General features: G+C 36.5%; 10 protein-coding genes and 1 non-coding gene across 33 annotated transcripts; 4 read left to right on the top strand and 7 right to left on the bottom strand.

Annotated features, from left to right (window-relative positions):
• Positions 1-1,905: 1,905 nt before the first annotated feature.
• On the top strand, positions 1,906-3,750 carry LOC140786864 (nudix hydrolase 18, mitochondrial-like). Its single transcript, XM_073135562.1, has 5 exons — positions 1,906-2,644; positions 2,807-2,918; positions 3,125-3,208; positions 3,303-3,431; positions 3,526-3,750. Exons 1-5 carry the CDS (start codon positions 2,568-2,570, stop codon positions 3,682-3,684), a joined length of 561 nt encoding a protein of 186 aa, XP_072991663.1. The 5' UTR covers positions 1,906-2,567; the 3' UTR covers positions 3,685-3,750.
• Positions 3,751-4,064: 314 nt separating this feature from the next.
• On the top strand, positions 4,065-6,363 carry LOC140786862 (probable cinnamyl alcohol dehydrogenase 9). The gene is made up of 5 exons (XM_073135561.1): positions 4,065-4,334; positions 4,453-4,566; positions 5,123-5,636; positions 5,767-5,920; positions 6,066-6,363. The coding sequence occupies exons 1-5, from the start codon at positions 4,255-4,257 to the stop codon at positions 6,266-6,268; spliced, it is 1,065 nt and encodes a 354-aa protein (XP_072991662.1). The 5' UTR covers positions 4,065-4,254; the 3' UTR covers positions 6,269-6,363.
• A 1,450-nt stretch (positions 6,364-7,813) lies between these two features.
• Positions 7,814-14,337, top strand: LOC140786431 (heat stress transcription factor A-1b-like). 6 transcript variants are annotated; one of them, XR_012108635.1, is made up of 5 exons: positions 7,814-8,202; positions 10,831-11,910; positions 12,116-12,198; positions 13,662-13,933; positions 14,006-14,337. XR_012108635.1 is itself a non-coding variant. In XM_073134854.1 (3 exons), the coding sequence occupies exons 1-3, from the start codon at positions 7,975-7,977 to the stop codon at positions 11,632-11,634; spliced, it is 948 nt and encodes a 315-aa protein (XP_072990955.1). In that variant the 5' UTR covers positions 7,835-7,974; the 3' UTR covers positions 11,635-12,014. The 6 variants fall into 6 exon arrangements, 2 of the variants coding, with proteins under 2 accessions (XP_072990955.1, XP_072990956.1); XR_012108634.1 differs by having other exon boundaries at positions 13,659-13,933; XR_012108633.1 differs by having other exon boundaries at positions 12,368-13,933.
• LOC140786433 (binding partner of ACD11 1-like) lies at positions 13,281-17,612 on the bottom strand. 11 transcript variants are annotated; one of them, XM_073134867.1, is made up of 4 exons: positions 17,347-17,522; positions 16,878-17,268; positions 16,599-16,720; positions 13,281-14,202 (listed from the first exon to the last, which is right to left on the bottom strand). In XM_073134867.1, the coding sequence occupies exons 3-4, from the start codon at positions 16,617-16,619 to the stop codon at positions 13,615-13,617; spliced, it is 609 nt and encodes a 202-aa protein (XP_072990968.1). In that variant the 5' UTR covers positions 16,620-16,720; positions 16,878-17,268; positions 17,347-17,522; the 3' UTR covers positions 13,281-13,614. The 11 variants fall into 11 exon arrangements, with proteins under 11 accessions (XP_072990968.1, XP_072990959.1, XP_072990960.1 ...); XM_073134858.1 differs by having other exon boundaries at positions 16,824-17,268; positions 17,347-17,486; XM_073134859.1 differs by having other exon boundaries at positions 16,908-17,268; positions 17,347-17,469.
• Positions 17,613-21,069: 3,457 nt separating this feature from the next.
• LOC140786430 (tubulin alpha chain) lies at positions 21,070-23,888 on the top strand. Of its 2 annotated transcripts, XM_073134853.1 has the most exons (5): positions 21,078-21,275; positions 22,230-22,464; positions 22,546-22,916; positions 23,000-23,460; positions 23,543-23,888. In XM_073134853.1, the coding sequence occupies exons 1-5, from the start codon at positions 21,183-21,185 to the stop codon at positions 23,841-23,843; spliced, it is 1,461 nt and encodes a 486-aa protein (XP_072990954.1). In that variant the 5' UTR covers positions 21,078-21,182; the 3' UTR covers positions 23,844-23,888. The 2 variants fall into 2 exon arrangements, with proteins under 2 accessions (XP_072990953.1, XP_072990954.1); XM_073134852.1 differs by having other exon boundaries at positions 21,070-21,275; positions 23,000-23,888.
• Positions 23,889-24,466: 578 nt separating this feature from the next.
• LOC140786434 (uncharacterized) lies at positions 24,467-26,836 on the bottom strand. 2 transcript variants are annotated; one of them, XM_073134868.1, is made up of 4 exons: positions 26,619-26,834; positions 26,318-26,523; positions 25,666-25,773; positions 24,467-24,759 (listed from the first exon to the last, which is right to left on the bottom strand). In XM_073134868.1, exons 1-4 carry the CDS (start codon positions 26,755-26,757, stop codon positions 24,640-24,642), a joined length of 573 nt encoding a protein of 190 aa, XP_072990969.1. In that variant the 5' UTR covers positions 26,758-26,834; the 3' UTR covers positions 24,467-24,639. The 2 variants fall into 2 exon arrangements, with proteins under 2 accessions (XP_072990969.1, XP_072990970.1); XM_073134869.1 differs by lacking the exon at positions 25,666-25,773 and having other exon boundaries at positions 26,619-26,836.
• Positions 26,837-27,751: 915 nt separating this feature from the next.
• On the bottom strand, positions 27,752-35,014 carry LOC140785943 (uncharacterized). 6 transcript variants are annotated; one of them, XR_012108535.1, is made up of 9 exons: positions 34,764-35,014; positions 31,768-31,859; positions 30,952-31,073; positions 29,802-29,931; positions 29,646-29,707; positions 29,352-29,550; positions 29,171-29,284; positions 28,320-28,483; positions 27,752-28,061 (listed from the first exon to the last, which is right to left on the bottom strand). XR_012108535.1 is itself a non-coding variant. In XM_073134068.1 (8 exons), exons 2-7 carry the CDS (start codon positions 31,826-31,828, stop codon positions 29,175-29,177), a joined length of 684 nt encoding a protein of 227 aa, XP_072990169.1. In that variant the 5' UTR covers positions 31,829-31,859; positions 34,764-35,014; the 3' UTR covers positions 27,752-28,061; positions 29,171-29,174. The 6 variants fall into 6 exon arrangements, 2 of the variants coding, with proteins under 2 accessions (XP_072990169.1, XP_072990170.1); XR_012108534.1 differs by having other exon boundaries at positions 28,402-28,483; XR_012108537.1 differs by having other exon boundaries at positions 29,646-29,704.
• Positions 35,015-37,986: 2,972 nt separating this feature from the next.
• On the bottom strand, positions 37,987-39,300 carry LOC140787097 (EPIDERMAL PATTERNING FACTOR-like protein 2). Its single transcript, XM_073135852.1, has 3 exons — positions 38,783-39,300; positions 38,674-38,708; positions 37,987-38,578 (listed from the first exon to the last, which is right to left on the bottom strand). The coding sequence occupies exons 1-3, from the start codon at positions 39,033-39,035 to the stop codon at positions 38,309-38,311; spliced, it is 558 nt and encodes a 185-aa protein (XP_072991953.1). The 5' UTR covers positions 39,036-39,300; the 3' UTR covers positions 37,987-38,308.
• Positions 39,301-39,890: 590 nt separating this feature from the next.
• LOC140786888 (lipid droplet phospholipase 1-like) lies at positions 39,891-49,622 on the bottom strand. Its single transcript, XM_073135596.1, has 10 exons — positions 49,298-49,622; positions 48,352-48,419; positions 47,356-47,426; positions 46,869-47,138; positions 46,008-46,168; positions 45,865-45,920; positions 45,423-45,475; positions 45,222-45,354; positions 41,955-42,052; positions 39,891-40,273 (listed from the first exon to the last, which is right to left on the bottom strand). Exons 1-10 carry the CDS (start codon positions 49,477-49,479, stop codon positions 40,202-40,204), a joined length of 1,164 nt encoding a protein of 387 aa, XP_072991697.1. The 5' UTR covers positions 49,480-49,622; the 3' UTR covers positions 39,891-40,201.
• A 1,325-nt stretch (positions 49,623-50,947) lies between these two features.
• Positions 50,948-51,019, bottom strand: TRNAH-GUG (transfer RNA histidin (anticodon GUG)). Its single transcript has one exon. It is a non-coding gene; the product is annotated as a tRNA-His (tRNA).
• A 1,056-nt stretch (positions 51,020-52,075) lies between these two features.
• LOC140785987 (homeobox protein knotted-1-like 4) lies at positions 52,076-52,618 on the bottom strand. Its single transcript, XM_073134146.1, has 2 exons — positions 52,466-52,618; positions 52,076-52,252 (listed from the first exon to the last, which is right to left on the bottom strand). The coding sequence occupies exons 1-2, from the start codon at positions 52,616-52,618 to the stop codon at positions 52,076-52,078; spliced, it is 330 nt and encodes a 109-aa protein (XP_072990247.1).
• Between the last annotated feature and the right edge of the window lie 7,534 nt (positions 52,619-60,152).

The following is a 60,152-nucleotide window of genomic DNA, read 5'->3' as shown; positions in this document are numbered from 1 at the left end:
AATCTGGCCCAACAAGGGTGCCACTGTGGCCACCGAGGTTAAGAGTGGTAACCCAAGTCAAGCCGCTCGATGTAGGGACCCTTAATGAGCATCCACAAAGCTTGGTAATCCTGCTGATGAGGTGGTCAACCCAAAATCTAGCAAATTCAATGACAATGGAGCATAAGAGAAGGTTTTGTTTGAGGACCAAATTAGCGGTGGCTCAGAACCAGTGAGGGTAGATGAAGCCTGTGAGGAAGGCAGGGTAGATGAGGTAGGCGACTAAATATGTGCATTTGGCAATGGAGCCAAAGGTGATGATGGCGGCGACAATGGCAAAGGCCCATTGGTAGAGGAAAAGAGGTTTGTGGAAGTTGGTCTAGGAGAGCTTCTAGAGGCCAAAATCTGTTTGTCGCTAACGGGGCTAGAGGGGCCATCAGAGTCAAAGGCAAAGTGGTAGTAGAAGAGTATATAGGCGACTGACTATGTTAAGGATGTTCATGGTGTTCTTAGCACACATCGAGCTTATATATATATATATATATATATATATATATATATATATATATATATAGTTTATCGAGTCGAGCCTGAACGAGTTGGCTCTTACTTAGGCTTGGCTCAGCTCAGCTCAATTCAACTCGAAGCAAGCCTAAGCAACTTAGGACTAACTTTTTCGTCTATAAATCTTTTTAACAGGAATTTGAAAGTGGAAATCCTTTCCGAGAGGTCAAATGGTATTAGATCACTCTTTTATTTATACGCATAATTATAGATTCTCAAAGCTAGAGCTCAATATTTTATTGCATGTCATGAGAAAAAGAACTTTTAAATTAGATTAAATTACATCTATACCTTCTAAAGTAAAGTACGATTCTTATCATTTATACCCTCTAAAAAAAATGAAGAAGAGCAAATTACAATTTAACTCCCACCACCACCCATCCCACGCCCCCTGGTTTATCTGATTTAGTCTAATTTTAATGTACTTCAAATTTTAGTACTAAATCCCGTGCACCGTCCAAAATCTAACAGTGGTTACTACACAGCAATATTTGTCGCCATAAGTAAAGTTGGAATATGGCCAAAAGTATCCATACTTTTCTCAAGTCAAATTATATTTCTATGGAGATAATTAAATCATTTTACATCTCAGCTAACAGTTGATTAACAATTGTGATTTGTTTTAAATCATAGTTAAGTGCTTAAATTTAAAAGTATATATGGATAAGTTGAAATTGGGCCAAACCACTTCAGGGTTTCCTCTTAAATATTTCAATACCAAGTCCTATGATAATATTATTTTATAAAATTAATTTTTTTATTAATGATATTATAGAAGAGATTATAAAACAGTTTAGGAGGTCTTAGTAAAATATTTTTTTTCTTTAGAATATACAAGTGATACTAACTCATCGTTTAGAAGGTCCAAATATAATTAAATTACCCTTAAAACTAATACTTCAAAAATATAAATATATACATCTTTTTCTAACAACTTTAGCTGCTTTGAGTAGTTGGTGAGTTTCCGTCTCTATTCCTCCAACCTAAACCTAATTCCTAGATAAAATGCAGCTCTTCTTTCCATAATTTTTCTTATCTAATGTTATATATATTGACTCTTATAGAGTCAAAATATAATATATATAATTTTTAATCTTAGTGTTCATATAGTGGGTATAGCATCAGTCTTTTTTTTTTCTCCTTTTACTCAGAGTTCCATTGTTCAGTATAATATCAGTTTCGGGATAGAAGCCAACAAGCATCTGATGCAAATAATGGAATCAGACTCCTTGTCCCTTGTCCGTTTCCTCTTTGTATCATATGACTATATATTATTGAGAAAGAGGCGAATCCAAATTAAAGATATTAACTAGACTCCATTGGCAGAGTATAAGTTTGTAATTGTATTTGTTTTTGTTTTCTGGTGAGAATAGCAGTGTAAGTTTGTGTCATTATGAGCAAGAATCTTGTCATCTTATTGATTGCTTTGATACAAAAGTAGGGAAACTTGTTTAGTGCATGCATGAATGAAACAGAAAAAGAAAAAGAAAAAGAAAATTATAGAATAGTTATAATTATCTCTCAAGTGAAGGGGGCTTAGTGTAATGAAGAATGTTTAAAGCTAAGGATAGATTTCCATTTGTTAAGTTTGATTTGAAAGGTGAATAATTTCATATTAGTCTACACCACAGGAGTAAGAATGATACATTGGAGTGTTAGTTTGATTATAAGTATAACAAGGAAAAAGTAATTTAAAATCGACCATAAAAAATTAGAAGAAAAGATAAATGATCTAAGTTACAAAATTCTAGTTATAATTAACCTTTAATTCAGCGGCGGAGAGGGCGTGACGGATCGTGCCAAGCAACGTACCACTTGGCGCGCGCTTCACGTATAAATACACCTCCTCTCTTCCCTGACTTTGCCTTCATTAATCTTCGTCTCCTTTTCTCTTCTTCTTCTTTCCTTTTCCAAGATAGTCTTCAAAGAAAGGGGCATTAGAATTTGGACCCTTTCTTCTTTTTAAATCTTCTTTGGTCCTCTGCTGTGTTGAGGAAGAAGAAGAAGAAGAAGAAGAGAGAAAGATGGTTGTCTCTTTGGTTTCCCGGCAAGGAAGGCAGTTGCAGAGGTATAGCAGCAATGGTAGTCGCCTTGTTGTGGGGTGAGTTAAAATTTTTTTTTTTTTTTTTTCTCTTGTTGTGGTTTGAAGAGAGTTTTATGAAGTTGGAGATTGTTTAATTCTATGGAAAGGTTTGAAGTATTTAGTTTTCCAGAATAATCTCCTAGTTTTCTCACAGATTTTCTTGGTTGTTTGATCGAGCAGATGCATTCCATACAAGTTAGAAGTTGAGAATTCCTGCGTTGATGATCTCGATAAAGCAGTCGAGGTTCTTGTCATTAGTTCACAGAAAGGAAATGGGATGCTGTTTCCAAAGGTATTTGATAGTATTATTTTGCCTGTTCTTTTTTCTTTTCTTTCACAGATACTCCAATCGTAAAACTAAATCTGCAGATCTTTTTTAAAAACATCGTTAAACATATGGAAGAATTGTTCCAAATTGGAACCTTTTTCATTATCTATGTTACAGATATTGAAATCACTGTCAGGCATCAATTTGAGATTGTGCTTATTTTCTCGCAGGGAGGATGGGAAATTGATGAGACTAAAAAGCAAGCAGCTTTGCGGGAAGCAGTGGAAGAAGCTGGTGTAAGAGGAAATGTTGAGGTTTTAATCTCTATCCTCTTCTCTTGCCTTACTTACGTAGAATTTACGATATCCTTGTAGTAGTAAAGCTGATGAATTTGTTATGTAATCGCAGCGAAGACTTGGCAAATGGAAGTATAAGAGCAGAACAGATGACAAATTCCATGAGGGAATCATGTTTCCACTGAATGTAACTGAGGAACTAGTTCACTGGCCCGAGATGGATGTTCGAAAAAGAAGTTGGGTGAGTTAGAGCCTTATGATCTCCTTAAGATGATCTACCTAAAAGTAAATTTGAAATTTGATTCTCATCTCTTCTGCCTGATTTGGTTGATTAGGTGACAGTAGCAGAAGCTAGAGAAGGATGCCAGCATCAGTGGATGAGAGAAGCCTTGGAGAGATTAATCAAACGACTCTCGAATTCGAGCAGGAATAGCAAATCCTTCTCAGAACCAGAAGCAGAAGTTCTTCTGATTTCTTGTACACAATTTTTATGAAAACACTCTCATTTGTACCGGAACAATTAGGAATGGAAAATGTCAGTATACATTTTGTATCAGAAAGTGCTTTTACTGAGTTCTTCAGTAGCAGTAGAATAACAAGAAATTTAATTAGATGCAAGCTTCTCTGTTGCATTGATAGTGCTGACGATAAAAATGAACATGAAAATTTATTTGTTTTGATAGACTAGCAAAAAAATTTAGCAACGACAACTCGTAATGGGGAAAAAAGATAAAAAGGCAGATGAAAGAAGAAAGAAGAGATAGTGGAATCAATGCATCCATTAGTGTAAAGTTGATTGTTTCCATTGACTACTATTCATGGACAGCATGGCCCAATATTAGGATGTAAGCAAATCCTCTGCCAGTTGTAAGATAGATTACAGAGAAGCCAGTAATTCTCAGATATAAGGAAAGTAGTATATGATAGGAAACCTTGAGAGAATCTGAATTAATTTGAGATGTAGATTCATCCACCTAGCAACTCTATAAATAAAGAAGATGTGACCTCTCTCTCAGCAGGAGAAGTATTTATTCCATTCCCTAACTTTCAGAAGAGTTAGAGAGATGGAGCAACCACAAATTGCATTAGGATTGGCAGCAATGGATTCTAGTGGAGTGCTCTCACCCTTCTCCTTCCCCCTCAGGTCTCTCTCTCTCTCTCGCTATCTATCTATCTATCTATCTATCTATCTATCTATCTATCTATCTATCTTTATACACGAGGATACCATTATATGATTTGATTATTACTTCATTTTGCAGAGCCAAGACAGAGGATGATATCACTTTAAGGATATTGTATTGTGGAATTTGTCGAACCGATCTTTCTACCATCAAGAATGAGTGGGGAAATGCCACATACCCAGTGGTTCCAGGGTATGCAATCTCTTGATAAAGATCAACCTTTTGTATGACTATTTTCTTATGTTTATTGTAAATTTTGACTCTTTTCTGTATACATCTCTTCCTGTACCTTATAACCTCTTTGCTGCACTTGCTCTTTGATCATCAGTATACTCTTTCGAGTTATGCAGCTTATTATATTGTTACAGTGTTTGCAAGAAACTTTTGTTCTGCCTCTAAATTGTAAACATTGTAAAGTTGTAATCTTGTACAATGACTTGATATAGATATGTAGAAAAGGCAAACTTCGCTTTTCTTCGTCTTCGTAGACGTTCTCAATGTTGTAAAATCTACATTTCCTTAGAAACATTTTAGTTTGTAAACATAAGTAAGATTGCAGTCGCTGATCACTGATGGTTTCATGGGCACATATTATCTTCTAAAGCATAACAAAACAATAGTCATAATGATTGCCTGATGAATTTTCTACTACAATTTTTTGAAATCTGCAGCCTTGACTAATTGATCTCATTTAGTAAACATTTTGTTAATGACTAGAAATGATCTGCCATTGAATTATTTCCTTTAGACATGAGATAGTTGGCATCATCATCGAAGTAGGATGCAACGTTCAGAAGTTCAAGGTCGGAGAGAAGGCCGGCGTTGGTTACCCGATAAGCGCTTGCCTTTCTTGCGACAACTGTAATCACGACTGCGAAAACTACTGCCCAAAACTGGTTCCATCCTTCAACAGCTTCCACTCTGATGGCACAAAGACTTATGGAGGTTTCTCAAACATGATAATTGTCAATGAGCATTTCGCCGTCAGGATCCCTGAGAACTTGCCCTGCAACAAGATTGCACCGCTAATGTGTGCAGGGATCACAGTGTACAACCCCATGAAGCACCATGGATTGAACAAACCAGGGATGCACTTGGGGGTGGTTGGACTTGGAGGCCTTGGTCATATGGCTGTGAAGTTTGGCAAGGCTTATGGAATGAAGGTCACTGTTATCAGCACATCAACTAGCAAGAGAAAGGAAGCAATTGAGAATCTGGGAGCTGAGGCTTTCTTACTAAGCAGCAATGCTGATCAAATGAAGGTAAAATTCTCGATCAATTAATCTAACAAATATCATCTATAATTGTTGGTCTGTTACCTAACAACTTAAACTTTTAAGTTAACTTATTATTTAACAATAACAACAATTTATATTTTACTAATGTTGGTAGGTTGCTAAGGGCACCATGGATGGTATCATTGACACTGTTTCTGCAGTTCATGAAATCTCTCCCTTGATTGCATTGCTGAAGACTTATGGTAAGCTGATCATGCTTGGTGCACCAAACAAGCCTGTGGAGCTACCAATATTCCCTTTAATGAATGGTAATCTTGTCTGCTTTTTGAACTTTATGTTGTGCTGACATTTTGAAAGTTACACTTTGGATTGTAGCTCAATCACAGCAGTTAACATGTACTTATGTTTGACCTCTTTTTGTTTAGATTTTGGACACTAACAAGTAATTTGTAGGAGGGAAAATTGTGGCTGGGAGTATGATTGGAGGAATGAAGGATACCCAGGAGATGATAGACTTTGCTGCGGAGCACAACATAACTGCAGAGGTTGAGGTCATTGGAATGAATGATGTGAATGTTGCAATGGAACGACTCGAGAAAGGGGACGTTAGATACCGATTTGTGATCGATGTAGCGAAAAACATAGCTAATGCTTAGAAAGTTTTGGTTTTGTCAGAGCAAGAATGCATAGTTTCTTGTCCAACAATTCAGAACAATAATAAGAACTAAGAAGCTAATCTTTTTTCTGATAATTTTCAGACAATGATAGGAACTAGGAACCAAGGAATACACTTGTCACCCATAGTAAGAGAGGCTCCTAATCAGACTTCATCAAATTAACTATGAAAAATTCTTTCTGTTTCTTTCCATCCTTCTGCATAGCTTTCTTATTCCAATCAAACTTTAAATTAATCAACCACATACTTTGGAGCTCCCTACAACCAAAAGAGCATCAACTGTCTTGCATAGGAACACTTCATAAATAAATGCCAAACAAGAAGAAGCCCCTACTGGCCTACCCCAATCTCTTTTCATCAAATTGTCTTTTGTAAGGATCATGTTATTATATACTGAAAAATTTATATCACTTTTCTTAGAGATTAATCTATCACATACAATCTCAAACACAAAACTCTAAACCGAATAGAAATCCTATATAAGTTTCCTTCGTGTAATAATTAATGAAATCCTACTGCTGCCTCTTCTTGTATAATCTATTGTTGTATTATTTTCTCCTCTTTCACATGTCGGATACATACTTCCTCTTTCTCAGCTTATTTACTTTTAGTTATTTTTGTTAATTTATTTAATGAATATATTATCGGTTTTTAAGATTGTGTTATTATTATTATTATTATTATTTCAATAAACATGGGGTCATTATTTTTTCTCTTCTTTCAAAGAAACTACTAGGATTGTCAAAATAATCAACCTACTCGAGCTCGCTCAATCTCCGCTTAATAAGATTTGATCAAGCTCAGCTTGAAAATGAGATGAGACAAGCTTAATCTTCAAAATAGATTAGAAAATAATTTTAAGCCAAGCTTGATCATGAGCAAACTCAATCAAATAGGCTCGATAAGACTCAAAATAATACTAAACTAAACTCTGTTATATTTTAGAATTTACTTAAGTAAATTGTTATACATTTTGATCTTGTAAAGTTTAGTTCTGATTATTTTCATTAGGTTATATATTTGAATTAGACCTTATTTATGCTTGATTCAAGCCTAAATTAAGATTAATGTAATTTAAACTTAAAATTATTTAATAAATCGACTCATTTAGATTTGAACTCGTAATTTACTCGAATTAAAATAATTTTAATTCAAACTTGATCAGGATTACACCCTTAGAAGCCACCCTAGGATTAAAATAAACATACCCTAAGTTAATTTATTATTATCAATTGTTTTATATCTATCATAGAATCAATTATATTGTTGATAAAGAGTATAATAGGAGATGAAACATATTAAAATATATTTCTACCCAATTCCAAATAACAAGGTTAGATATCATAGAATTCATTTCAATTTCTTTTGTTTGCCAAACAGTAGAAATTATTTTATTTTCAAATAAAAGTAATTGAAATTTATTTAGATTTGACTTCAAACCGAGTCTGGGTGACACAAAAATAAAGAGGATAAGGGTGTAAAAGTAATTTTAAAACATTAAAAAAAAACGTTAAAAAACGACGTCTCGTTGCCAAGGAAAGTTGTTCTGTTTTTCCCTCTTCCTTCTCCAACTTCTCGACCTCGTTCTCTCCTCCTCTTCCATCTCCAATTAGGGTTTCTTCTCCCACCTCGTATCGTCTTGTTTTCTCTCCTTCCTTCTCTCTTTCTCAATACCAGATCACAGCGATGGGGCCGGATAAGATCGCCGGCTCGGGGCTGGTCTCGATGGTTCCCCCGTTCTTGACCAAGTGCTACGACATGGTAGATAATCCGGAGACTAATTCGACGGTCTCGTGGAGCGCGAGCGGCAATAGCTTCGTAATTTGGGATCCCCATGGCTTCTCTCGCGACCTCCTTCCCAAGTACTTCAAGCACAACAATCTCTCTAGCTTTGTCCGCCAGTTGAATACCTATGTGAGATCTCTTCGTCTCTCCCGCTGCTTTTTGTTGAGTCTGATTGATTGGTTTAGATTCTTGACTGATCGGATGAGTTTTGATCTTGTTGAAAATTAAATGCTTTCTAGTCTTACTTCTTGGGGACGTCTTTTCTTGTACTCTAGCCAGATTACAATTGTTTCGTATATTAGGTTTTAATGAGAGAACTGCATGCGATGTGAGGGAATTTCATAATTATGTAATTGAAATCTGTAAAAATTACGTTTTGCTTACTCATGGTGCCATAAAATCCATAATTGATGCATTACCTAAAAAATTTAGAGTTGAGACTCGTTCGAGAAGATAAAATGATGGCCCACGAAACAACATATCAGGTTAACATATATCACCAAATGGATCTTTTGAACGTGATGGAAATGGAAGATAGTGTTCCCCCTCAGATCTACCTATCCTTCTAGGGTTCTCAAAACTATCCTAAAAACTATCCAAATTATATTATAGTAATATTTCCTTATTCAATTATTTTGGAAGTTGGACAACAACCTTATAAGCTTGAAGTATCCAGCATCATTTATACTCATTGACATATCCGATATGGACATGCCTAAGGCATTGAAGTCTCCATGCTTCCTGGAAGCATATTATGCTACCAACTAAGATATGATTCCGTAGGTGATCCTTATAAGGGAAAGAGAATAATATTCAAATTGAAATATGGTCAAAGCATTAGGAGTAGGAATGTAGGAAATTAGAAGGAAAAAGATCTAGAGACGGAAAGATAGAGAACCTAAAAGAGAGTAATTAAAATAATAATAAATATGAATCAATTTTCTATAGGGTTTTATCTAGGGGTGAAAATGGGTCGGATTAGATTCTACCATGGATGGCTGTGTTGATCGGCAGGAGGCGTGCCGACACGTGGCACGAGGGGTGCCGCACAGCACCCCTCCTACCAGCTTTGTCGCTCTCGCAGCTCGGCCGGATCCGCGACTTAAATTTTTATTCGACCCGACCCGATCTAGCCCATCTTTCACCTTTCTTCCTCCTCGGGCTATGCCTTAATAACCAAATTTCAAGGTTTCAAAATTTGGTCGATCTCAATTCTACCTCGAAACCAATCAGGTAACTTGTTTCGGCCGAGTATTGGTCGATACCCTATCTGTCTTGAGTGGGTTTCCGCCATGTTAACCAAAACAGCTTGATATGGGTTAGTGAAATGGGTCGTAGACATCCACATGGTCAAAGCTGTCTGATATGGGTGATTGAAATAGGTAGTAGACATCCACATCTTCTTTCGCCCCAACAAAGCCCTTGATGTAGACATCTGATTAGCTCCTCATATGGATCCGGTGACATTGCACTCTCCCTCCCTCCATCTCTCTCTCAGTGTTTGTCCTTTTCTCTCCCTTTTGCTCTCCTTCTCTGTTGCAACAGAGAGAGAGAGAGAGAGAGAGAGAGAGAGAGAGAGAGAGAGAGAGAGAGAGAGAGAGAGAGAGAGAGAGAGAGAGAGAGAGAGAGAGAGAGAGAGAGAGAGAGAGAATGGTGGTGGTAGACCCATTTCGCTCAATCCAAGCCGGCTAGTGGGTAGTATTCTAGCTTGGCTAGAACCCGGCTTGGCTTGAGTGATTAGTGGGTCGAGCCATGAACAAATATTTAATTTCGATTGGCTCGAAAAATCGGTCTGAACTCAGTTTGACTCACTCGATGATCACTTCTAGATACATATATAATTTTACCACTATTCAATCCATATCCGTTATGTTTTTACCCCCTAGTTTATTGCGTACCGAGGATACAAGTTTCACATCATAAGTCTATTTCGTAAATAATGCACAATTGCAAAGGAATTACAAATATTCAACTTTAGCCTACTATATCCTGATCAATAACCTAACCTACCTTAGAAAATGTCTGATTGAACAATTTGACGGCTTTGGCATATTCAAGTGCATAACATTGTCTTATTAGTTTTGTGATGTTCTACGTAATAAAATAAAGTAGTCATATACACATGAAGAGCTTCCTACAATGGCAATCCTGTTTTGTATAATGGTACTTTTAGAAAGTTGTACCTTTTTCAGCACCACATTGATGCAACTCTTCAACTCCACGATCCTTAGTCTTACATGACTTATAAATAATCAACATTAGGGCAACTTGCCCTGAAAGAATAAAACGATGTCCAGATGTTCGAATCTGCTATTCAGTTTGATTTTGGCATCTGAGTTGATGGAGATAAAGTGGATTATATTTTTCTGAGTACTAAGGTACTCTGTTTTAGCATCTTATTCTAAACTGTCCAAATTCTCCATCATGTGACTAGCATCTTTTGTGTTAGCATCTTATTTTCTTTCATTCTTTTTTTCATTCTATTGGTTTTCCTAATAAAAGCTATATAATGCATGTATTTGTAGTATTGCATCATCTGATGAGAAATAAAATCTTCTGACATCTTTGGATTGATTATCTTCTTGTATGTGTAATACCCATTTTACTCTAGAATCATATGTTGGGTTAAATGTTAACAGTCTAATGAGCCTCAACAATATTAATTTCCTGGTATCTTGTTTTTCATTTCATTTGATTTTACAGTTTCAGAGTTTAAGATCATTTATGAAGTTAACGATCCTTTCTGTTCTAAACCAGGGTTTTCGTAAAGTTGATCCTGATAGATGGGAGTTTGCCAATGAAGGATTTGTAAGGGGTCAAAAGCACTTGCTGAAAACTATTACAAGGCGGAAGCACTCTCATAGTGCTGTTCATCTGGAGCCGTCCCAAAGCAAAAATACAACAGTTAATACATGTGTGGAAGTTGGAAATTTTGGCCTTGGTGAGGAAATTGAAAGACTTAAGCGGGATAAAACTGTTCTCATGCAGGAACTAGTGAAACTCAGACAGCATCAACAAAGTACTGACCTTGATTTGCAAAGCCTGCGACAACGTCTTCAAGGAATGGAGCAAAACCAACTGCAGATGATGTCATTTTTAGCTATGGTTGTTCAGAGTCCCACTTTTCTCACCCAACTGGTGCAGCAGAATGGTAATGGCAAGTGGAGAACTGACGGAAATAAAAAAAGACGACTTCCTGCTTTGGAACATGGTGTGAGAGGTGATCTAGAAACTTCTTCTGAAGGGCAAATTGTCAGATACCAGCCCTCCATGACTGAAGTCCTTAATTCATGTACGCCACCAGTGTCAAATGCTGATATGTTGGCTGATGATCATCCCATGTCAAATGGGAACAATAATTTGAGTACAGATGCAGCTGATGAGGCTAGCTTCTCCTTGCCAGCTGATGACTTTTCTTGGTCAGATTATTTGGAGCAGCTTTTAGCTAGCCCACCCCCTGAGAATTCTGAGCAGACTGGCCCTCTTTCCATGAGTATTTCAAATTTATTGATTGATGATTTTGAATTGCCCGAGAAGGAGATTCAGATGGAAGCACCATAAAATATTGTCCTTCCAAATGAACATGCAATAGAGAATCATCTAAATTTTGCAATGAATGAAAATTACAAGCTAGCATAGTATTGTGAGGCCTTAACAATGTCGAAATCTTCTGGACATGTTTTTGGCTGCTCTTTGATAGTCTCTAGATGCAGGCTATCACTATGCAGCTGACATTTCAGATATTCAAGGCTCAAAATGATATCTCTATATATTCTTTAATTTTATGTGTCTATAATAGCTCGTCATTGACATGGGTACCATCTCTCCATGAGTAGGGTAAGGCTGCTTATATTTTTCCCTCTCAAGATCTCCTTCAGATGGGAGTTTGTAAATTAAAACACCTTTTATCTATAATAAGTTTATGAGGCAAAATTTCTAGAGTTTTTTAGTGTATGATTTTTTTTTTTGGAAATTCTATTAGCAAGTCAAATAGAAGTTTAAGTTCTTGCAATTCCTAAGAATTCTCATTTCTTTGGTTCAGAAATCTAAGATAAGGGAGTATAGCAGTCTATGAATACTGGAGATAAACTTCACGATGACAAGGCATAAGACTCCGCTCTCTATGTAAGCATTTAAAACTTGTTTGTTATGCCACTTATTTAAAACAATTAAGCTTTGTAGTTCTGTTTACTTTCATGTTCTTTCTGCTACGAATATATATTTTCTTCTTTCAGTCGGCTTATCTGTTTTACTCGTGTAAAACATTGAGGTCATTCATTCTACCTGGTGACAGGTTTAGAGTAAAGTAACGGTTGGCATTTCAGTTCTGGTAAGACGCATCCTAATGCATGAGGCTCCTGTCAACGTTTAATTGCTCATGCCCTTGTCAGTTTAGTCTTTTGAGAACGTACTTTATGGAATTAACTTATCCACCTACAGATTTACTATATAACCTTGTGCTTTCATTGAATGAATCGTCTACATTTGAGAGGGCTATTGGATCAGGGTTGGCAATGGAAGAACAGACTGATGGAATTCTTTATTTGGGGATGGAAGAGAGAGAGAGAGAGAGAGAGAGAGAGAGAGAGAGAGAGAGAGAGAGACACCGGTCTTACATTTTCGAACAGATCTATTTATGTGCTTACCTGCTTCGATAGTTCGCCCTGATGGGATAGAGCCTTCTACTTTGTCTTTCGTCATAAGAACTTCTCTTAAATGTATTTGCTCTATGTCTATCTCCTTTCAATTTTAGTGCAACATGATAGGCATGAAAAATTGTATAAAGTCCAATAAAAGGCTTAGAAAGGAGGATTGCTTTATCGAGTGTTAGACTATTATCAGTTATTTCAAGATGATGATTTGGAGCCTTGAATTTGGCATCTGAGGCCAATTGTGGATCTATGATTGGATGTGGGTAACAATCTAGCTGGATTTGATCTCTACGTCAGTTTCTGATCATCTAATGTTGTAATTTTATATTGCTCAAGTTGCTCTTGTGTTCAGATTAATCATGCTCAACATGTACTAAATACTGTCCGCTTTTAAAATTCTGGCTCATGAGAAGAAAAGTCTGTTTTTCTAGCATCATGAATATGTTCTACTTGTCATGAAAATGGCAAGAAAATACAACATTTATCTTATAGAATGTAAACTCACGACTTATTTGGGCATAAGGAGCAAGTCTAACCTCGCACCAAGTGGTGATCTTTATCAATTTATAACGTATCTGATTCAATCCTATAGAAAAGTTAAATTGATATTATAATATACAATGATAATTCTTGCTTATGGACCAAAGTTGGAAAAAGATTCAGAAATTCCTACAATGTACCACTTCTTTGGAGAGTGAATCAGACTCAAAAAAGAAGAAAAAAAAAAAGATTATTCCAACAGGAGCATGAAGAATTGAATCAAGAAAAGGAAAACATGAGGTCACTGTAGAACATCCACGGTATCTTTTTGAAGCATAGAGGTTAAGGAATTATCGTATTCAGAGAGACGAACAAATGAATTAGGTAGTGAAAGCAAACAAACCTTATTTCATAAAATCTGGAACTTTTGCTCATCCACCATCTCCACTGCAGCAGTAGTGGCAGGTTCCCCTGGGAATGCTCCATTGAGGTGAAGCTCCGCAAAGTCGCTCACCGTTCCTCTCCTCTCTCTGCAAATAATCTCCTTCCTTTCCTCCTCAGTCTTCTCCACCTTCTCCATAGTCATTGAACTCACATCACCAGCTGCCTTGGCCACCATACCGAGCAGAGTCGAGACCCATGATGCTCCGGTCGACATGTAGTGGTTGCTCATGATGGCTGAGCTCGCAATGCTGGCCTTCTGCTCAGCTGCAGCTAGTGCAGACATGGTGATCCCTGACACTTGGAAGAGCTTGTCCACTTCCCTCACCTTGCCGCTGACTATGGCTGTCCCCATGCAGATCTTTTCGCTCAGACCAATATGGCGATCTAGAGATGCAACACTGGAAGTTGCGTTGGATAGGAGGTGATGACGCTCGTCGAAAGATCTGGCTCTCTTGAGCGCGTCCTTGCTGAGGACAAAGCCCTTGGCCAGCATGCTGCTCACTACGTCCTCCGCCTTCCTGACTGCAGATTCACTAGTCGAGAGACTCCCTTCCTTTTGCACATAAGGAAGAAGAAAAGAAGTTGAAGAATTATATTGACATAGATTAAGGTGAATTATTTCTTTCATGTATCATAGATTACATTTCATAAAAGAGCAAATTAAATTGCAGGTAGATTTTTTTAACAATGTTTCCTCCTGTTCTCAAGAATTGATAACATTAAAGATTGTTTCACAAACATTTCATTCTTGTGCTATATCTTAGCAGGACAAAGAAGGATATCTTATTCTCTTTCAAGATTTCTGACTGAGATCTCTCAGACAAAAGATTAAGTTTCTTTACCTAAAGAATTTGTCTCTAAATCCTTTGTATCTATCACGCAGACTAACTACTAAGGCATATAGAAAGTGATGTACATTATATTTGGGAGAAGAGGCAATGGAAATGATAAATTTATTTTTCTTCGTTTTGAAAAGGGAGGATTCACTAAGCAAATGTAAGATCCGAAAATATATGTACTTGTAGAAATATGTCAATGCCTGAAGAGTGACTCTTTTACCCTTAAACCATTCAAAAGTAGGCATTAATCATTAAAGCATCTGAAGGTAATACAAGCATAAATTCAACACATAAAAATAGTAGGGAAACCATACAACACAGTTTCAGTAATAGCCTCCTAATTTAACCAATCATGAGCCTTCTTTTTAAGTCAATCTTTTGCATGATAATATCGATATTATTCTCGGGAGCATGTATACAGCGAGTTAAGCTAAAGCAATGTTATCATGTATATGTATGTCAATAATAAAATCTCAGGTCCAACCACAAATAAAGGAAAATAGGCGGATAGTCTACAAACCTAGTAGCATTTTCTTTTTTTGGAATAAGGGTGGTATAGTTTTGACCCCAAGTCCATGCAAGAATGCCAATATGCTAGAATGAATGATAGAAATAACCAGATCAACACCCAAAATATCCCAATAATGTTTGTAAAACTTGATCAGGTAACCATTCGGGCTAGGAGCTTTCCGGCATAGACCAAAAGGTTTCTTTTGCCTATGTCTAAGACTAGAGGTGAAAACGGATAGAATACGGACACTATAATATTCAACCCACATCTGGATCCATATTTTTATTTTGGATATAGATTCGAATACGGATATTAGACGGATAGCAAACTTTATAATCATATCCTAACTAAACGAATACAGATAATTCAGATAGAGGATCAGATTTTAAACAGATATTGATCGAATTTTAAACACATAATTAACACAAAAATATTAAGAGTTTCATTAAAAAAATAATTTTTTGTATGTCAAATACATATAAATTAAAAAAATTAATCTCTACAAATAATATATAACACATCATTAGTAACAATATTAATATTCACAATTTAAATAAGCAAACTAAAAACTGTAAATTATTAAAAAAAATATGCGGGTAAACGGATATCCGATATCCATATCTAAATCCGAAAATTATATCTGACCATATACGAATCTATATGCGGATTTTTTTTTCAAAAATTCTATTCATTTCCAAATGAGATAATAAAAAATTTATTTGAATCTAATCAGAATTGGATTGGTTAGCGAGTAGGGTGTTTTCACCCCTAGTCGGGGCTTACAAAATCATCATTGCAAACTATCCTAAGACAAGGAATCATTGTTCAGTATGAGGACATGAGGTCCTCGATATCCTTACACCAAAGAATTTTATAAAAAATTTGAAAATTTAATCTCAATGCCACGAACAGAATTGATCACATCCCCTGACTGCAGACAAAAATGGCATGGTTCCCTGCCTCCTAATTTTGAGGGACATATGAAAAAGAAGAGCTATTGGAGTCTCTCCATTAAGCTAAGGTAACTCTAGACTTACTCTGCTATTTAGCACAGATCTGTCTGAGAAAGACATTACCCTTGTAGTTTAACAAAGTAAGGTGATTACTCTCAAAAGAGGGGAGACTATAGGATAACTCCATACATTCCAAGACAATAATTTGAGATTTAATAGAATTTAGGTTTGACTCAAGGCGACCTAGGAAGCCCTTGTTCCAATAGTGCAGAGAAATTCGAATGAGAGAGAAGTTACAATGAAACCTAGAAGGATAATTAAACCAAAACCATTCAAATTTAATAGGAGCTCTGCCCACCATAAGCTAGTTTCCTAAGGAAATATACAGAGGAGCATGATCAAATGCAATGCGAGCCAAGTGACTTGAAAATAATTTTAAAAAACATGGAGATGAAACTAGCATTCCCAAAAACTTTGTCAAGTCAAACTAAATTGCAAGCTTCCCAATAGTAAATTAGATACAACTAAAGTCCCCAGCAACAAACCATGGCAAATTAGCAAAGTCCACTTAGCTCAGATAATATCTAGTTCTTATTTACGGCTATAGTGTTAGCTTAGCTAGTAGTGAGAAGCCAAGGGTCCTTACCAGTTTCAAAGACAACATCATGCATAACCTGATCAAAGGAAAAGATGGCAATGAACTTCATCTTGTTAGCCTTCGAGCAAATCATGATGCCACCAGCAACCCCCTCCCAGGTGGGCTTCATCCTATACAATACCAAAGCAAACCTCCGATTAGTAGTGTGAGTTTCGAACATAATTATTGTATCAGGCGGATGAAAATTCATGAAATTTATAAGAGAAATATGACCCTCATTTTTTGTCAGCCCACGACAATTTCAAAATATTACACACATTAAACAACCATTTGAGAAAGGGATTCAAGCAAGGTCACATCTGCTTCAATCTGACTTGGTTTGGTTACTCTTGTTGAGGCTTAGAAACGCCCTTCCATTCTCTAGGCCTGGACAGCTCCAAAACCTTGACCCCAAAAAGTTTAGGACTTTCTTTTGATGCAAGAAGGCAGCAAGTGGTTCTAGTTCAAGATCCTAGTCCGGAGGTTCATCCATCATTTCTATGTTAGACCCAGGGGCATGCTGACAAACCAGGGTCAAAATCGATGCCACCTAACAGACCAGCCTCATGATCAGTGGAGGAGTTCGGAGGGGGAGAAGTGGTGCGGAGAGGTTATGGGAAGAGCAGATACTGGGTGAGAACAATTGTGCAGGGTAGAGGATGCTTTAGAGCTCAGCTCTCTGCGAGGGAATGGTGGATGTGAGAATAGTGATGAAAATTATGAGAGGAATATATTCTAGTCAAAGACCATAACAAACCTAGAAAGGTCAAGCTCCTCTCCAAGAGTAACAACAACATTCACATTCAGATTAAAGGCCAAAAAGAGTTAGCACCTTTGGATAGGAGGAGGAGGAGGAGGAGGAGGAGGAGGCAGAGTTCCGTACCCCACTTTTAATGCAGAGCTCATACCTGCTACGATAAGAAGACTAAGCACACCGGTTGGTGGCCACGTTAGTAGATTTTCTAGCCCTGAAGGAGATGTTAGATGAATTAATGTTGAAAGGAGCCTATTGTGAGATTTTATGAGATTTTGATCGGCTCCCGAGGCACAGTAAAGAACGAGGAGATGAGTCTCCTATGTGGGCCTTAACTAGGGGTGAAAACGGATCTCATCCGACTCGCTATTAGACTCCTGTGATCCGATACGAGTCAAAATAATTTATTCATCCTATATATAAAAATAGATCCGGATCATAGTTTATTAAAGTATCTGGATTTATATATATGAGTATAATATATTTGTTTGAATACAAATTCGAATATCGAATATTCATTTACTCGTAGATTATACAATATTAATATACCTCCTACCCTTAACTAACTCGATTCGTTAAAACCCCTCACCTACCACACCTTACCCTAACTTTTCACCCTCATTCTCTCAATCCCTCTGCATATCAAACCCTACTTCTCAAACCGGTCCACATTTCTCTCACTTACTCTCTCTAGTGATCTGTTTGACTCTCGTTGTTCCACGACTCTACCAGTTAGTCCTCCTATAATGTGATTCAGACTTCACCGAGTCGTCTCGAGCATAGATACATCCTATGAGAATTTTTACTTATTATTTTTAGTTATTTATTTTAAAAAAATAAGAATTGTGTATGTTGCGTTCGAATGCCCTTACAAAAGCCTACGAGCATTCACATTGACATAAAACGCGATTTGTGCGTTCAAACGCGTAAACCTCGTTCGAACACCCGCGTGCGAATGCTTGCATACGTTCGCATCAACAGAGAATGCGAAATACACGTTCGAATGCGCTCAACCGCATTCTAACGCGATCAGCGAAAATTCACTATTTCTAGGGTTAATAATTATCATTTTTGGCTTGTTTTGTTAGCCTCTTAAGGTGTGAATGACAACCAAAAAGATTATGATGAGTGAATATTGAGTTCTATCTCCTTTTTATTATCTCTACCATAATCTTTCTTCCCCTTCCTTGAAGCCCTAGCTGTGCACCATCTAGATGACGATGATCTTCTAACCTCCCTCGTCTATTGAGTCCTCCCTCCTTCTTGAGATCTTAGCCCCTTCTCCCGCTTCATCCTTATCATCTAAACTCTACAAACCATCCACCCTGATTGCATTATCATCCTTAATCTTATCATCACCACCACCCATCCCTTCCACCATCACCCGCCACTTTTGTATATTTTCATCCCAGTTGTAATCAGAATCGACGAAGGACATAAATACCAAAAACGTAGATCGGGAAGTTATGGATCGATCACCCCTAGTTTCGTAATATATCGACTATGATAAAATATCCGGTGAATAGTTTCCCTCGGCTGCGTAGGCTGCTTTCCTGCAATCGATCCAGATCGGGAAGCGGACATTCATTCCATAACATCCTACAACTTCGATGACTCTGATAGTCCAATGCCATCCTTATTTCTCCCCCCTACTCTCTTCGATGAATCGTGTTGGGATACACCATGCTTTCACCTCCTTTCTCTTCTCCTTCAACATCTCGCAGTACCCTCTCTGCTAATGTTAGAGCAGATTGAACCCTTCGATCACCACCATCGTCGGCAGGTATCACTCCTCCTTGATCTCTGCTACCTAGTTGATGAGAAAGAAAATAAAAGTAAGTTGTGTGTCTAGAGCAATTTCTAGCACTTGCACATAGCATGATTTTAGTTGGAATTAAGATATTAGTTTCTCCTCTAGACTAACCTGGGCATTCCTTGTGTTATATTTGTCGTTCACTAATGCTCTTGATTTGTGTAGAATTTGAATATGAGTTGTGTCGAAGAAGTGTTTGGTGGTAGTGGTGGTGGTGATGATGATGATGATATCAACATTACTGAAAAAGTTGGAGGTAAGGGTCGTTGACTATAGCTTCTGAATATTTTGTGAAAAATTTATTGAAGAAATATTTTGCCTGCTATGGAGAAATTATGATTCTTTCACCAGACATTTTTCTTTTTGTTCTAGTAAAGCAACAATGAAGACTCGCTATTGCATGGCACTTATATTTCTGTTTAATATTACTTTGTGAACATGGTGATCCTTTTTTTTTTATCTAAGATTGCACGAGCTAGCTAGAAAGTAGCCTATATCTAAGCATATATGTCATGAAATTGTAGTGAAATTGATAGTCATTTTGGAATGTTAGTTTTTCTTATTATATCTAAGTTTGACAATTTGCACTTGAATTATTTTTTGAATCTTTGTATTGGTCATTATTATTATGTGAATATGGTGATCTTTTTTAGTTATATCTAAGCATGTATGCCATGAAAATATAGTGGATTCGATATATCAATATTTATGTTGTTGATCATAACCTTACCATCGCCGCCTTCTACCACCTTCGCCGATAGGGTAGACCCTATGCCACAAACAATTCTAAAGGAATCACTAAAATAATGAAAACGCCTACCCTTTTTGGGACTTTCATCTGAGTGAAAGCATTCGAGGAAGAAATAAGAGGGGCAATAGTAGAGGTCCCGTGGTCCTTTGACAAAGTGCGGTTCTATTGGGCTAAACCAACTGATACAACCCTCAATCTCTAAAATAGTAGGAGCAACGAAAGGAGCCAAATTGTGGCCAATCCGATCACACCTAAAATTGGTAGTAGGGAGATTTTTATAAGACACGGCCTAAAAGATCTTATCTCCGGGCATCTCCACCTCCATGGACTACACTTAAAAGGGTAGACAAATCAATCTCAATACAAACCCTAAAAAGCCTACCACACACGGGTGCCAAAATATAAGCATAAACTTTTGGAGAGGCCTGTCAATGTATGAAGCAACAGTGATGAGTAGATCTTAGAGCCAGTATTTCTCTGACAGCCTAAAAAATTGAACCCAAACAAGAGCCCAATGAATCTCTTCCATGAGAAGTTAGAAATTCAACCTCCAATGGATTAAGTTTAAAATCATATGTTGAAACATCTATAGGCTCTAGTGAGAACCTTGGTCATATCTTTCTTGATTTCAACTTTTAGCCAAACAGAGTTGCTATCTCTAACAAATTTATTTAACCCACTAGTTGAGTATTAATCCACCTGAATGCCACATAAACTAAGATAAAATTTGTACATATATAAAAATCGCTTTCTCTGTGTGTCATTTTTAGTAGCATAAATTTCGCCATATCCAGCGAAAAATCCTCTTTTGAGGTACACTTGGCACCAACGTAAACTAGAAGTCATATATTTACGTAAATAAGTTTAAAATTTTACCTATCTGGCATTCTGGCTGCAATGCTGGTTTGGTGAGCGGACCTAAAATAGTTAAAATAAACTCGCAAAAATAGGCGGGTGGCCCGAATAGAAGAAATTATTTCCCCTTTTAAGCGAAATTAAAATTCTTAATAACTGGAAAAAAAAAAGAAAACGTACCGTTATAATCAAGATTACTCGGTGCTAATCTACAACCGGTTTACCTGGCATCTTGTAATTGGCTCCTGTAGCTAATCCTCGCATCCGCTCAACCGTTGTACGGGTTACCTCCTCCTATAAATAGCCTTCCAGGGGGACTGAGGAGAACAGGGAGAGGAAGAACAGGACGGCGTCTTCACACACGCCCTCTTCGTTTGGCCTACTAATCCGTCGCTCTTTATCTCGCCTTAGAGACGAAAAATGAGGGAGTGCATCTCGATCCACATCGGCCAGGCCGGGATCCAGGTCGGGAACGCGTGCTGGGAGCTCTACTGCCTCGAGCATGGCATCCAGGTTCGATCATCTCTTCTCCCGTCCTTAGATCCGTTACTTGTTCTTCTTATTTTGCAGTGATCTGCTCTCGATCTCGTTGGTTGATGCTGTTTCGCGGTCGTCTTCTTCGTAGATCTGTGTCTCCTTTTGCTCTTCCGTGTCCAGATCTGCAATGGGGGTCGCATCATTTAGTTTTCTCCTTGTTTTACCCCATCCTTGTACATTTTACTTGTCTGGACGTGTTCTTTGGCTTCTTTTGTTGTAGACCTGTGGTTTTTTTTTTCTTATGTCGCCGATTATATTCCGTAATTTCTCGGATCTGCAATGTTCTTTCTCAGATCTGCCTCGTTCTGATATAGTTATTACTTTTCCCATTTCTATTCTTTTTCCTGTTTGTTTGATCGCGTCGTTCGTTAGATCCTCTATAATCTGTTCTAGTTAACCGTTCTCTTATTGGTTTCTTGCCATTTTGTCTCTCCGTTCTTTTGGATCGTTGGTTCTTGTGTTTTTCGGATTAGGTTTCCCTTGGATCTTGGTGCTACGTAGAAATCCTCTGTAGTCCTGCAGATCCAAGTTTCCTGACCTTCTAAATCTAGATCTATACTTAAAATCACTTAGTGATTTGAAAATTAATTGGATAACGAAGGCCGGTCATGTGTTTGGACATGTTATCTCTCCCGATTAATAATGCTTTTTATTCTTGTCACAAAGGTTCATACATTTATGTAGATCAATTTGGTGCTGCTCTTTAAATTGGTCTCCAGATACACTCCTCTCGAAAAATCTTTTTATTGTCGTATAGTTGAGTGATTGTCACACACAATACCTTGTTCATTGTTGATCTCCCATTCCTCTATCCTTTATTGGTTTCTCTCCATGTATTAAGCTTTTGCCACTTGATTTAGCTAGAACTTTGTTCTCCCTGCAGCCCGCAATGGCATTGCAATTAACATACATATGCTTTTCGTTTCACAGCCTGATGGACAAATGCCAAGCGACAAGACTGTTGGTGGAGGTGATGATGCATTCAACACTTTCTTCAGCGAGACCGGTGCAGGAAAGCATGTTCCACGAGCGGTCTTTGTTGATCTTGAGCCCACTGTGATTGATGAGGTGAGGACTGGAACATACCGCCAGCTCTTCCATCCTGAGCAGCTTATCAGCGGCAAAGAAGATGCTGCCAACAACTTTGCCCGCGGCCACTACACCAGTAATTCTTCTTTCCCTCCCAAGTCTCTTGTACGTTCGTACCATCTATTCTCAAGAAATAACCTCCCTTTTCTTCTTGCAGTTGGTAAAGAGATTGTTGATCTTTGCCTTGACCGTATCAGAAAGCTAGCTGATAACTGCACTGGCCTCCAAGGCTTCCTTGTGTTCAATGCTGTTGGTGGAGGGACTGGCTCTGGCCTTGGCTCTCTTCTCCTTGAACGTCTATCTGTCGACTATGGCAAGAAGTCAAAGCTTGGCTTCACTGTTTACCCTTCACCTCAGGTCTCCACTTCGGTGGTTGAGCCCTACAACAGTGTTCTCTCAACCCATTCCCTGCTTGAGCACACTGATGTCGCTGTGCTTCTCGATAACGAGGCGATTTATGACATTTGCAGGCGTTCTCTTGACATCGAACGCCCGACATACACCAACCTCAACCGTCTGGTTTCTCAGGTCTGCAGCATCTTGCAGAACTCTTATTTGGGCTCCTTGCATTAAATTTTTTTTTTCTAACTTGGCATTTTTCTTCCATGCAGGTGATTTCATCTCTGACAGCATCCTTGAGGTTCGATGGTGCACTAAATGTGGACGTCACTGAGTTCCAGACAAATCTTGTTCCTTATCCAAGGATTCACTTCATGCTTTCTTCCTACGCTCCAGTCATCTCTGCTGAGAAGGCCTACCATGAGCAGCTCTCTGTTGCAGAGATCACCAACAGCGCTTTTGAGCCTTCATCCATGATGGCCAAGTGTGACCCTCGCCATGGCAAGTACATGGCCTGCTGCCTCATGTACCGTGGTGATGTCGTTCCCAAGGATGTCAACGCTGCTGTGGCTACCATCAAGACCAAGCGCACCATCCAGTTCGTTGACTGGTGCCCTACCGGCTTCAAGTGCGGTATCAACTACCAGCCTCCCACAGTTGTTCCGGGCGGCGATCTTGCCAAGGTGCAGAGGGCTGTCTGCATGATCTCTAACTCCACCAGTGTTGCTGAAGTGTTCTCACGCATCGACCACAAGTTTGATCTCATGTATGCTAAGCGCGCCTTTGTGCACTGGTACGTTGGTGAGGGTATGGAGGAAGGAGAGTTCTCTGAGGCTCGTGAGGATCTTGCTGCGCTCGAGAAAGATTATGAGGAGGTCGGTGCTGAATCTGGTGAGGGTGAGGACGATGAGGGTGAGGAGTACTGAGCCATTGGGCAGTTGTGCTGATGCTTTTTTTTATTCTGCGCTTCTTTACCCTGTGTTCTTTGCTTTCGCCGCGGTGTCTTCTTACTTTTGCTTGTGCCGTTGCTTTGTTTTTGTGGGCTCGTCCTTCCTGCTGAACACTCTGGTCTTCATACTCTCTTATTATGTTGTTCCTACTATGGTGATGGTGTAGTATGACATCTATTTCTTAATATGAATCAGATCCGATGTGCTACTATCTCTGCCTTTTAAAGTCTCTTCTCTTACTTTTAGGCTATCATGCAGTTGTCTTTCAGAAATTATGACTGATTGACAAGTGTAAATTCACGGCATTTTGTACCTTCTGAATACATGACATAATATTGATATCGCCTCCGGCAGCTTGGATTTCCTCCGACAAAGGTGTGGTTGGCATTATTATCTTGCATCCTGATGGTATTGATATATTCTTCAGAAATCAATACCTGCCTACCCATTCACAAGTGTGCAATTGAAAGAGGGACATACTTGTACAGCATTATCCTTGATCTAAGCTTGTTCCTTATCCATGGAGAATAGCACCCATCATAGAAGACCCTCACGACTATATGATATTAATGTTCGAGATATAAAGTTCCTTTCACAATATGGGTTGTATACTTGTGCTGTTTTTAAACTGTAATCTTTGTAAAGGGAGTAGTAAGTTCTGATTCATTATGTCAAATATATTTAAAGCTTAAGGGCATTTCCTCGGGGGAAAAGTGCTCCTATGCAAGAGTTACAAACACAGATATTCAAACTGCACTGTATTGGCGATTTAATGTGTGCAAGAATATATGGACCATAATTAGGGACTTGTATGTGACATTCATTATAGACTTTACTCTGGAGCTGTCAAACAATTCAGTTTACATCTGGATTCACATTTACAACATGTGGGGTAGTAAGAAAAAAAAAAGAAACAGGTACATTATATCATTTGACAGTCTTAGATTAAATAATGCAGCAATTCAGTTCACATTGGGAGTGAGATGAGATAACCTTTCGTCTTCCAGAAGTGTATGTGGATCAATGTATGTTGGTGTTAGTGGCATCTTGCTACCGTCATGCACGAAACTTGGCCCAAAATACTGCAAAACAGACTAGCTTTTATGACTGATTGACAGAAGATAAACTGTGTTAAGAAAAACTAGATGCCCTCAATGGAGAGGATCTATAATATGACAGCAATAAAACATTACTTTCACACTTGCCAGTTAAATTGAAGATCACTGGGATGAATTGGTACACTCTTATTATAAGTTTGAAACATTCAGCAAGGTCCTTATTACGAGTTCTATATTGTGTACGTATCTGCAATTATCTGCATTACTTTACAAGTAGATCCTTCACCATGCAAGTTAGATGGCAAAAACAGAAAAGGAAAAAATAATTAAGGTTAAAAAGGAAGAAAAAGGTTAAGGTCAAATTCAAACTGATAATATCAAGACAAATACTTTTCCATCTCCACTTTTGTAAAATTTCATTCATTTGCAGTCTGCTATGATTTCAATTAATATGGAAATGAATTCCGGATGACTAGTAGGTTGAAAGTCAGGGGCAAATACACATTTCTCTATAGTTATTATCTATTATTCATGGAGACCCAGAAAACCTTCAGAGGACTAATACTTGCCTGGTCACTTACCATTATCAACATGTAGCCAAAAGTTTAGTTCAGTTCTGAATAAATTTCACATGCTTATGTACTATAATGAAGCATCCAACATATCTGGAGAAAACTACAAGTTGTCCTACACCTTTCACATAGAAGCACATCATTTCACCTAAAATCCAAGGGGAGCCGGCCTGCACGCCATACCTATACCCATACAGCATACAGTGCCAGGCAGGCAGGTGGTGGACTCATTTTTGGATTAGGGAAGGGAAGAAGGGATTCATATTTTTTTTGTGAGGGCATGCTGTTTCTCATAAATGGAGCTCGACAAAAGTAGAGAGTATGAAACAAAGTAAAGAAATGGGTAACGAAGGCTTACAAAGTATAGAGCTGCAAATAGTGCAATGATAACAGCCATTAGAGGCCAAAATCCCAAAATGAATGTGCCACCGATAGATAAGAGCAGTTTTGCCCGTGGAACTAATCCCTGAAGGTAACAAGATCCATTAGCATCTTCTATGTCGATGACAACGGCAGTTACATGAATAAATAGTACAGATGAGTGGACTAATTATCAAGGAAAGTAAATACCTCAACCAGAAACAAGATAATTCAACATGGTAAGTGAAATATTTCAACCTTCGAAGGAAATACAGATATGTATAGGCATCATGCATGTCTCTATACGTTTTCCTCTTTGATCTAACTGCTATTCAAAACAAAAATGAGATTGATTAACAATTAGTGATGCTTCTGAGCAACCTCATGTCAACTGGGATAAATTTCCAGATACTTATGTTCTATGATTTCCTCATACACAGTCCTCCATTGCTTGTTCTCTATATGAGCAGCATTTTGTCAAATCTGTGAATCCAACCTAACCTAGCAAATCCAATTCAAAAAAAGTACAACCATAACCAATAAACTAACCTATATATTTCCAATATAACTCACAACACGGACAAATTCAACTAGAAGTAAATCACATATTTAATCTAAAAATATCACAAGTCGGACAACAGAAAGCCAACCTCTATGCCCTCAATATTGAGAGCCGTGGATTTCTCCCTCTGGCTTGAAATCCTCTGCTCGTACTCCACCGACGCCATCCCACTCCTCTTATTCCTCCTCTCATCAATCTCTTCCTTCGCCTCCACTTCCTCCTGCAACAGCGACGTCGGTGCCATCCCCCTCCTCCTCAGCTCCTTCATGAACAGCGACTCCGTCGGCTCCTCCCCTGGACCCCACACATCCCAAAGAGGAAAGGGAAACTGAAAATGGAGGAAATTTTCCAAATATAGGGCAGAGATGCGAGAAGAAGATGAAGCCTACCATTGTACTCGCCGCCGCCGCTTTCCTGGAGGCGGCAGCGGACGGCGCCGCCGGCGAAATGGCGGCGGCGAGGTAGGGAGGTGTACCGGAGGGATAGGGCCGGCGAGAAGGCAGATCTGGCGAGATGTAGAGAGGCCATCCTTTTTGCTACTTTTTTTGGTCAGGACTAGGGTTTCCACTCGAAGTGAAGTGAGCGAAGGGGACGTGGCCGGAACAGTGATATTTGGACTAATATTTATAGAGGCTTTGACCATTGTAGTGTAGTATTACACGATATTATTTTTATTATTTAAATTTGTTTTAGAATTAAAACACACTTTCTACTAACTCAATAACACCCCCAAAAAATAAAAGGCTATCTAACATAAAAGAAAAGCCATCATTTTTAAGCCCAATGTGGCTAGAGATTTTATCCGATATATGTTTTTGTTCTTTAAATATTTTAGCAAGATGGACACCGAATCCATAAAAAATAAAGGTAGTGATGGAATATGAATAGGCTAAAAGGTGATTTTGTTCTAATATTTTTATTTAATATATAAAATTAAATATATTTTTAGCACATCTAAAATAATATTGATTAACTTTTTTTACAAAATATATTTTTATTATATAAAATCTAATTAATATTATTTTAGATGCGCTAAAAAGTTTATTCAATTCTTCTAACTTTATCTCTAATAAATATCTAATAAAATTATAGATAGAAGTAAATTAACCCCAAAGATAAAAACCCAAGGTAAAAATATAATTCTTCCTCATTATTACATCCTATTGCTTTTTGCTCTCTCTAACAAAGCATCAAATGAAAAATTATAGTCACGTCCTCTATGCGGTTATAAGCCTCTGTTCTATCTCTATTCTTTTTTTATCCCCTTTAAATATCTGAGCACAATATGGCCTTTCTATTGAGAAGTGGTTCCATCTCTCCCCATTATGTTTCATGTTCCCACTTCAACTAAATTTGGAACATGATCAGGCAGTTATAAATTAAAAAGTAATTCTGAATCAAAAAGAAAAAAAACTTTAATCAGATGGCAAGTTTCACAACCAAAATCATTGAGGAAATGAGGAATAAGATGATGGTCAAAAGGCAGGCACTGAAAGAAGAATCCAAACCTGACATGACAAGCTTATACTTTTGAAACCGGAAATTGATCTATTTAAAAGACACAATTTCCTTTGGTATGACAAAAGAATAATATAAAAAGATCACATCTTGAAACCAATCATACAACACAAGGCAGTGGGGCCATAGCCATGCTTAAATATTATCTGATTAATTCACCAAGGATCCCTATAGAATTATTGTTCACAAGGTATGCAAATGGTCAGCCTCCTGATAGTTATGGGTCTCTTGTTTTTGCCATCTTTTCTTCGTGGCAGTTCAGCTGTTATAGTAGACATTCGCTACAAGCAGGCTCAAAGAAACTGGTTCTTTTTCTGCATAATACCAAACCACAGAAGTCAAAGCAAAGAAGTGGACTTCTAAGAAATTATGAACTTAAGAGTTTCATATAAGTGTAAGAGAATGAAACAGCAAACAGACTGGAGCTACAATAATTTGCAAGTGAAAAGCCATTTCACTGTAAAAGATGATGAATAAAACCAATCAAAAAGTTGATGGTCAAAATGCTACATCCTACTCTAGGCAAATTACTGAGATGTATCCCTGTGGTTGGAACCCATAATAAGATATACCAGTGCACAATTATCTCATCAAGATGAAGATTGGGTGTCTCCTATACGAAGATATTCCAATATCTCAGCCGAGATGTCTCACCATAGATATCAAAATATTGGCTGATATTGTAATTGTTAATTAGTCACTTCAGCTACTCTGACTCGAGTAATTTTCCTGAATCCTGAAAACCAAATATCATTTAATTAAGATGTCTTCTTCTGGTCATAAGCATACATAAAATGAGTAGCAATTAGGGCACAATTATACTAAAATGTAATAGTAATACTATGATAAGACGAACGTTAGCGTCTTAGAACAATAGTTCACCCATACATCATGATCCCCACAATGTACATCATGGATGAACAATTATTTCAAAAATGTTTTGATGCTTATATTCTTTTATCATGAAAAATATCCCTATTCAATTTACATCCAAATTATGTAACATTTGATTTCTTTTCTATGCAAATCAAATGATTTAGATAGCAATCAACCAAATGGACAGATCATTCGTATAAGCCTCCATCCTTGACTTTCAACTACTATGATTACGCATGCACAGTCCAACTTAAGTAGACATAAAAGCATGACTGCAGATTGTCTAGAAAATTGGATTAGATGAAAATGAATGTAAAAAAACAATTTCTCCAGAATGGCTGACTCACAAAGCATGTCAGTAATACGCAACTGCTATTCCACTCAGAGTTCCTTCACTGTGAGTATCTTTAAGTTACAAATACAAATAATTATAATGTTTTCTTTACATTTTATTTACAAATAATTATAATGTTTTTTCTTTACATTTTATTTAATTTACAGTAAAGTAAAAGTACCATGCAGTACAAGAATACACTGAAACAGTTACCACTTTATTCCTGTGGCAATTGATTTTGAGGCTGTGAGAAAAAGTGTTTGGCATTACTTGCAACTTCTGCTTCCAGTATTGCTTCTAATACAATATCAGAACCTTTTGCTTCATCTGACATAAAATCAAACAGCAGAATTATAAAGTCAGATAACAAATTCTGAAGTAATAGAATATTTACCAATCCGTTTTGGAAGTAATCCTGCACTTTCGGCTGAGACAGGCAGAACAGTTATTGGACCACCTTCAGCTATTTCTTTCTTTGCGTATTCGCTATTTGCTGTGGAATTCAACTTAACTGTTGGGGTTTCAGCTAACCTCGCATATGCCATTGCTTGGCTATGCAAACTGGAAGAAACAGTACCGACCGAATTCGTGTCCTTTGGAAGTATAAAAACAATATTCAAGTTTTAGAAGCATAAAGCTTATTAACAACTTCTCATATACAGAAGAATGACTAGATGACATCATTAACCTGTGAGGTTGTTGATTTTAGCGCACTATCTCCACTAAGTTTCTCAGCTTTGATGGTTCCTGCTGATATGATACAAAAGTCTTTATTACCCAGTAGCTCATGGAGAAGCATGGTACAGTGAGAGGCAGGAATTAGTTACTGATAGACCCTATATACCATTGCTTTCCGTAGGCTCAGCAGCATCCAACCTCCTTGTGAATGGACCTGGATTCATGATTGATATGCTTCGGATTTCATAACGAATTGCCTCTAATTGAGCGATAGTCTCTTGAAGTTCCTTGTGAACCTACAAACATTTAAGAATGAGAATTCTAAATCTGATACCAGACAAGTTTCTTTTCGAGGTACAGGAAAAAATTAATTATACTTGTAAAAACTCTTGGCTTCTTTTAATTCCAGCAGAGAGATAGTATTATCATTTCGTAAGATATATATAATTTAACAAAGCATAAACCATAGGAAAACAGACAGGACCTCTCCTCTACCTTCCACAATTCAATTAACAAAGTCCATATGTTGGAAGATTGCTCTCCAACATATACTTCATGAAAAGGCTTCTCTTGCATTGGTCTACCCAAAATTCAGATAAACCAGGAAGTATAAATAAAAATGAGAGTTACATGCATCATGCCATCTGAATTTCATACCTAGCACTTTTCCCAGCAACATTAATGAATAAGAGTAGTTATCCCCAAGTTTACCCTCAATATTCTCTGTGTCGTCTTAAGTTCTTGAATGTCACCACAGACATAGCTAGCAAACCTAAACATAATAAAACATGGCAAAGTACCTTATATCCAGTTTAATTTATCATTTATTAGGTGCCCGGCCCTTTTAAGCAAAACATTACCCCCCTGCTGCTTCTAGTAAACCACCAAGTACTATGAAACATAATTTTGATCTTAGAGATTTCATATTTAGGTGAGAAACTTATTTTGAGGCAAACAAGACAATCATTGAGGTGTTATTCAGCTAGAAAATTTTGTCAGTTGAGTTTTTGAGTATTCACAAATTATAAATTTCCTCACCAAATCAGATTTCATTGCTGTTCTCCTCCTCTCATATTTTATGAATATTCTTAAAATGTTCATCCATCTTCTAAGTTAAGCTCGTATTTGTCATAAGTAAACAAACACTACATCTACAAATCTCTCTACTGTAATGACTGCTCAAGTTAGGAACTTATTACATTGATCAAAAGTCTGTTATTTTCATTCATGTTATTTTTTTCTTCTTTGACTGATCTGCATTGCGTATCATAGAATTCATTTGTATAGAGGAAGCTGGACTGAAAAACAAGAAGCACCTTGCTAGCCTGAGATTGCTGCATGACAGATTCAAACTGACCACGGGCCAGTTGAACATATCCAATTGCTCTACCTGCTAGTCTCCCTGCTGTTCTAGCAATTCTGGGCAGATCCTTGGGCCCTAACAAAATTGGATGAAGCAAGAACCAAGTTTGATATATCAGAATTTATGGAACTACAACAAACAACTAAATCTAAATGCTAGAAAAAAAAAGGACAAGTTGGATAGAAGGAATAAATCAACAAAATCATATTAGGTTGTTTGGTCCATTTTATCTGGACATTATGACACAATGCATACTCATATATTTTATCTAAAGATCCAATCTTATTGTTTGGTCGATTGTAAATTGCAAAGTTATCTTTGTGAAACACGATTGGCATAGTTTAGAGAGAGCGAGCGAGAAAAAGAAAGAAAGTTGGGGACTTGCCTGTGAGAAGCATGGCATATAGAGTGCTCATAACCTCTCACAGTTGCTTAGGCTAGTAGTCTTACTAGGCACACCTGAGAGCATCTTAAGATGGTATTCTATACATGAACTCGTGTTAAGTGGATGATAAAATGCAGTGTATTGGTCTCTTTTGTAATCAGAGATGTTGCATCACATGCTTGATAACTAAAGAATGGTCTTCAAGCTATGTACTGCTCCTACAGATAATATCTGTGAAAAAAAAATAGACCCAACCCTTCGTGCATTCACAATATCCTAGAAGTTCTCTGTGTATCAATGAGAAGTGGAAAAGATAGCTAGGAAAGACAAAAAATTTCCTGCATTAGAGAGCAACTGAGTTTGCATGTAAGAGAGGGATAGTACCGACGAGTGCAGCAGTAGCTCCAAGGATAAGAAATAGCTCGCCATATGAAATTCCAAACATCACAATGCAAAAATTGGCAAAAAGTCAAAACCTGCATTGGGATGAAACAATAAATTGCAACATAATGTGACTGTAAATGCTACAGGGTCAAGCTAACTTAAACCATCACTGGACTCATGCAACGAGATGTTCAGCCTGTAAGCAGTACAATGCAAACTTAAAGGTTGCAACTAGACGTCTAGAATAAGTTGAGCATTTAAAGCATGTTTCTATATAACATCAAGATGGTATCATCTTCAAAGTCAAGAAAGTAACAGGCTCTACAATGATGGTGCCCCAGAAACTTGGCGAGTGGGAGCCTAACCAAACTATCAAGGGGTCAGAGACCTACACTGAAAGTTCTTTTTAAGGCATGTAAACAAACAGTGTATAGGAAGGCATGTGCGAACCTTGTCCTTCCTCTCGTCTATTTCTTAGTTAGGTGCAGCTCTTCCTCCCTCTCTTCTTTTCTATCCTTCTAACTATTAGTCTAAAGTATCTATTATCTCCCACACTTTCTCTTTCTTTCTATCTTTCCCTCTCTCTCTCTCACCCTCTCTTTTTTTTTTAATCTTTCCCTCTCTCTCCCTTACTCTCTTCCTTTTTCCCTCTCTCTCTCTCCCTCACTCTCTTCCGCTTTCCCTCTCTCTCCTTCTCTCTCTCTAGCTGCTGTTGTCTGCTACTACTGCAGCCACCTGCAGCAGGCAGGTGGCTGCAGCTAGCAGCACACCTGTACGGCGCGGATCGGGATCGGTCGAAACTGGAAACTATGGTGTTTTAGACTTTAGCGAGTCACTTCGATACTAGACCATAGTTCAAAGGTGTAAGTATAATTAAACCTTTTATTTTACCAAACTAGACATGTATATCAAAATATTAAAACAGTTCCATGTTTAAATTTCAGCATTTTAAATAAGATAATATTTTGTTTTTTGAAAGATAATGAGCTTGTACTAATCATAAGCTAAACAAAAGAACTAATCTTTCTCGATATATAGATTAGATAACTGAATCAAACTTCCTAAAAAACATATCACAACAGGCCAAATCATATGCAAATAGCATATGGGAGAAAATTACCAAATATCAACCCAATATCCATAAAGAGATTTGAACCTACAAACTCTGTCAGCAAGCTAATAGGACATGAGATTTTGCCCCAATTTGCTTCAGGATTATCTTTTTCTTTATCCTAGATTAGGGACATTACTCTATAGAAACTAAACATCAAATTATCTCTACTCTAAATTAGAAATTCTATTCGTCCAATTAAATTTTATACAACACCTAAACCCAATTATAACTTTACCTTCAATTTGACAAAAGTTATTTCAAAAATCCTCTCTTCTCTCCTAGCACCCACCTATCTAGGGTGAAAATGGATAGGTAACAAACCTAATAGTGCTCAGCCTACAGTTATATCCATATTTTTAGTCCGCATACAAATTCAAATACAAATATTCATAAGTTCTCAACTAAATGGATATGAATCAAAATCTTAATCGGATACGAATCAGATCTTCAGATATTAAACGAACATGGATACAGATCAAGTATGGATTTGGTCTTAAATGGACACAAATACAAAAGTAATCTTTCATAAAAAGGGACAACGCTCACGAGATAAGAAATTAGCCTTTTACGAATACAAATAAACTTGACATTTTAGAAAAGGACTAAAACTAGGGAATACAAGTGTAAATGAACTTGCATAAACGAAGCTATAAATAAATGAATCACCCATCAGGAAGCTTATGTACTTCCCATTATAGAGCTCAACACCTTCGTGGATCTTGGACTTAAATGTTTCAAAAAAGCATAGCCTTTACTGTACAGAATCTGAATGCAATGCTCCATAATCTAAAAGCATAGTCCCTGAGCCAAATAGCAGGAATACCGAGACAAGAATTACTAACCTTCCTTGTCCCATATCTGCAAAGGCGCTCTTGGAAAAATTACCAAAGAGGATGGAGGCCAAGACCGATGGCTGAAGAGGGAGAGTCATCAGAGAGAGGTGGAGGCGGCAACTGGCGGGGTGAAGATTGGATAGTGACTAGTGAGAGATGCAAATGGGTAGGGTTTCGTGATGTAGTGAGGAGCTAATCTCCTGATGTCGAGGGAGGGAGAGAGAGAGATGGAGAACAATTAAAATGGATCGGGCCGGGTCGGGTCGGGTAGACGGGTTTCAGAGTTTTGAGTACTAATTATTATTTAGTTAACTAGTTATTTATAGCAGCTAACTTAGCCGGCCGACCGATAACAAAATTTAAAACCATATCCTAACCAAATTGATACATATATATAAATTAAAAAATGAATCAATTTATATACGAATTTAAAACCAAATCAAATATTAGAGAGGAAATTGAGGCATGTTCAAAAGAATCGGATTTCATCTTTGGAGAGGAACGAGATGACTTGTTTTCTATAAGGTGCATTTTCCCATAGTCTGATGAAGTACGATAATTTCATAAATTAATTAAGCTATTTTCCCTGTCAGTGATTCTAGAGAAATGGGTTATGTTTCCAGAATTATAGCAGATAACTAACTAACTGGTTAACAAATAAAATAGGGTTATTGTTAGGACCAGAAAAAAAAAAAAAAAAAATTGGGTTGAGAGAGGAGGGTGCACGTGCTCTGCACGTGCAGCCCCTCCCCTCTCCCTCTCCGGTACGCAGCGGAAAAGAAGGGATTTCATCTAATCCGAATCAGATTAGATTTAATCCTCTTCTAATCTATAAATTAAAAACCCTAATCTCTTCTTAACCATCTTAGCCCTCTTCTCTCTCTCTTCTTCCTCCCTTCTTTCGCTTCTTCCTCACCGTCGGAGTCACGCCGTGGAATCGGCCTGCCGGAGCGTCGCCGGAGTAAATTGGGACCACCACACTCCTCCCCGGTGAGCCCTCTCTCATCCCTCTAGTTTAATTTAAATTCAAAGAGATAGATTAGAAATACCTAATTTTGGGGGTTTTCGGCCTCATCGGCAAATCTGGCCGGCCGGCGGCTTCGAGTCGCAGCCGCTACCTCTGGATCCCATCAGAAGCTGAGGGTGCGCCGGCGAACCTTCGCCGCGGCGGCCGCCGGCGTCTTCTTCTTCTTCTTCTTCTTCTTCCTCTTTCTCTCTCTTTCTCTCTCTCTCTCTCTCTCTCTCTCTCTCTCTCTCTCTCTCTCTCTCTCTCTTCGGTTTGGGGAAGACAGACTCGGGCAACCCGAGTCTGGCTTTCTCCCATTAAGTATTTGGATTCGGGTCGGGTTGGATCCGAATCCAAGGGACCCGACCCGAACCATTAATCTGGTGGGCTGCGGGTTAGCCCGAGCCCAATTTAATTAATTCGGCTGGGCCTCGGCCCAATCCGATTTAGTTGATTTCTTTTGGATTGAGCCGGGCCAGCAGCCCAGCCCAATCCAATGGGTAAATTTTTTTAAACCCATTTTTTTTAGTTCTTTTGGTTTTTTTTTTTAAATTTTAATAAACGCTGTTATTATTCAAATTAAAATTTTGAATATTATTTATTATTTAAGGTGGTGAATTCTAGTACGTGAGCTAGAGATTTGAGGTTTCGATTGTCTTGCCTAGACTCGGGTGAGTGGGATCACTCACATGTTTATTTTATTGTATTTCGTATCTCTATCGGACCATGTCAATTTTCTGTGTGTAATTTGCTTATTTCACCCTTACGTGTAAAAATTAAATTGTTGTAATTTCTGTGTGCAAATCTATTTATTTTATTTTATCCGTACGTGTAAAAATTTAATTGTTATATTTTCTATGTGCATTCAATTATTATATTCAGTGCATCACCATACTTCGTGCAAATATTAAAATTTGTGAAAATAGAAAAATAAGACTAGTATTGGTACGACTTAGATAACAGTCCCGGTATAAATCGTTTGCGATTTTCCGTGGTGACTCAAGTCTATCTGGAAGTCCAGAGGAAAGTCCTAAATTAGATCACTGCGGTGACTTTCTTATGTGACTCTAGCGGGGTTAGAGAACAGTCCTAGAAAGAATGAAAAAACTTCCTAGGTGACTCTAACTTCTCTCAACGTTTAGAGGAAAAGACAGAGTGTGTTGATCACAGGGTGATACCCTCTGATGACCCTAACAGGATCAGCTATGAAGAAAAATCCCGAGCGTTATCTCGAGGTGACTTCTAGTTGATGTGGATCCACAGGGTTTAGACCCATTGAGACATATGACAGTATAAATATCAAAATGATGTTAATATGTTGAAAACGTGCAAGGTTACAAATTGTGACATTTCTCTATTGTTATCATTGTTATTATTTAGAGAGCATGTCTATTGCATATTATGATGAATATTGTTGCTTTTAGTTTAATTTATTCAGCATTAATATGTTTTAAAATTTATTTAGTTCGAGTGGATTCCACTCACTGAGCTATAGTTGTTGGCTCACGAGTTCTATTTTTTTTTTGTATTTGTTTATTTATTTCAGGTAATAGTTAGCGGGGCGACTAAGCGTGATGTACCCGGATTCCACCTCCACTTAGGATTCACCTCTTTTAGATTTTGTGCTTTAGATTAGAAGTTTTTATTTTTTTTAGTTTAGAAACTCAAAAATATTAACATTGTTTTTATTTTAATTGCATTTAGTAATAAAATTTTAATATAGCACATTTTCATTTTTATTTATTTATCTTGTCATCGTATACGTAGAGAGTATTATTAAGGCTTTGTGCATCTCAAACATATTGAAATGCATGGCCGGTCATGATTCCTATTTTGAATCGTGACAATTATTCTGCCAAATTAACAATACCTATGAATGAATTCAGAAGATAAGTAGTCGAGTAGACATCGAAAGAAAATAAAAGAAATAGAAGACATGCTTACTGCTGTAGTGGTTGTCTTGGAGAACGCCATGGACGCCCAACCCAAAGACACAGAGAGGAGATTAGCAGGAAACTCCAGATTAGAAAGAGAAGGGTCAAATAGATGGAGGCATCAAGAATATTGGTCTTGTTCAACGTGGGTGTTAATAATTCCAATTTTAATCTTAGTGGTTAAATGCAACAAAGTAAAACTTTAGAGACAATTTCTTTGTCTAAACCCAGCGCTAGTTAGTAGATATGATCATTAGGTCAAACCTGCACTCGGACCTAATCCGACCCAAGCTCTATTGGTAATGAGTGGCATGAGCTAACCGAGTAGTTTATGGTAAAAAAACTTTTTAGTTTTCTAATCAGTAGAAATAGGCTCACCTATTATCAAATTGCAATATCTGACATTTTTTTAGTGACTTAGTAGCCCTAAAATTTCCAAACAGACTATCGTGTCCCAAAAATCATCACGCATCACCTATATAATTTATAGATATCGCTTATGCAATACACTCTAATTTTTAATAATTATATAATTTATACGCATCGTCTATGCAAAATATACACTTTAATTTAAAAATATATACTACAATTTTTAGCTACGTGTGCATCGAGATTTTAAAAAATACATCACATATCACCTATATAATTTATAAAAATCGCTTATACAAAATATTTGAATTGAATTAAAAAAATCTAAATCAGTCAAAAAATGCCTGAATTTATAATTTAATAATAGAAGGACCTATTTCTACTGATTAAAAATTTGAGTAACCTTTTGTTGGATATTGCAGGAGCTAAATCTTTGCCCACTCGGCAGCTAAACTTTTGTCCACTCGGCTTAGCCCGAAAGTCTGAGACACTATGCTCGTGATCCAATCCGACCTTTTGATCAAGCCGTGATCAAATTTGGTTCACCAACCAACTCAAGTAGAGTTGGTAGACACTTATGAGTTCAACTCCAACCACAAATAATATTGTCAAAAAATTGTTTGGTGGTTAATGGTTGGTGGTTTGATAGCTTAGCTCGATTCGGTTGATGGCTCAACAGTACGGTTAGCTCGAAAAAATAGCTTAGCAACGCAATAACTTAAAACAGGTCTCGACGAAGTTTGATTCAAAGTAATTATTCAACGACGCATATAACTAGAAGCCTAAACTAAACAACTAAAACTCGATAGGACTAAATGTCTTTATATCTAAAAAGGATTAACCCTTTATCCAGTTCAAACTCATAACTCATGAATGATAAAAAAAAAAATTAGCTCAAAAGACCTCGCCTATGATCACCTATAGTAGGTAGCATTTAACATACTGTTATACTCCTTCAATTGCTTGTGCTGTAAGCCATACTCAAGCATTTCATTACACCTAAGCATCTGGCCGATGTGACCTCTCATGGAAAATGTTGTCTTGCACCAGTCCTTATTCTTCTTCTTCTATTCTCCGCATATCCCCATTTCTTTTCTATACTCTCTCTCTCTCTCAGTCCCTCTGATGAAAGGTGACCCCAAGTGTTGTTGTACATGCACTACTACTTTAATCAACCAGTGCATTTAGTCAGTACACATATATGAGAAAGGGAAGTGACAAAAACTAATCTCATGTTTAACACATATTTATACAATTTAATGGGCATTTGACTCTCTTCTAATAATCATGGATTAAGGATCATGCCTCCACACTTGCATTTCCAATTGAGGAGCTTGTACTTGGGGCTACCATCGTCATGATCATTATCACGATCATCATCATCATCCTTGGAAGTGATAGTTTTAGAGGACTGCCTAGTTCCATTCTGGCTATGTAGAGCTATGGGCACCTGAACTGCCTCACAATGGCCACAGGAGAGGCACCTTCTCTCACATCTAGGTGGTCTTGATCCAATCATTCCTTCCACCATCACCATCTCCTCCTTTGTTTCCTCCTGTAGAAATGGTAACTTTGCTTTGAAGGTTAAAAAGCAAAGAGAGCAGCAAAAGAGAAGAGCCCTGAAGAAGGCCAAGTAGCAAAAGATGTCACCTTTACAATCTCTTGAAGCTTAGACAATGACCTACCTGTAGAAACCCAAAGGATTCAACTGTTATGGAAGAGCAAGTAATGGAGCTTTGAACTCTAGACAGAAAGTTACCTTGAGCCGAGTACATGGCCAGAAAGAAGAACAGGAGGAGTATTGGAAAGAGCTGGAGGGATTGTTTTCTAGGAATGATGGTGCAATAAAAGAGACCCATCTGGAGGACTAAATGAACGAAGAATAGACTGGAGGGGGAGATGAATAGATATGAATGACGTGCTAAAAGGATTTCTTCTAAGGTTGGAAAGAGAAAAGGATGATTACAAATAGTGTGCGAGTCCAACGGGTCTAGTACTATGAATCCAAGCATTGAATGCACATAAAAAAGTTTTTCTCCTGCTTTGGCTCCGAGAGAGAGAGAGAGAGAGAGAGAGAGAGAGAGAGAGAGAGAGAGAGAGAGAGACCCAAAAGAACACAACAGTTGAAAGAGTGGCAGCAGGAAAACGACAACAGATTGGTGCAGACACCACTGGGAATAAAGTGACCCAAGATTTCATAAACTTAAACAAACTGAGCACCAAATTTAAGAAAAATAATCAGATGTGAAATATATCTGACATGTTAGCAACAGCAGCAAGGAAACCATTCAGAGAGAGAGAGAGAGAGAGAGAGAGAGAGAGAGAGAGAGGACTAAAATGGTAGTGTCCACAAGGCATAGGGGCCTTACCTGTGAGGATTCTTCCCCCAAAGAGACACCGAGAAAGAAACAGATGAGTCATCCATCACTCCATCTCACCAACATTTTTTGGAGTTAGAGAAGGAATGCTTGTAGTAGTAGTGATACTGAGCAGTCTTACTCCAAGACGTCAACCTAACTGCAAAGAATGGACATGAGAAGAGAAAGCATGCTAACTTGCTAAGCAATGAACAGCATAGCAGGTGAAGACCTGTCACTGTGATACGAGTTTGATAGTTTTCTGAAATGTTAACTGAAACTCCTTGGATCAAATTTCCATCAAAGATACTCTCTACCCATGCAACAAGATTGCATATGAATCAAATTTCCATCAAAGATACTCTTGGTAACCTTTTGGGTCTGGTTGTAGCCTGGTCTAAATATAATTTGGACCCATGCATTACAACAGACATTTCACCTGTTCTCCTTTCTATACTATTAGTTGAATTGGAAATTTGCAAAGCATGTACAGAAAATTCAATCTAACAGTAATTGCAAAAGAGAATTCGGTATATCACTATATTATATAACGATTTCATAACAATCAGGTTACAGCCGTTTTTGCAGCACTATACAAATGTTATTGCGTAGAAGTTGAATAGGGAACATCAATTTACAACACTGCAAAATTGACGTACATCATGATTCAGATAATAAGAATCATGCAGTAAGCCTGTTTTGGCAAATAGGAGAAAATTCTTTTTCCTTCGCGCCCAGTTGAAAATTTCCAGGAGCTAGAGAAAGAAGATGATGACCCTCTCAATTGGAGAGTGTTCGAGAAATTTAGTACCACTGTTTTCTTACAAAAGAAAATAATCAATCATGTGAAAGATCACATCAGCGCCATCTGAATTCAAGAAGTATGTCTTTACCTGCACAATACATTAAAAAGATTTATTCTTTGAGAAGCAGAATTTTCATAATGCAGATGCATACGCATTAATGCCTCAGAAATTTCTGGTCCATGATAGATGTCCGGATCTTGCTTTTAATAACAAATTGATGTGCTGGAAAGTTAGAGGACAACTTCAGCAATTTAAGGGGAAAAATTCTTGGTCAAATTGCTCCAAACAACCTAAATTGACACCGGGAAGAAGTGCCCCTTGAATGCTTCTGATGTGCTACATATCCCTTAACTAATATTGTGCATGAAACCCAAATAGGAAAAGGCAATGGAAATCTCAGTTAAGTTAAGCATTATTGAGAAGCATAATTAGGCATGCTTTTTCATGGGATAAGTGATGAGATCAAACCAAATCCACTTGATAATTTGAACAACTCAGATACCAGCTATCATACTGAACAGTAGAAAGAGAACAGGACGAGCACTACATAGAAATCTTAAGGGCCATGCTATACTAACACATCATAATAGCAGATTGTGATTGACACACTCAATCTGCACATAACTGCTAAATCTCAACTGATCTAAAATGTCTTAAAATAAGTCAATTAACTGCCATGGTCATATTTTAACATTGTTTACAAAACACAGTAAGAGTTTTAAAATGCCTGTGAACATGAAAATGGTTTGATCCTAATTCCAACTGAAACAAATAAAATTAATTTGCTCTTTCAGATTTTAATCATAGCCAGAAGAAACAGAATTTTATTGCTACAAATGATAAAAAAAAAAACCTCGTTTGTTGGAAAACTAAGAAACAATTTCAATAAGCTACTTAGCAGCCAACTGCATCAACTTCTCTTCTCGTAAGAGGGAATTTCGTCTTGTCTATTCTAATGATATTCCTTACACATTTCCTTCATCTAATTCTACTTCATGGTTATGCGTAGTAATACACTAATAGTCTAATACTCCAACAGGACAAGTTTCAATCCAACATCTCCAACCCACAATTATCGTACCAAATTGTTAGACTTTGCTTTTAATAATCAATGAGTAAATATCATTAGTTATCTACGAATTTTCAATGATAGGAAGTTAGGAACTACTTTCAGTGTCAAATGTTATTCTCATTGACTTGATGACATTTTTCTGTATTAAATTTAACGCATACATTAACAAATTTAACAATATTTGTGTATCTATATCTATATATGTATATGTATAGATCTGAACTGGGATGGCTTTAGTGTTTGGTAACATAGTCACATAACAAACTTAGCTGTTGTGCCTTCTGTTGAGTACTTGAATGACTTCTCTAACCTTTCAAATTGATGATCATGATTTATGATTATTTTTTTCTGGTTATAGTAAGTAAAATCATATTCCTCATTGCTTTACTTTATATATGTTCAAGAATTTTGATTCTTGCAAACATCCTTTTAAGTTAAGAATGATGATACTGATATTCCTTACTTTGTTTCATCTACATTATTACCTTATTAGTTCTAAATTCTCTAATTGGAACTGGATTCTGTGCTCTTTTAAAAAAGATGGGTTCTGGCATGAGGATAGAAGAATTAGCATTAGCATGTTGATTGGGGTATCACTATGTAACCAAGGACATGAAGGCAACAATATAACCAATGTTGGATTAGCAAAATTTCACATTTACCATATTAGGGAACTGACAGGAGTTGGTAACAAACCTGAATAGTACTATGAGCAAAAACCCTTTGTTTACTTCTTCTGAAGCTGACATCTACTCTTTCCCATGGAACTCTGTTAAGACCTTTGATCATTGTCTCTACAATAAATAGATAAAATCAAAGTCAAAAGAAAATTCAGTTTGACTGACCAATTTTATTATCCACAGATACAGGTAATATTGTTTACCATGAACCCATTTTAACTATGAAATTTGCAGCAGATGTCCACGTGGACTTGTAATTATCACATTAACTGAAGAACTTAAGGATAATGTTGCTCCATTGTTTCTTATACATAAATATAATTCAGGCAAGATTAGATTTGTTTGGACCAAGTTATAACATGCATCAAAATTTAGATACCATTCTACTCTAATTCCTAAACAACCTAGTTTGCTAACATTTGTAAATTATTGATTCAAACTGATGCAACATGATAAATCATTATGACCCAACCATGAGGGTGAACTCAGTCCTATTGAGTTCAATGCCTAGAGGTGGTCAAGGGCATTTATGTCATTTCCCTAGCTAGTTATCTATTTACTCTTGAGTTTATTTGCTAAATAGTTGCTATGCGGACTAGACCCTATGTTTGGTGTATTTACTTATGAGTCATTACTTATGTAGCTTAGTCATTACTTAGGTGAATGAGTCATTGCTTAGGTAGATTAATTGTTGCTTAGGTGGATTAGTCAGACTTGAGCCTATTCAATTTGGCAAACCAAGTCAAGTCTGCTACTCATAAAAATAACTGGATTTATGTTATGAACCTCTTTTGAAGCAAACCGATTCAACTCGCAACCACTTCAGAGCAGCAGCCAAGACGAAGCTTTCTAGAGATTTTACGAAGGATCTAGCCATTGGATTGACCTAAGATTTGTACATTTTGTAAGTTTGGAAGTAAGCTTTTCAACAAATCTAATATCTCGGAAATCGGTTAGCTAGATAGTGAGATATAGATCAAACAGTGATCTCAGGTCGGAGATGACAGACAGCAAGGTGATCTCGAGAGGCCCTTTTGGGGATTCCGTGGATATAGGTAGTAGAAGGTATACTTAGGGAAGAAGGGAGAAGGAGGAAGGTGAGTTATTCCTTAGGGTCAAGGGGATGCGACCAGTTGATGAGATAGGCAGCAATGGCAACCCTAGGTCGGCTAAGGCTTGGAGGAGTTGAACAAGAGAGAAGAAGGAGAGGAAGGAGAGGAAGATAGATAAGCTAAAATTTCCAATAATCCAAGATGCCCAATTCACACAAGTACTTGCACTTATATTCCTTTTTCTCCATTGCATCAAAGTAAAAGGGAGTTTCATATTCTCAACAATCCAATGGTGCCAGCGTGACAAAGTCTACTTAGTCCTCATGGGATAATTGAAGAATGGCAATATTTATAGTCACAAAATGCACTTGAAATGAAGTAAAAAATCTTTCAAAAGAAAAGAACTACTCTTTCTTATTTGATACCATGTTATTTTGATCAAGAAGAATTAGATCATACATTAACTTTCAAGTCATAGGCTTTCTCCTCTGCAAACAATTGCCTACCTTTTTGAATTACTCAGGTTTCTTTCAGTATTTCCCATTCTCAGACACAAACTACCTAGGCATCTTATCATTCAAAAGGCAAACAGCATCCACTGCAAAATTGACTGTGAGAGCATTTATGGTTTGTAAGCACTCAAGATCTACTGGTCCTTATCATATTGAAGCTGCATATTTCGTGAGCATAGTTCAACCATTTATGGAGACCATCATGCACAAATCAAGCCCCTTCCATTGGGCACATTGACAGACATTTACCAAATTAGGTGCAACATTTAGGCAGAGGCGCTCAAAAAGACCATGGGCCCGAAGCCCGTCCATGTCTAACCTGTTAAAATCAGGCCCAATTTGAGCCTGGCTCACCCGTTAGATAATAGTCCATCCATTAAGGCATAGCCTGTCCATCCGCAGTTTACCTGACCCACGTCTATTATATTTAAATTCTTGACATTCCTATTTCAATTCCTTACATTTCTTTCTCTCGATCCACATTTTCATTCTTTTTTTTTCTAAAATAAAAGGAACCCTAACTGGATCTTATTCTCTTTCTAATAAGATTTTAAATCAATTGAAGATTACTCATCCATTGGGCCAGGCCAGGCCCGACTGTCTGCCTATAATTGGCCCACCAAACAACATGGGCATGGACTGGACTGGGAGAAAAAAATTTGAAATCGACCCAATCTCAGACTCAGTCCAAACATAATTCAGGACTGGACTGGACCAGACCTTGTCCAGACCCGAGCTCAATTTATCTGGATTAGGCCAAGCTCGACCCGGTCCATGAGTATCCCTATATTTAGGCAGATAGACTAACCCTGTGAAATTTTCAGCTAAATGTTTGAAAAAGTTGAGGAAGAAAATCTAACAAAAATGATGTGCGGTGAAAATTATTTTGAGGAAATTGATGCAACAATCTTCCATATCAGAGAGTTTCCAATCTTCGATTCGGCTCAAGCCTAAACTCTAAGGCATTATGCCAAGACGAATGGGGGAACCAAACGCTTGGTTATGGACATATGGTCCTGTTGAAGAAAAGCTCTGAATCTTGCTTTTGAAAATTAGTAAAGAAGACTTCTAATCTAAAATTGAAAAAACTTCCAAAACTGCATGCATTCTGCAATCTTCTGATTGCTACCTGCAGGATGAATAGGATACATATATAATTGGCAATAAATTCTTGTGATTGTACTTTATAGAATCCTAAACCTCATACACTGCATATAAGCTATGTAAAGTATTAACTAATACTTCTTGTCAATCTTATAGGTTTTTATATCCTGGCAACACGCTCATGTGTTCTAAGCAATATATTAGGTGAGAACTTGTGTATCTCATGGGTAAATGTTGTTCCTAAATAAGTTCACAAGGAAAAACAAAGAGTGCTTATCCTGTTCTCAGATATTGGTTACTACCCATTGGTAACATGTAATACACTCCGGTTATCTCTAAACTTTTGAATCACTATATAACATTGCATATAAAGAAAGAAAAAGAAAAACTGAAGACAAAGTTAACCATTTGTGTCCTCTATCTTTACTTTGGTTCTCACAAAACAAAGATATGGATAAGTTCATACTCATAATAATTTCATGAAACAAATAAATCTTCCTATACAGATATTCAACAAAATAATTAAGAGGTGCATTCTAAAAAAAAAGTATTTGAAGGACTTTTTCAGTGTACCACCTAATTTTAAAAACCATAATGAGGGGCAGAAAATTTTACCTTCCATTTCACTTGCACTTTTTGCTTGATATATCATTGTCTCTGTAAAGCTATCTTGCTGTGTATTAGCACTGTTTGGCTTCTCTACGTTAACAATATGTGGATATTTCTCATTCTTCATAAAATTTTCACGCTGCATTAGGGAATAAATTTAGGTGAGATGGCCATAAGATTCTAAAATTGCATGAAAGTTAAGTATACCTTTGGAAGCTCATGTTTACGACGAATTGAAGATGTCTTCCAGCCAACAATTACTGGTTGCAGTTAAGTCCTTCACTTACATGATAATGAAAAGTTGGTAAGAAGACGTGAAATATCGAAAGTCTTCAATTGATACCATTTTGATCTTAAATATGTGTTATACATAACGATTACACACACAGGGCAACAAATTCTTTGTTAAATCTTTGGATAAAGATATAAGATTTTGTAGCCATTCAATACTCCTCGGGAAATGAAAAGCTCATCCTGAGGTGAAAGTAAATGATTTATTTCTCTTCACCTGAAGATAAGTTTTCTATGACGAAGATGCAATCAATTGCCATTAGGGTGTTAAAACTTTTCCAAAAGAGTTAATGTTGTGTGTTTGTGTGTGTGTGTCCATGTGTGAGTGTATATGTACTATGATTACCAGAAAGGATACAATCAGAGCAGGCATTTGCATAAGCTACATGGCGTTTGAAAGATTGCAGAGCAGACCTGCAGAAGAAAGAAAATAAATATCTGTATAATTTAAATGCAAAATCTCTAAGAAATATTCATTGTAAACCGTATATGAAGCCATACATGAACCGAAGATCTCCACAGTCATTGAGCATCTGAAGGAGAAGAGGAGGCTTGCCCTCCTTATTGTCTTTAAGAAAAAGATGCTTGCCAGTTCTCCGTAGAATCCCACAAGTTCGATACGCTGCCTTTTCCAATGTAGAGAAGCCACCCAAAATTGGGATCTGCAAGTTAATTCCAAGGTTCTTCAATGAATATCAGTCATGGTTTGAAGTTCCGCTTTTGATTCCCGAAAAATGAAATGTTCCAAAGTACCAATTCAGTTCTGGGAATTCAAAAGAGTTGCAAAAAAGTACTTGAAAATCACAAAAAATCAAGGAGAAAGAGGAGATAATTAGGAAACTGTCATAAGGAGACCAAAATTGTGGATCATACAAAACTTCATAGTTATAATATGTTAATAACTGTGTGGAGATGAGGCTCCAGTGTGAGAAATAGAGAGAGGGAGGGAAATATGTGTTGCATTGTTCAAGTGATTTGGGTTTGTGACAGATAGCGAATTATGAAGGAGAGTTGCCAAAGGGGCTTCACTGAGCTCCCGCCTTCGGTGCAACTTCCTCTTTGTGCAACTTTCCTTGTCTAGAGTTTCTCTTTTCTTCTTTTCTTTCGGGGGGGGGGGAATAGTTCTTTCTCTTGATTTTCACTACATTGGACATGATCTGATAGCGTAGTTGTAAGAATCATCAGATTTCATAAGACAGCAATTTCGAGCAAAATTTTCGTCTGTCTGTGTTGTTTCAAGTATAGTTAGACTAATAATGAAATGAATAAGTATCACTAGTAAGAAAGACTAGAGAAATATATATATATATATATATATGCATGTACATACATACACATGCACATGTTGAAAATTGAAATGACCTGCTTGTGAAATCTTGAACCAAGGTGTGGTGTTGCAAAAGTAATAAAGTTCATTGGCTCCAATCCAGCAATTTTGCCTTCAAATTTTTTATTGATAGATTGAGTTTCATGTGCATTAAAATCCCTCTCATTGTTGTCTGCAGAAGGAGCCCCGGGGACATCTTTTTCATATAATAAACCAACGGCATATCTTGCAATCAAACCACCTAGTGAATGTCCAACAAAGGAGATCTTCTGAAGCTCAGGCTTATCTGTGATGAATGACATTACCTGTATACACATGGTTATTAAATCAAATAATCTGTCACAAATAATAAGACCTATAGTCCATTCACTACATCAAAAGATCAAAGTAAACCGCATCAGCACAATGTAAAATAAGCTTCCAGTGACAATTGGTGGAATCATAAAAAATAAACCCTCAATATTATGCATGATTTACTAAATAATAGTTATCAACTATAAAATGAGGAATATTTGTGTCTACCTCCTTTGCTAATCTTTCCCCCATTATGTCAATTCCATCTAAAGTTTTGGTTGCAGTATTACATGCACTACCTGTAGAATATAAGATGGCTTAGGTCAAATTCCATTGATAGAAAAGAAAAAGGAAATCGTAGAATCAAATGCATAACCCCTGGTGGAAAGTTATGACCTTTTTTTTCTTAATCCAAACTTTAATTTTGTTCAAGAACATTGGTGCATATTGAAATGGAAAGTTGGATTCTTTGGTTGGCAACACTTAAAAATCAACTCACCTTATCTCCCAACATAAAAATCTTGCTACTTTCCAATTGAAGAAGAATGAGAGTGAAGTACTTATGGCCTTTACACAAATGATGGCACAAAAATGAATTGCAATTACTGAGGTCAAAAGGAGCTCTTGACCACATTCTTTGACCAGAAGCACTAGAGTTATTTTTGAGAACCCGTTAAATAATCTATTTTATTCAGTAGTATATCCATAGGAGATTATATCTGTTCATGTTACCATTTTACAACTATTTACGTTCTGCAGATTTGGTGCTTCTGGTTTCTCAGTCCTGCTTTTCCTATAACTATGTATGCGTCTTTCTCTGAAACAAGACCAACAGTCTTAATTTGTAGCACAAGACCCAACAGTCTGAGCTTTAATGTTGTCAAAGCCACTCTTATCAGAAGAAAACTACCAATATTCGATCATTCCAGTAAGAAAGTCGTATCATACTATTGTTGAATATTTGTACTTAAAAACAAATCTTATACTTCTACAGTGATTATCTTTAAATTCACTCTTGAGAGAACTCACAAACTTTGATCTATTATATCTAGCTAACTAGATGGCACTAGTCTGACAAAGCGTCAGCATATGATTGAGAACTTTCTGACAATAATGCATTTTAGGTCATAGAGATTATCCCACAATTACTAAATCAACCAACTGAATCGAGAATCTCCTGTTTAAGATTATTTATGAGAAATGTGAAAGTCTGAGAAGACTCACAAAGCACAATAACATCTTCATGGTACTTCTTGAGAAACTGCTTCTTAGCAAATCTCCAGTTTTCCGCACTGCACACAAAGAGAAAGATTACGTCTAAGTTTAAAGAGAATAGGAAGGCCCATGTTAGTCATGGCAGCACACTATGGCAAAGATGCAGAATTAATTGATGAAAAAAAAAAAACAAATTTCACCTTCCTATTTCTGTTATGTAGCATGGAAGAACAAGCCAAGAGAATGAAATATTTCCTCAAGAACCAAGTTTTCTTGTTTCAAAATCAAACTTTTAGATTAGCATGATCAATAACAAGGATAATAAGACCTTGAAATCAAGTATAAATGGTCAAGTGTCTCTGCAATAATACTTGAAGATTTATAATTAAAATGGGTTCATTAAATCCCGTTGGATGTCCATCTTAACAAATATGTACACTACTTGAGCTATTCACAGCTAAGCATGCACGAAGTTTAGTGTTCAAAACCAAAAGAAAAATTGCAGAGTGCAGTCACTGCATGTACCAACACTAGCCCAACGTCATGAAATATTAACCCAATGCTAGTTAAATTCAGATGGAATCTCATAAGTTGGGGACCAACCAGAAAATAATTACTGACCTTTTACCTCAAATGTCCAGCAAAACAGAATAATACCAAATAAAAGGCAGTAGAGTAGAAAGGTAATTAATTTATCAAGATCCTCGGACACCAAAGACACGAGTTTTATTGATCCCACTAGGTGATCATAGCTAGCACAGTTGAATCCAACTAATACTTCTTGAACATTTCAAGTTCTTTAACAGTTAGGAAACAAAATCTCGCAAACGTAACCAAGAAGACCAAAGAGTATCTGCATTTCAGATTACTGCATAAGTAGCACAGCAATGCACCCAAATAACCATAAAAAGAGAGAACAAAAAATCAAACTAGAAACCGGGATAGACAGGCACACCTTCCGATGATCCCGTTGACCGTTACTACCAAATGCGACGGAGTCCTCCTCTCGCCGGATCCAACGCCGCCGTCTCCGCCGGCAGAAGCCGCCGGTTCGTCGGCGGCCTTGAAGCAACTGAGTCGCCGGAGGCATTTGGTGGTCTTCCTCCCCTTCTTTCCGCCATCTTCCACCATCGCCATCTCCAAGCTTCCAAATATTTCTCCCTCCTCTCCGTCTATTAGAAGGTTTAGATGAATGCATGTGGGTGGAGGTGATTAGGGTTTAATAATGGAGGTGGGCGATCGAAGTTTCCAGTGTGGCGCGCGGGTTTCAAGTTTCAACCCTTCTCGATCGCTGACTTCGAATCAACTTCTCTTTTTTTTCTTTCCTTTTTTCTTCTAATTTATTTACTTATTCAAGATTAGTTGGCGCCTTGGCGGTCTCCTGCGGACTGTTGAGCAGGGCTGTAGGAGACATCGGAGGTTTTGACTTTTTGACATCGAACATCGTTTCTCACATTAAGATTCGTGCAAGTCGATCGGACGGATGCCGTGAGGCACGTGCCAAATGAGAAAAAGGAGTCGTGAGTAACATAATAATATTATTATTATTTCTTTTTGCCAAGTGTGACAATATTTTATTTTTTTAATTAATTACTTTTTCACCGCTGAGCTATCGCTCTTTTTTTTTTTTCTATAATGATTCATTGAAATTTTTTTAATACATAATAATTCTTTAAACTATTAAAAATATCTCACTTGACCCATTCTATTAAAGGATCATTATGTATTAAAAAAAATTGAAAAATAAAAGATAAAAAGAAGAAGAAGAGGAGTGGAAAAACACGGTCTAATGTTAACACCAACCATACTATTTTATTTAAATAAATTATATATATATATTGTATGTATACTCTTAAAAAATCTCTAAATTAATATTTATATATTATTTGATATCTTTCCCGTTACTTTTTAAATTATGTCTCAATGTTTTAATAGATAAAAAGATAAAAATGCTCTTAACTAAAATGAATACATGAAAATTAAAATAAAGATATTTTTGTCTTAAGTTGTTCAAGATTTATCCGTGGTTCCCTAACCAGGTTAAATAAATATATATATAATTTAATATTTTTTAGATTGACTTTAATTTTATCTTAATATGATATAAATTTATTAATTTTATATCTTATTAATCCTCTCTCATCTCTCTCATGTCTACCGCATCTATTGGTCAGCCAACTGTATCAAGTTGTAGCAATTTGTTATGCCTTAAGGAATTATTAGTCTCCAAATTTTCCCTAAAATTTAAAAATAAAAATATTTCAATACATACTCGTAAAAATTATATTATTAAATTACAATATATATATATTTTAACTATTTTGGCAGCCAATCACAGGCTGCTATGTTCCACCTTCGAGATATATATGGATCCAATTCCTAGGGTGGATTTTAGAACACACGCATAATCCTGATTCAATATAGACGGCTACAAGAGGATTAGATCCTAAAAGTCAATTGTTTTTTTTTAATAAAAAATCAAATGTTTTATAAGATCCTAATGTGACCTTTTCAAGTCGAGAATTACTATGGAATCTAATTCCATGATACATTTCTATGCGAGGTAAAATAATACAAGTATTAGGACAAAAAGTCAACTGTTTTGTGTGGCTGCTGGGATTCGAGCCCAGGTCTCTACGGCCACAACGTAGAATTCTTACCACTAAACTACAGCCACATTTGTTACTCTGGTAATAATATAATTAAATATAAAGGTGTTTTTATAACAAAAGAAATTAACTATAAAATAGTTTTACACTTTAAACTTCAAGAAAGGAAGGTAGTTTAGTCTATTACATGTATTTGTTCAGCTTAACAACTATCTATTTGGAATATTCTATGAATTTTCTATCGAAAACTAGTTATAATGTCTAATTTGAAAGAGTTAAGATTTTAGTGATAATTATGATATATTTGAAAAAAAAAATTATGTAAAAAACCCACGACTTTAACATTGTCTACATAATGTAGTAAAAAGGTTTATATGCATTAGGAATCAGGAAATATGTGTTGTTTAACGTTCGTTTATTTGAAAGTTGAAACAGTACTGAATGCTGCATGCACCATAGAGATAAAGGTATATCAGAATTGATTATAAAGATACTCCTTTTAATTTCTTCTTCTCTAAGAAACAAATAACAAATAAAAAAGAAAAGGAACTCACAAAGAACAAGAGGACTATGGCTATATGTTGCACTAATTATGTTGTTCTTCCACTCCTTGTGGAGCTTGTGAGAATGCCAAATTCTATATGAATGAAAAGCTAGTGAGAATACTGATGTTGCATGTCATGCTTCTGAAGATTTATATTAGTTGTCATAACAAGTAATATGCAAGAATTAGTACCAAAAATTACTGTCAGTGTTGGAGAAATTCTTGAAAAGGACTACTTGTAAAATGACAAATAGCAATGATCCCCATCAAGAAGGTGTTTAGATGTATTGGTTTAACAAACTCACCATTACAGTACAAATTTCTCTTACTACCATGAACACTCCCATAAAATTAAGTTTCAATTATTTGTGAAGTAATACTAATAGTCAGACACCCAATACAAGCACCAACAAAATCAGGAAATTCTTGGTCTACAGATTATAACTCTAAATAATAGAACTACACACTGAAGTTTGCACATAAGATGACAAACGTCTTTAGATAATTATACTTCATAGCTGCAGAAGTGTGAAAAATTGAGCTCTAAGCAAGCAAGCAACTAGTACATTGGTAGGTTATTTTATGGCATAAGCCTGTATAGGCCATCACTGCTGAAGTGCCCATCCATGTAGAGCGAAGCAGCGAATCGCATCTCATTGGTAGGTTTCCAATGTCGCTTCCTTTGGTTTATGAACCAGTTGTTGATTTGTTTCAACTCAAGGCCAGTGGATTCAGCTAAGGCTACCTTCTGTGTCTCCTGCTCAAGGTCATGACAGGGAAATGGTTCAACTACATATAAGCACCCAGTTCATGCTTAGATACAACTAGGATATGATTTAGAAATAGGATTTCACCAATCAAAGATCCCAACGATTACGAGATATAACATTGTGGTTTATAGGAATAGTTCAAGAAGTAATGTTTGTAATTTAACCACAACTATATGCAAGGATTAATCCACAGAACCTACCGATGGATATGGCCACTTGTAGTGCATCTCCCACCATTTGAATAGTTGCTGCCGAGCATCCTTTGGGAGCTTGCCTTTTTTCGTCTTCTTGGATAGCTCATTCCTGAGGCTGCTCAGATACCTGCTGTACTTCTTCAGAAGGTTGTTCTTCATCTCGCAGTCTTCACCACGTACATCGGTAGCAAGGAGCTCGGTTTCTGTCCCACTGCCTTCTTGATCCTCTAAATAAAAACAAGCTCCATAATTACTTAGTAATGCCTCTAACAGAAGCATAAGAAAATCTAGACTTCGACAGTCGAAAGGAAAATATGTATGTCTCTTAATCATGAACTTTAGTCACCTCCCGCTTTAATCTAATTAATTCTTTGACACTAGACCTTCAAAATTAACTACATTTATTTTCTAAGAATCATGGTGAGCCTTGTTTTCAAACCAGTCATATGGTAAAATCATTCATCAACTACCATTCTACCAACCATCCGACTAGATGGCCAGCTTTAAGAAAGAGTATAAATAAAAATAAGAAACCATTCATTAATTAACATGAAAAATCTGACTACGTATACCATGCATTAGGATGTATACATACGTACATATATGTATATATGGTAGACAACTCCTTATCAACAGAAACTTTATAACCCTTGTGAGAGAAAAATAAGATCCAAGAGTACCTTTAAGAATCCAATGCCATGGTGACAAAAGTGATGCTTTAACTTTATATTATCTAACTGCAACCATCTCACTACTTCAGGAGTTATGCTATGCTTACAAACACTTTACGACCACTTTATAAACAAAAATGATACGGCAACTTCTAAGATTTTGATATATAGTTTCTCTCTATCTTACAATCATCTCAACCAAAGGACATGATGATGCCACATAAACATAGATTATATAATGTTTATATAATGTATGCTTCAGCAACCACAATTAAAGGATATTGAATAAATTAGATATCTCATAATCGATATCATGCACAGTTTGGTAAATGAAATCATGACCAAGATAAATATTGAAGAGGTAGATGAGAAAAGTTTGTTTGGAAGACTGTCGCAGTACAAGAACAAGCAATTGCTAGAGTTACAACACTCTAATCACACAGTAATATTTGATTAATTAATACATTAAACTAAATATAGTTTAGTGAACTAGTAATTTTAAACAAAGTGCCATGATTTATGCATGAGAGGCCAAAGAAATATCCATCTAGCTACACATTACAAATATACAAACTTGTTTGCACACACACACACACACACACACACATATATATATATATATAAAGCGTGCTATAACTAACACAATAATATTTGATGGTTTTATATCAAAGATCATAGCATAGCATGGTACCACTGAAAGGAAATAATCCATTTCTCGATTAGCTTATTGTACTAGTGAAGACTGCTAAATATTAGTGTTTTTCTTCAGGGCTGCTGGTCCCATTCAGAGAGTGTAATATTTAGTTTTTGTAACATCTGAAACTCTAAGCGCAACATAATGTGTAAAGTTCAAATCAACTTTGTAAGCAGACATTTCTATTTCATTTTAAGTGTTTTTTAGTTCCATGCCTTTTGTTAGCAACAATGATATTTGGAGGCAAAAACCCCAATTCAACTGACCTAGAACTACTAAAAATCATAGAAAGTAGGAAAATTTTATATCTCCACTTTGGAAACCAGCATGTATAAACAACAGTAAGAACTGAATAATGTTTTACTTCCTGAAAGTAACAGTTGATAATATCCATTCTTATTGAACTATAAAAATTGTGTGCATGCCAATTAGTGATATAATTCTTGAGTTTTCTTGTCTAAGGACTGAGAGTCTAAGATTGACCAATAACATGCATGTATTTCCTACATGTTTCCAGATCATCTACGTTTTAGAAGTAAAACATCAACATTACGCACTATCTTGACGGTGATGAATAATATATCTTCTTTGGAGCCCAAGAAAATTATATGCAACTGCTTCCTTTCCTGTGCTTACTGCAAAACATTATTTTACTCTCTTTTTTATACAACTCTATCCTCGATTACATGTGCTTACTGCAAAACAATATATTGCAATCCAAACAAATTAATTAATGTTCCGATGGTATATACATGAAAAGAAAGAACCACTTTCTCGTTTATAAGAATAATGCTCTATAAGAACCTTAAAGAAAACTATATAATACGCCAGCAGACAACTGGTACGTTATCATTTCATGTGCTTCAATATCACAAACAGAAGCCACAAAAAAGGATCTCAAACAACTAAAACAGACATTAGATCTTAAAGCTAAAGCTGGTCAAAGTAATAACCACTTTAAATATTTTTGGCAAAATGATCACTTCACACTCTAGAGTTCACCAAATTGCAGAAGATTTGTAAAGCCAAAAGAATTAAAATGAATGGAGTCCATTGCACGAGGTGTAGCAAGAGTCATGAAAGTAATGATTAGATGAATAAACTACCAGTTTATAAGAATAAACTTGGGAATATGAAAAGTTGGACTTCTTATAATAGAATGATAACAGTTAATTTATAAACAAAAGGACAGGAGAAAAAATGATTGATTTAACAGCTGCAAATTCGAAGCCATCTCCAACCACCTTCACAAATCTACAAGATATAGAAAGAGATTGTGCATCCACCATTGTCGAGGCAAAGTATTGATTCACTTTGGAACCCTAAATAAAGGGCCTAAAAAAGACCCTTCCCTTGCAAGAACCAAAAGAAGGGCTCAATCTTTTAGATAGATACTTCTTTAAACGTTGGTATTGATGGGTTTTTCTTTCTTTAATTTCAAAGCATTCCAGTACTACAACTACTACCAAAACCTCGTGAGAGGTCGACAGAGATCGATTAGGGTTATATTATTATATGGCAATAGACTAGTTAGAATTCATGATGGATAAATGAGATCTCTCATCTCTGGCAATTGCGTGACAGAAGGGGGGGAGGGTCTCTTCTCCTCGTAACAACGCACGTGCTTAGCTTACTGACATACGGCAGTAGTACTAGTACACACCTCCGTGTTGCACTGTCACTCTCCACTGTCTCAAAACCCTAACCTATACCCGTCTCTTAATTCCCTCCTCCTTTCCATCAAAGAGACAGTGCTAATTAGAATTAGTACCTGAGGAGAGGATTCGAAGGGAGAGAGAGTTGAGCTGCGACTCCATCGTGTGAAAGAACTCAGTGGCTTCTTGCATTGGACTCGTTAGCTCTTCCTTGTATTTGACAAGCATCTCACGGTATGCCTCCTAATATATACATATATAACGACTCAAAACACTAGAATGGAGCTAGCACAACAAAGAAGAAGAAGAAGAGGAAGAAGAAACTAGACCTAAGACCCACCATGAACTGGTCTAACTCCGGCTCGGAAGGAGACTCGTGGCAGCTTAGTGGTGCGTTTAGCCTTGCTTCCATGTCTTGGCCAATTGTGGAGAGCCGAGCAGCAATCTCTGGTGGTGCTCCTACCTGTGATATTGAGGAGTTAATATATATTAATTGGTTGCTGGATTTAGTTAATTAGTATACTTGCCTTCTGGCAGTCCAGATAGGTAGCTAGGAGTGAGGAGTACTGGGGGTGGGAAAGGATCTTAGACTTCATGGTGTCCATATCAGGAGGAGGGACTTGAGAGGGAGAGGAGTCTATGGGCTTGGATTCAAGTTGGGTATTGTTGTTGAAGAGAAGATGAGGACTTGCAATACGCAGTGGAGATGCACCAAATACTTCAGTAGTAGTAGTGGAAGAGTAGACTAATCTCTCGCATGAGTTGCTTCCGAACTGTTGGACGATTTCCTCCATTGATCTACTCTTGAGAGAGAGAGAGAGAGAGAGAGAGAGAGAGAGAGAGAGAGAGAGAGTTTATATCTATATGATGGCTTTCTTTTCCAGGTGATCAAATCAAGGGGAAGTGGGCTTTGCAGAAGATAATAGACTCCAAGAAACAAGAGAGATGAGTAATTGAGAAAGAAGAAGAAAGAGAGGGATGGAAGATCTAGCGGGAGGATGGAGGTAGTAAGTAATATGCATGTGGAGAGAGTGGAGGGCTCTGTCACACTGCTACTGTGTTACTGTTGTATATACTGTGTATTGTGTTCTCTTCTTTTTCTCCTCTTAAATCTCTTTCTTCTATGATGTGATAATGGGGATTCTTATGATGAGGGTAGCAGCAAGTTATCTCCAGGCCCTACCCCTCCGACAAGACTTCCTCTATATATAGTACTACTCTGGGAATACAATAATATTGGGAGATCTAGCTAATCTAGATCTAGCTAGCTAATGCTGCCTTTCCTTATTTCTTTATTTTAGAATGATTTTTAGGTATAAAAAAATATTGGGTCTTGAAAGTTTCAACTAATCTAGGAATTGGGCTTTCATAACTCAATTCGACTATGGTTAATTAGCAATGTTCAACAAATAGAAGTAGAAAGATAATAAATAAACAAAGCAAACACGCAAAGCATGCACAAATATTTTAATAAAAACTTCTATCGACTAAGGGACAGAAAATAAGGGTAGAGATACATTTAGAGGACTCTCAAAATAATTGAGACCAGCTCAAGCTCAGCTCTAAAATGAGTTGATTCAAATTTGATCAGAAAAACTAAATTAGTTTTGAAGTGAGCTTTATCATAATTTGGCGCGATCAAGTTTAGTTAGAAGTATTTGTTCCGTAGATTAAGCTTAAATTAACTCACTTTTGAACGGAGCTTGAGCAAGTCTTAGCATTAAATCAAGCACTAGATTGCATATGACTAATATAAACTTTTTAGAACAACATCTAAAAGTTTATAAACTTACTATATTAGTTCTTATAACTTTATCATTGAATCATGACTTATTTTAAGTTTGCTTCAATCCCACACCGGAAGCTCAACTTAGGTTTGAATTAATTGGCTTGAAATTACTTATTGATTGACTAATGTAGGCTTGAGTTTAAATTAAAAATATTTTAATTCAAACTTGATTATACAACTAGACTTGAAATTAATTTTAATTCAAGCTTGATTGGAGTGGGGCCTCTAGGTCAGTTACCACCCTTCACATTTATGATAGGGTAAAATTCCAAATTTATAGGCATTAAAGTAGAAATTTTGTGTAATTTAAAAACTTTACCTTTTAATATATATAATTTTGCTATTTAACCGATTCAATATATGGTTGACATTACAAAGAGGAAACATGACAACTTTACACGAGTAATCGATTTTGCTACTTTTCAATTAAGAAGAAAATGACAAATAAATTTATTAAATTCAATTCTTATGTATAAATGTTCTCTCTCGTATTAATTTATTGTCATCCACTGTATGGTATAATGTTCGAGCATCTAATTTGATTACAATGGTAAATTACTTACTACATCATCACTTTATGTTTTCTTAATTGTTTTATGAAAAATATTGCTTGTCTTGAGATGTGTATTTTTGCTTATTTTGAATTTATAATTGTGGTATAATTTTAAACAATAAAATCATAAATATGAGCTAATTAAACGGCACGTAGTTGTTAAGTTCTAACTCTCTAAAAGTACAGAAAATTAATTCCAATATATGAGGTCAATTATAAATCCTAATTAATCATTAAATTTTCTTAAAATTTGCATGATATATATATATATATATATATATATATATATATATATAACTCACATTTTTTTTCCACCAAGAACGTTTTATGAAATTCTTTAACCTCTGAATTTGGAGTAACCTATTTTCATGTGATTCGCAGAGTTCAACAAACAACCGATATTTCACAATCAAAGGTATAGTACTACTTGTAGTAGCGGTTCTTATATCTCGTATTAACAATCGAAAGAAAGAAAAAATCTCTATTCGGTGAGCCTTCTTTTTATACCTATGAATTCCATTGGACCAGAAATAAGACATTAGAAGAGTCTTTTATATATATATCCAGTAAAGAATTCTTTCAGACCAAGTGTTTGATCAACTCTCCAACCTTGAAAGAATCTCCACACCTCTCTCGACGATCTTCGAGGGTTCTTAATCTCACGGAATGGTGGTCATGAACTTAGTTTCATTCAGCAGCAGCAAAGAAAAGAAAAGGAGAGAAACAAATCCATCAATAGTTCTTTTCCTTTCCCAGAGAAACAGCAAAAATCCAATGTCAAATCTTTAGAAAAATCTACCATCATCTACTATTGGAACGTTCGAACACAAAGTCAACTTTCACCTCGGTTTGAATATACTTTAAACACAGACTGCACTGAGATTATTGCATTAAAAAAGTCTTTTCTTGGGTAAATTTAGAGTTGAGGATGGTTGGAGAAATTTAGACCCATGAAAAAAAAAAAACTTCGATGAGAAACCAACTACATGATGTGTTTCAACTCTTATCATCTCTCAAATCTCTTATGTTCACTTATAACACCCATATCTCTTAAAACAACTTTATTTTTACATGAACAATCTTTAACTCTTGTTTTGTTTTGTGTAGATACCCCCTCAAACTTAACTAATTATTAAGATTCAATTAAACTATCTGCAATATAAAAATAGATCTGATTCCCATTTACGTGTATTCCTTTCAATTAAGGGTATTTTATATCTTTTTATTTATTAAAATACTAAGATCTTACCTTATATTTGTCGAAAAATAACCTAGAGGATGTCCATGCAGAAATCATAGTTTTTAAAAAGCATACAAAGAAATATAAGTCATTGATTAGTGCAAATCTTAATAGCTGTAAAAGATTAATTCATAATTAATGTAACAATTAATGAGATGGAAAATAAAATTTGTTGATTGGAATTTATAAGGGAATAAAGTTGCAGAAATGATATGGTGTAAAAGATGCTAAGTAGATCTCAATTTATCTTGGAATTTAAATGAGTATTTATCTCTTATCCTCGATCAACATTTGATTAAATAATTTGTGGTTCCTCTATCAAACAAGTTCTTTGCTTTTATATTTGCAATAAATAAATTGATTAGATGGGCTCAAAAATTCAGTTATTACAGCCCCTTTCATGGATCCAACCCAACCTCATCCAATAGTAGCATAACTTAATGCTCTAATCTTGGGACCTAATATCTAATCTCAGATCCTTGGCTTCTTGATTAATCACCATACCTTTTCTTTTCATTTCTTCCCCTAGACAATAATTACAACATAAAAGGCAAGATAAATCAGTCCATTCTTTAAAGATACAATCTCGGAGTAGCTAAGACTGGCTAGGATTTACACCTTCTTACATAAAAATTCTTGAGGTCGGGAAGAAGAGAAATCTACCTAAAGCATTGCTATATAACTGATGAAATTGGTCGAATTCATGCTAACACTGGACACAATTTCCAAATATAAATCGAAGTAGCAACTTATTTCTCTATGAAACCACTAAATTAGCCGGTAACTTTTAAATATAAGTCACTAAAGTTAAAATAGACCTTTGCAAAAATTTCTCCTCCAATAAAACATAGCAGTTTACTTAGCGATTTTTAAATATCCACGTAAATTGCTAAATTAGAAATCGATTTATATTTTAAGTTCAATGCAAAAGCTAGCTCGGAAATGGTAAAACTCATTTAAATTTATATTTGAGTTTGAAAATGAAATAGAGGGCCTGAAAAGAGAAGAATGAAGAGAGATTTAGTATAGTAAAACATTCACAATTTGCTAGCCAAGTAGGAGGTGCCAAATAGTAATGTTATGGAAAACAA

The sequence above is a fragment of the Typha latifolia genome, chromosome 4, assembly GCF_019914945.1.
Source record: "Typha latifolia isolate L0001 chromosome 4, TyphaL0001v2, whole genome shotgun sequence".
NCBI lineage: Eukaryota > Viridiplantae > Streptophyta > Magnoliopsida > Poales > Typhaceae > Typha > Typha latifolia.
This window is presented reverse-complemented; position numbering and strand designations above follow the sequence as displayed.

Bases quoted from the DNA above. Each gene is read 5' to 3' on its own strand.
- LOC140786864 (XM_073135562.1), top strand. From the start codon at position 2,568: ATGGTTGTCTCTTTGGTTTCCCGGCAAGGAAGGCAGTTGCAGAGGTAT. The intron at 2,645-2,806 runs GTGAGTTAAAAT...TTGATCGAGCAG, and splicing joins GGTAGTCGCCTTGTTGTGGG to ATGCATTCCATACAAGTTAG. The intron at 3,432-3,525 runs GTGAGTTAGAGC...TTGGTTGATTAG, and splicing joins ATGTTCGAAAAAGAAGTTGG to GTGACAGTAGCAGAAGCTAG.
- LOC140786862 (XM_073135561.1), top strand. From the start codon at position 4,255: ATGGAGCAACCACAAATTGCATTAGGATTGGCAGCAATGGATTCTAGT. The intron at 4,567-5,122 runs GTATGCAATCTC...TATTTCCTTTAG, and splicing joins ACATACCCAGTGGTTCCAGG to ACATGAGATAGTTGGCATCA. The intron at 5,637-5,766 runs GTAAAATTCTCG...TAATGTTGGTAG, and splicing joins GCAATGCTGATCAAATGAAG to GTTGCTAAGGGCACCATGGA.
- LOC140786431 (XM_073134855.1), top strand. From the start codon at position 7,975: ATGGGGCCGGATAAGATCGCCGGCTCGGGGCTGGTCTCGATGGTTCCC. The intron at 8,203-10,830 runs GTGAGATCTCTT...GTTCTAAACCAG, and splicing joins TCCGCCAGTTGAATACCTAT to GGTTTTCGTAAAGTTGATCC.
- LOC140786433 (XM_073134861.1), bottom strand. From the start codon at position 16,619: ATGATGTTGTCTTTGAAACTG. The intron at 14,203-16,598 runs GTAAGGACCCTT...TATGTGCAAAAG, and splicing joins TGATGTTGTCTTTGAAACTG to GAAGGGAGTCTCTCGACTAG.
- LOC140786430 (XM_073134853.1), top strand. From the start codon at position 21,183: ATGAGGGAGTGCATCTCGATCCACATCGGCCAGGCCGGGATCCAGGTC. The intron at 22,465-22,545 runs GTAATTCTTCTT...TTCTTCTTGCAG, and splicing joins TGCCCGCGGCCACTACACCA to TTGGTAAAGAGATTGTTGAT. The intron at 22,917-22,999 runs GTCTGCAGCATC...TCTTCCATGCAG, and splicing joins TCAACCGTCTGGTTTCTCAG to GTGATTTCATCTCTGACAGC.
- LOC140786434 (XM_073134868.1), bottom strand. From the start codon at position 26,757: ATGGCCTCTCTACATCTCGCCAGATCTGCCTTCTCGCCGGCCCTATCC. The intron at 26,524-26,618 runs GTAGGCTTCATC...TGTGGGGTCCAG, and splicing joins CGGCGGCGGCGAGTACAATG to GGGAGGAGCCGACGGAGTCG. The intron at 24,760-25,665 runs GTAAGCCTTCGT...TCTGTTTTGCAG, and splicing joins TATTTGCAGCTCTATACTTT to TATTTTGGGCCAAGTTTCGT.
- LOC140785943 (XM_073134068.1), bottom strand. From the start codon at position 31,828: ATGTTTGGAATTTCATATGGCGAGCTATTTCTTATCCTTGGAGCTACT. The intron at 29,932-30,951 runs GTGCTTCTTGTT...AAATGTTTGTAG, and splicing joins AGCAATCTCAGGCTAGCAAG to GTTCACAAGGAACTTCAAGA. The intron at 29,551-29,645 runs GTTAATGATGTC...ATACTTCCAAAG, and splicing joins TAAAATCAACAACCTCACAG to GACACGAATTCGGTCGGTAC.
- LOC140787097 (XM_073135852.1), bottom strand. From the start codon at position 39,035: ATGCTTGGATTCATAGTACTAGACCCGTTGGACTCGCACACTATTTGT. The intron at 38,709-38,782 runs GTAACTTTCTGT...GGGTTTCTACAG, and splicing joins GGCCATGTACTCGGCTCAAG to GTAGGTCATTGTCTAAGCTT. The intron at 38,579-38,673 runs GTGACATCTTTT...CCATTTCTACAG, and splicing joins AGCTTCAAGAGATTGTAAAG to GAGGAAACAAAGGAGGAGAT.
- LOC140786888 (XM_073135596.1), bottom strand. From the start codon at position 49,479: ATGGCGATGGTGGAAGATGGCGGAAAGAAGGGGAGGAAGACCACCAAA. The intron at 45,355-45,422 runs GTATACTTAACT...TCCCTAATGCAG, and splicing joins GTAAACATGAGCTTCCAAAG to CGTGAAAATTTTATGAAGAA. The intron at 42,053-45,221 runs GTAAAATTTTCT...TATTTATTGTAG, and splicing joins AAGTGCAAGTGAAATGGAAG to AGACAATGATCAAAGGTCTT.
- LOC140785987 (XM_073134146.1), bottom strand. From the start codon at position 52,618: ATGAAGAACAACCTTCTGAAGAAGTACAGCAGGTATCTGAGCAGCCTC. The intron at 52,253-52,465 runs GTAGGTTCTGTG...GACCTTGAGCAG, and splicing joins ACAAGTGGCCATATCCATCG to GAGACACAGAAGGTAGCCTT.